The 72089-nt window shown below is 37.4% G+C and overlaps 1 protein-coding gene across 7 annotated transcripts; it reads left to right on the forward strand.

Annotated features, from left to right (window-relative positions):
* The first annotated feature begins 1210 nt into the window (after nucleotides 1-1210).
* On the forward strand, nucleotides 1211-58380 carry ARHGAP12 (Rho GTPase activating protein 12). Of its 7 annotated transcripts, XM_039344098.1 has the most exons (19): nucleotides 4514-4823; nucleotides 6371-6843; nucleotides 6964-7097; nucleotides 31724-31987; nucleotides 34755-34895; nucleotides 37625-37705; nucleotides 39237-39362; nucleotides 40773-40847; nucleotides 41613-41674; nucleotides 42354-42435; nucleotides 43844-43948; nucleotides 44145-44243; nucleotides 45272-45374; nucleotides 47545-47664; nucleotides 52081-52179; nucleotides 53143-53220; nucleotides 53454-53588; nucleotides 54034-54136; nucleotides 54609-58380. In XM_039344098.1, the coding sequence occupies exons 1-19, from the start codon at nucleotides 4810-4812 to the stop codon at nucleotides 54781-54783; spliced, it is 2469 nt and encodes an 822-aa protein (XP_039200032.1). In that variant the 5' UTR covers nucleotides 4514-4809; the 3' UTR covers nucleotides 54784-58380. The 7 variants fall into 7 exon arrangements, with proteins under 7 accessions (XP_039200028.1, XP_039200033.1, XP_039200029.1 ...); XM_039344094.1 differs by lacking the exon at nucleotides 4514-4823 and adding an exon at nucleotides 1211-1334 and having other exon boundaries at nucleotides 6371-7097; XM_039344099.1 differs by lacking the exons at nucleotides 4514-4823; nucleotides 6371-6843 and adding an exon at nucleotides 1230-1334.
* Nucleotides 58381-72089: the final 13709 nt, after the last annotated feature.

Below are 72089 nucleotides of genomic sequence, written 5' to 3' on the forward strand. Positions count from 1 at the left end.
CCAGACTTGTGAGAGGTGGGTTGCCACCATTCCTTCATAAAGTCACTATTTAATTTTTTTTGTTTTCTCTACTATAAATCATATGTGCATGTCTGGACATGGCCCAGACATCCTCTTTCATATATTTCATATTTTGTGTACAATTTGCCATTTATATATTTAATAGAAACTGAAGGACTCTAGTAAATGCGTATTAATAAATGAATGGGCTTTGGTTAATAAATGTGTATCCTCAGAATTACATTGTGTTACAAAACAAAGATAATTGCTACATTCCTCATCATTGTCATAAAGCATGATCATATGACCAACAGCAGTTCCAACATTTCCGGTTTCATTGTTAATTGAATCCATGCTGTTAAGTGAGGATGTCATGTAGTTACCATTGACTTCCTGAGGCTTCCCCATTGACTTTCCTGTCAAAACTCACAAATGGAGACCATGTGACCCTCAGGAACACTGCAACAGCTGGAACTTTTAAGGAGTGATTAGTATTTCTCACTGAGCACCATCACAAGTTTGAATGGCCATTGAGGTTCCCCTGTAACTTTCGCTCCCTTTCAAGCTGGGGTTGAGAGACTGAAGTCACTAACAGCAGAGATTATAATAATTTAGCTTCAATCAATTAATGAACTGGTTCATAAAGCATAATTTATGGCTTGGTGCGTTGAACTTTGGTATTGGAGAAGACACCTGAGACCACCAAGGAAATAAAGCAATGGATCAAGGAACAAACCAATCCAAAATCCTCACTCAAGGCACAAATGACCAAACTCAAATGATTCACATACGACTTTGAAGGTTCTAGCATTGAATAGAAAAGACAAAAGAAGAGGAAGACCAACAGCCAGGTGGACGGACGCCGTTACAAAGCTATAGGTGCACCATAGCAATACCTGAAAGAACAGGTTATGGACAGAATTATCTATCTATGTGGTCGCTACAAGTCGAAAACGAAATAATCAATGCTTTAACAGGCTGATTCGTGACTCATGCGAGCAAGACGCGAACGGGCGGCTCGGCGTGCGCATACGCGCGCGCCATCGACTGCGCTCGAGAGAAACACAGCACCACATTTCCCCCCCCCCGTTTACTTTTTCCCGCCCGTTCCCCCCCTTCTCTTCCACCTTCCCCACCACGTGACGAGAACGTCTGACGCCGCGCTGCGAGGTCCCCTGCGGTCGGGGGGGGGGGGGTTGGGAGCCGCAGCTGGAGGAAGGCGGAACGGGGTGAGGGGCGGAGCGAGAGGAGAAGGAAGCCGTGGCTGGTCTCTTCACAAAACGCCGCCTCGGAGCCAGGAGCGGACCTGCGCCAGCCTGGGACTCCGATTTCCGGTGAGAGGGGCTCTTTCGACTGAGGAGGGGGCACCGCCGCCGCTGCCCGCGGCCGCTTCCCAGCACGGAGAGGCTGCCGGGTGGCTCATCGCTTAATTGCGGGGGAAGGAAGGACCAGCGGACGGACTTCCTCGTAGCCTGGCTCTTCGCCCCACCTTTTATAGGGTCGCGTCGTTTTCCTCCGGGGTGATTATGCGGGGTAACGCTCCCTCCCTTTCCAGTTTTGGGGCAAAGGGCTATTCCGCGTATGGCCGAGGATGGAGCGTGAGAGAGGTCAGGCACCCGGAGAAATCCGGACAGCGATTAGGTGGCGGGAAAGAGCTTTCTGTACTTCTTCCCAATGTGCGGAACCCCCCCCTTTTTTTTTGGTCCCAAAGTTTGGGAAGTATTACGGACGAGGTGAAAGGATAGCAAATTTCTGTGTGTGTGTGTGTGTGCTTTATGAAATGTCTTTGTGCTAAGCGGCAGCCTTCTCTAACGTGGAAGTGGGATCTTCTAGTTGTGTTGAGCTATACATATTGCATAATCCCCAGGCACCGGTGTCCTGAACCTGGAGTGTACGTTTGGAAAAGGCTGTTAGCAATGGTCTGTGGGTGTGTGGATGTGAGGGGGGCGTTTCACAGTATGTGGGATTTCACACTTTCCTCTGCAGCACTGACTGAGCACGAAATAGTTTTAACATCAAAGTCAGTCTTGAACTTGTATTTTATTTTTATGAGAAGTGTTCTATCTCAATCTACCTACCTACACATGCACATATGCATCGACACATAACACTCCACACACACACACACATCCCACACCCACAGTGCTGTCTGGTAAATGGCACGTGTTCTGGAGAGCAGAAAAGTGCCATAGTTTCACTTCCTTCCCACTTGGGCCCAGGCATAATTCTGCCTTTCTGTGGGCAATGCAACCTGTTTCCGGAAATATGTAGAAACCCTGGTGATAACAGCCTTCCCAGGGAGATTGTTTGCCCTGACAGCCAGTGTTGGTTTGTGCCGGAAATGTTCATGCTTTATGTTGTTTCTGCGGAGTGGATGCCTTTCTTCTCCTTTTCCTTAACTCCTCTTAACAAACTTCCTATATAGAGAAATATTCCAAAATGGAAAAATCTACTTTTGTACTTGTTGAAAAGCATTATTTAGATAGGAAGTTGTTCATTTGTCTTTAAAGGCAGGTAATTGCCTAGAACATGTTTCTTAAGAGCTTTTGCATAGTTATTAATATGCTATTTAAGAATTCCAGTACTGATGGTTAAATACATAATCTCATCCAGGATAAAGTAAAAAGCTTTATATAATTTTACTTCACTCCATAGAATATATTGCAAAATGTGTATGTAGGGGATATCATAGTCATTTGTTTTTTAATGAGAGATTTCTACCCTGTCTAGCTTACTGTTTATAAGAAACTTTAAACTCTTTTATTTGCTTTAAACATAGTATATTATCCATACATTTTTGCTGGATAATCTGAAAAAGAGACAAATAGATAAAAAGTCCATATGCTTGTGAATATTGATCTCAAGTATTATTTACCATTTAAAAATTCTGAGCACTCTGAGATGCTAAATCTAAGTTAGTGATCACCTTCCCAGTTAAGGAAGATCCTATTTTGAAGAAAAGCCAAGTTGCTGGAGAAGTATGTTGAAAAAGAATTATACTGTTTTTTCTAACTGGTTTTGACAGTCCATGCTTTCCATCTGTGATTATTTTATCTTTATGCTCATTTTAAAACTATTTCATATGAAATTGAGTACAAATGATTCATGCCAGCTCAGCTGTCAAGTAAAATATTTATAAAATTTTAGTGTGTAAAATCAATTTCTTTCTAAAAATGTGAAAATAATGTTATTTTGAAACTCAGTGACTTGGCATTGCATAGTATGCTTGCTTTTCTGTCATGGTGATGATTTCAAAAATGCTATCTTTTTTCCAGACTTCTATGTACTTGATAATTGTCAGATTTTTTAAAATCTGAAATGTGGAAAATAATGCAGGCCTTTTGTCTACATTGCTCTGCTGACTTGCTTGAAATGAGGCTATAGAAATGCAGAAAAATCTGCACAAATAAAGTAGTTATGCCGGTGGGGGTGTATTTTCTTCTCATACAATATGTACCCAGAAATCGTGGGTTTAATGGAAATGTTTCTCAGATGCTGACAAGTCACAGCATAAGAGAAAATGCCTATTGTGCAAAGGCCAATTCATTGGTTTTTACTTCATCTGGCTTTCAGCTGGTAAGATCTTATAACAAACGAAAATCAAAATGTCTTCCACTATAGCTTCAATGACTAACTTTGTTTGTCTAGCAACATCATTAATGTGTTCATTATAGCTGTAGAGGATAATGCTTGCCAGCACAATAGTCTGCAGTTGCTGCCATTATGTGTGTGTGTGTGTGTGTGTGTGTGTGTGTGTGTGTGTGTGTGTGTGTGTATAAAGTAAAGGCGAAGGTGGTCCCAATAGAGGCAGGAACATTCAGGGTGGTAACTTCTAAGCTCCAATAATTCCCAGGAACAAAATCAGAGGTCACTGTCCAGAAGAGTGCAATGCTAAGAACAGCTAAGATCTTGCACAGAATCCTCCCAGGCCTTTGATAGAGGACCTGAAATTGAGGAAGATACAAACCTGTAGAGTGGTGAGAAGGGAAAACACACACACACACACACACAGAGAGAGAGAGAGAGAGAGAGAGAGAGAGAGAGAGAGAGAGAGAGAGAGAGAGAGAGAGAATGCCTGCCTGTGAGACATAAATAGTATCTATTGTCTAGGCTTCATTAGACTGAGTTTTTAAATTTTATTTTTTTAAACCTTGGTTAATGTTAAACTCTTTGTAATGTTGATAATTTAGTTGACTTAATGTTATCAACATCACACAGCGCCAAATGCAATGGATCTAAATACGTCATACTTTTATAATTTTCTTTAAAATGTTGTAAAAGTGTACTATTTCCTGAAATATATTATTTTGAAAATTAAAGGAGTAGTGTGACTTTTATGTTGCTTTTAAACATTGTATTTCAGACTCCTCATTGACTTGCTTTACTACAATATGATTTTTAAGATTACCTTTTTTCAGTGACAGTTTTACATTTATTCGATAAATGGGACATATTACTTATACTTATCATTGAATTTAAAACAGATTACTAATGTTTACAGCATGGTTCCCATTCCATTCCATTTTCACACACAAATAAGCTAGTATGTGCTTGTTTGTCTTTACCTTAAAATGTTATATTAATTCAGCTATTACCGATTTTAAACCATGGTTTATGTCTTAACATAACAAATGGCACAAGAGTAACTACAAGTACATCAGTTGGACCATAAAGCTGGAGAACCTGGATGGGCTATTTTCATCCATGAAAGAGAATTGGAAAAGGAAAGAATGATAGTGCAGGGGAATCAATGGCTTTGAAATTGATGAAGAAGATACGTGATTTTGGACTCATGTCTATGTTACCTGTATGAAGGACAGTTGGTAAGGGATAGATTCCTTCTCACCAAAATTGTGGAATGTGATTAACCAAAACATGTTGAATTTAATCGGGAGGGGCTTAAATTGAATTATGTGAGAATTGAAGCAAAACCTCAGAACTAACAATCTAGTCAAAGAGTAGTAAAATACAGGAATAGCTGGAAAAATAATTAAACTGAGGTTTTAAAATCAATAATAAACCATAAACAACATTCCTGTAAAGGTCTTCATTATCTAAGGCATGATTTAATAAGTGTGATTGAGATCTGATGGAATGACTCCCATAATTGGAATATAGCAACTGAAGGCTACAACTTATTCAAAAGCAGCAGAAGCAACTGTAAGGAGGAGTTATACTGTATGCTAAAAATATCTATCTGCATGAAATCAAAGGGAATGAACTTGGTGGCATTGGTGATTAAATCTGAGATAATATAAGTGGGAAAAGAAAAGTGGCAATGTTTGAATCCCACAGCCAGCTAGATTATATCCTGGGCTTTCTGATGGTCTGATTAAATCTTTTTAAATAATCTTTGAGAAAGTCTAGAAAATGGGCAATACAGAAAACTGGCTGGGATAAATTGACCCTGCCTTCCAAAAGATGACAAAGGAAGGTTCCAGGAACTGTACACCAACGAGTCTTCTATTCATTCCTGGGAAAATTCTAGAGGAAATCATAAGGTTGAGCTGTAACCGCAATGCTGTGATTGAAAAAAGTCAGCATGGATTTGTTCAGAACAAATTTTACAAGATTTAACTTATTTTATTTTTGCTTGGATAATTTGATTAGGTAAATGGATTTATAATTACTGAATAGAGGAATTTGTCTTTCAGTGTAACCAAATTATTTGCTTTCCCCCGTGATTTGGTTCCTATATTAATTACTTTGAATGATTTTTTTTCTCTTTTTCTGTTTTTACTATCTGAATAATTGAATTCAATTTATGCTTATTTTCATTTTGTTAATTTTTTATTTTTTAATCACTGCTTATTTTTGTTTTAAAGGTAATATAAAAGAAATATATAAAAATGCTTTAAGGCAGATTATGCAGTAACGTTGTGAAACATTTCTTAATCTGGTCAGTGCCTTAATAGACTGTGTAGGTATAGATAAATGATGCCTCTGTAGAAATTTTCAAATGACAGGTATTGATCCATTTATTTTAGCACAAAATAATTAATTATTGTTAAAATCATACCGGTTATAATTTTTTCCCTAAAGCACATATTTCAATACTGTACTCTGGACTTTTACAGGAAAATTCAGATATAAGTAACTTTCTAAGTAATAAAACATTTTAGTTCTTAAATGTAAGGTGCACATGCTGAAACAAGTCTCCATAGGTTTATGCCAGTAGAAAGTTTTCTGGAAAAATAACTTTTTTTTGTCAAGGAAACTCATATCTCCCAACAGGGAGATTTATTTGAAAGAGTTTGTAAGCTAATTCCTCCCAAATATTAGATTTGTCAGAGGATCATTCTTATATATAAATAATCTGCAGATGACATTTATTATATGATCATGATAATATGTTCACATTTTTTTGTAGGTCTTCTGAGAATCAGGAGGAAGAAACACCATGTGGCTTACCTTTCACTTGGAAATATAGCTTTTTAAAAGAGATGGCTGACAAGGCTGGAAAAAATCTTTCAGGCCCACTGTACATTGAAGTTGAATATGATTATGAGTATGAAGCAAAAGACAAAAGGATTGTGATAAAACAAGGGGAGAAATACATCTTAGTAAAAAAGACTAATGATGACTGGTGGCAAGTCAAAAAGGATGAAAACTCCAAACCCTTTTATGTGCCAGCACAATATGTTAAAGAAATAACCCGCAAAGCACTAATGCCACCTCTTAGGTCATTAGTTGGACTGCCAAACAACTCTCTAAAACTTGCACATGGTTTACAGAGGTCAACAGAAAATGTGAATAAATCTCCAGAACTTTCAACTTCAGGGAAATCGTATCTAGTTCAAGCTCAGGATGCCAACCAGAATCTGGGACCAAATAGTAGCCCAGGTCAGAATACTGGACTTAGCATAGAACTTGCACTAAACAATGGAAAGTTTAATGAATTACAGTTTGTTAAAGTTTCCAATCAGAACATGAACTTATCTGGGTCTCACTTTCATTGTTCAGAATGTATGGAAACCGAGAAGACCAGCTTCTTGCAAGAACAACCCTGTGATTCTGTAGGGGAAGGATCAGAAAAACTCCACCAAGATTCAGAGTCTGGAGATGATCTTAGTAGCAGTTCCACAGAACAAGTACAGGTAAAATGAGGTGCACTGCAGTAAATCACTATGCAATAATCTTTTTTCTTGATAGAATATATGTAAGTGAACTAAAATGACATACTGTACAATCTTGCTCTATTAGTGGTCTATAATAGAAGATTTGAATAAATGTTTGTAGTTAAGTAATTTTTTTGTGATATTAAAACTTTGATGTTTGTTTTATGTGTGTGTATGTATATATGTGTTTGTGTGTATTCTGTTAATTATGATTTCTAGAATTTAATCCTTTCTGTGTAAAAGATAGGTGTCAACAGTTGATTAATCCTGAAAAATGTATGCAAAATCAGCCAGGATTACAATATTATTTTATTTCAGTGGAAGACCACTGGGGGCTTGGACTGTTCTCAGTAAAACTTTTCAGAAAACAATAGCTTATATTGGAGTAGTAAAAAAACGATGAGATAGTAGTAATGATAGCATAATCAACATTCTACCCCTTGTGGATCCAATGGGGAGGCATATATATCCTCTAGTTTGGATATATTGGTATAGCTGAAGTCTTGTATTCGGTTAATTTTAAGACACCCCAAGATTGGTAATGTTTTAGTACTAATATCTAGAGCAAACAAAAATACAGCTAGAGAGAGGAATTTTACATTTAAAGTTTATAGAAGACTAGAAAATTGTAGGTAATCATAGCCAAAGGTACGCTACATTTAAAAGCCATGTGACACGCAGCCTGATTAAGTCAGAATTCAAGTAGAACTACGGTACATGTTACCTTGGTAAGTGCATAATCCAGGCCTATTCTTTAATAGAGAGTAGAAATGATTACTTGGAGAAAATATATTTCTTATGCATACTTACCTTCAAATGCTCTTCTGGAGATTCTGTCCCGAATTTGTATAGATTTCAGTCTGAAAAATTGAAAGTTAAAGATGACAAAATATGGACTAGGAGGTCATTTGTAATGAAAGAAGATATAAAAAGAGTTGTGTTGCAAATGTTCTTGTTGTATTAGGGCAGCGCAAGGAGGTACTTCGCAATGGGTGCAAGTTTCAGGAAAGTGGCTGTACGTGGACATGGAAACATCTAACATCAGCTTTGGAACCATCCCCATAAGGCTCGCAAAATATGTAATTGTCTTAAAACTTTAACCGATGACAGGCTCCATACTCCTGTCATCAATTAAGATTTGGGTATGGTGAAACAAGACAATGCGGGTAGTTCTGGTTCCTGTGGAAGACAATGTGTATATTTGTATGATTATATATCATATAACTGCTGGCCTGCGGGCCAGATGCATCATGGCGAAGCCGCTCCCACCCCATTTCCAGCAATGGAAAAAAGTCACGATATGTCATGTCACGTCACATGACATTGAGAGTTTGACACCCTTGTTATATATTATCTCCTTGCAAATAGTTACACTAAGTATGCAATACTCGTAAGAAGTTAGTGTCCTTTCATGTGACAGCAGAGATCTTAATTGAACACAAAATCCCAAATATTCTGCATTCACTAACACCTGAATGATCTTTGTGGTGGTTTGGATGGTATGGTTCTTGTGGATTTACAAGATTTGTTCATGGTCTGAGATCATTCTGAATCCAGCATTGATACTAAGCAGTCATATAACATTTGTATGAAAAGAGGCTTTTTTCAGATTTTGCTAATAAACCAGATATACCTTTTCCTGAAGAAAATAAATCTGTTGCAAGTGATAATACACATTTTGGTATCCTCAAGTTTTGATTGTGGCAGTATGCATTACTTGAAAAACTGGAAACGTAATGTTGTTAGTCAATAACTGCATGATTGTAGTTAGTTTCTAAAGATATTTGTTTCAGCATTCTTAGTGTGGTTAGACCCAAGTTACCAGGAAGGCTGCTTGCCTGCCTTCTACTTTTAAATAAATAATAGAGCATTTTTTGCACGTTTCACCATGAGCACATTGATTTTGCAGATTGTTACTGCAGAGCAGGCATGTCAAACTGCTGGCCTGCGGGCCGGATGCGTCATGCCGAAACCGCGCCCACCCCATTGCCGGCAATGGGGAAAAAGTCGCGATATGTTGTGTGATGTCACGTAACGTCACGTGCTGCAGAGGAACAAGATCTGCTCTTGCTGAAATTTAGGAGAGCACTTAAACATAATCTCATAATGTTTTATGACTTTTACAGATAATTTTGATTTAGCAGAATGATTAGGCATTTTATATGCCTAATCATTTTGCCATCATCAAAATTATCTGTAAAAGTCATAAAACATTATGAGATCATTTTTAAGTCTTCTAAATTTCAGCAAAACCATTCTCATCTTAAATTTTAATATATTTTTGATAGAGCACAAAGGTATTAATGTTTTTATGATATTTAGTACAATTTGTTCCTATGTCATCTGGTAGATAAATTCCTTCCTATTGACTGTATTTGTGCTTAGAGCCATCACAAATGCTAATTATGATCAAAACTGTTGATGCTGACATATGGCTTTGAGGAACTGAGATGAAAACCATCCTTTACCCTATATCAAATGGCAGATGGTATTTCTGTCTCAAATAATATTCTTGATAAAATTGATGGATTTGAAAGCAGAGAGATTTAAGTACCTACAGTAATTACTTATCACTGAGTTATTCCTTGGATTGTATGCTTTGTTTTATTTATTTAATCTGATATTTTGGTTCTCTTGCACTTATCTTATAATATTCTTTTTCTCTCTCTCTGGATAAATGGAATGTAGGCCTTTAATTTATGACTGTGTTACATGTTTATCTAAAGTTAAAGTTTGATATACAAAAATCTACAAAGATTATTTGGGAGATGGATGTTAATAACTGTTTTCTGGCTTCTTCTTACAGACAAACCAATCTAATATTTATGTATGTTAGATATGTTGGATAGTTTATTAGCTGCACATACAGCTTGAGGCAGCAAATGCATGAAAACATTCTCACTGCTAAGCCAACCATATGGTTTAGTATAATGGCTGAATTGGCTTAAAGTATTAATGACTTAAAATCATTAAAAAGTCTGCTTTGTGAGTTCAGTTAGAAATCATGCTAAAGAAAAGTATTTTGAGCAATGTAAGCCTCATAGGTATTTGTGAGTCAAAATTTATATTGTTGGAAGTCAATTATATGGATTCCTTAAGAAATGCATATTTACAAAATAATACTAAATTATTTTGTTAATTTATTTTATTGGTTATGATTTATTGATTATAATTTATATTGTATATCATTCAATGAAAACCAAAATTCTTAACTTTGTAGTTCAACATTTGCACTTACCTTTAAAATTGGGTTTTGATTGCAGTTTGTGGTATATTGGCTAAAATGTGCCCTAACAACCCTAATTCTTAGCAGAGAATTTTACATGTGGTATAAGAATTAGTAAGAATGTCTACGGAGATTCCCACTCATCCAGGTCATGGTTGCCCCAAAATGCTTTTTCAAAAGGCAACTGAACTTTTTTTGTTTTTCCCTTGAAGATGTTTTGCTTTATGAAGAAGCTTTTTGGATGAGAAGCGAAACATCTTCAAAGCAAAACAAAGTCCGGTTGCTGTTTGAAAAAGCACCTTTGGGACAATGAGTAAGAATAGTAACCTTTTGTATACTTTCTCTGTGTTAACAAAAAAAAAAAATATGTGCAATCTGTGAAATTGATCAAAGCAGGACTTTCTGATTATGATTATGGCATACAAAAGGTTTTGACTTCAAGTGTAAGATGAATAAAGGGTTCATACCATTTGCCGTGGAAATAAAATAAAAATATCAGCATCAGTTTATTCATTCAGATGCATGAGAAAGTAATAGTTAGAAAAACATGAATTATTTCAGTGATTACACTGAAAGATTGAGAGGATTAGTGAATGACATCAGGGGTTCTAAATCTGAAACATTTCATTATTTGGTAGTATTAAAAATGGGTCTAGGTGAAAAATGTACACAGAAGAAAAGGAAAGGAGTGAAAAAAAGTAGGATGACTTCAGAAATAGAAAACATGAGTCCTATAAGCAGAAGTATTTGATAATCTATCAACAGAATGAATTTTAAGTGGTAGTAAGAAAAGTGGATGTGAAAGTTGCTTAGTGCAGAGTTACAGAGTTCCACAGAAATATGTTTTGTTACATGTTGTATATGCTGCCGGGAAGAATGGAAAATGATGCTTAATGAAATGATGAAATTAAAAAGGCTGTGGATGAGAAAAAATAATAGACTACTTGTTGGAAATATTGATTATGTGAGAAGGATATTATATAATATGCTTAGACAGAAATATACTAGTAAAGAATATACTTAAAGAAAGCACAGAAGGATAAGATTGAAACAGCTTTTTAATTGAAATCGATCATATCCATCCCTATCTATCTATCTATCTATCTATCTATCTATCTATCTATCTATCTATCTCTATCCATCCTAGCTTCTTTATAAGGCCTTCAGAAAAAAAAAATGTTTTCTGGCAGGTTGTATATATGTTGGTGATCAAGTAGATGTTTATGATGGTCTCACTGTCAGAAAAAATAGATAAGAAAAAAGGATTTTGATTTCAGAATCTCTTTCTGATAATGCTTCTCCAAAATAATATTGAAGAATTTAATAAGTGAAGAAATTTATACTTGGTTTTTCATTCCATTTTTCTACTGTCACAACACTAAACTTCTCTAGGGTTTCTTATTAGCTCTTCCACAACAAAGTTAAGAATATGTTTAATGAAATTGGTTTTTGGATTTATGAGAAACAAAAGAAAATAACTTTAAGAGTTAAACCCATTTGTACTCTCCAGTTTAACAAAAGAAGAGTTAACGTATCTGGACTCTTATGTTTTCTATTTTTAATCAAGTTCCTCTCTAACAGATACAGTACTAGTATAGATTGATTTCAGAGCAGATTGCATGTTTAAAGATAATGCAGCAGTGCTTAAATTTTGGAGGCCCCTAAGATAGCATGTAACACCCCTATTATGTGAGCTGCGCTAGTTGCCGATCTATTTCTGGCTTCAATTTAAGATGTTAGTTATTATTTCTAAAGCCCTTTACGGCATATGTCTAACATATCTGAGGTGCCATCTTCCCCCAATGGGATTGGTCTGCCTCAGCTGGCAGAAGAAGCATACTACAGATCCCATCAGCCAAAGAATTGTAGCTAGTAAGATCCAGGAGAAAAGTCTTTTCTGCCGTAGCTCCTGGCCATTGGAACATCTTGATGCAGGAGGTGAGGTCCTCCCCTCTGGCCTTTAGGAAATGCCCTAAATTTTGCTATTCCAGTTGGCATGGGACCCTGAAGGAGAAGCTGTGGGCTGGAGATGGCTACTGTAGTAAAAGAAACTACCACCATCTCTGCACTCTAAACCTGTGGTTGTTGTTTTTTTGGGTTTCCTTGATTGTGTATGAGTTTTTATAATTGTTTTAGTTCTATATGTTTTATTATGTTGTAAGCCACTCAGTGTCCTCTTGAACAGCGAGATGAGCAGCATATAAGTTTGACAAATAAATAAAATAAAAAGGGATATTTTACTCAAATGTTTAAAAAAGTGCCTTAAGCTTGAGCATTATTATTATGAACAGAGGGAAATCTATTGTAGATATTAGAATGCTGCAGCTGATTCAGAGCTGTATCATAAATTTCCTGGGATGAATCACTTAAAAATGTTAGGCGAGAGATCTTATGCATCAGTCTTATGATTTGTGTAAGTGAGCTCTGCTAATATGCCTTATATTTATCAGTATTTGTAACTGTTGGAAAGTACTGGTTTGGTAGGGAATTAATATCTCTTCATCTTCTAAATATTGTTAAATGTTTAGAATTTCTCATAGTTCATTAGAGGAATCATGTCCCTCTCTCTTTATATGCTCTCTCTCTCCCTCCCTCCCCCCCCCCTCTCTCTCTCACACACACACACAGAGAGAGAGAGAGAGAGAGAGAGAGAGAAATGGATACAGAAATATATGTGTGTATACATACATACATACATACACTCACACACAAACGTTTCTGTATCACCCCCATCTCTCCCTCAGGGAGAGATTGAATGAAATGTTAGATTATGTTAGACTATAAAACAGTACATATAAAAGTTTTTTAAAAATTAAAAATGTAAAAGGAGGCTGGATATTAAAATTAGTTGAAGAGCGAAGGAATGGCTTTCAGGGGTCTAACCAGCCACAAGCCTGCAAGCTCTCCTGGGCTCCCCACATGAGGCAGCCGAACCGCGTCTCCTTTTCGAAAGGCCAGGAGAGTATCCCACCCCCAGGGAAAGAATACTCCAGAGAAGGCTTTCTTTGTAGATCCTACCAGTAGGAATTCCTTAACTGGCAGGGTTTACAACATGCCTTCCCTGTCTGACTGTGCAAGAGAAGCTGATGTAATGGGAGGAGGATGGTTCCGTAGGTAACCTGTAGGTTATATGTTAAGGCTTAGTACTATTTGTGCTTAATGAAGATATGATACTTAGAAAAAGGAGGGGAAATATCTGAGCCTAGGAATTTACAGATTCCTCATAGACTCTAATTTTTGACTCTCGTAAGTTTTCATTACTAACAAAAAGGGCAACAAAAATCTTTTCTCAAACTTCCAGGATTCTAGTTGAATACTGTAACATAAATGATGGTGGATGGTGAGAAATTTTGGATGACCCTCATAGATCATCAAATCTATACAGATAAAATCTGTATAATATTGTTTGTTTGACTAGTCATAGTATCTTTTGTATGCATTGATTGTAAACCACCGAAGGAGGAGGCCATGGCAAAACAATATAACATTAGAAAAGTTTTTTTCTTACTCTTGTTAAGAAGCAGATAGGTTTGTGAGCGGATTTGTAAACATTTTTAATACATTTATTAAATTTTATTTTTGTTGTTGACTTTACGGTTGGCCCTTGCTACTTGATTGTGAATATTCAGCAAAACAGAAGGGATGAAATAGGTGAACATAAAGGGGTGAACTACAGAAAGGCATATAGCATTGTATTCATATACTGTTTATCAGAATACCTTAATTATATATCAGTATGGGCAAGACCAGGGCTTTTTTTCTCATAGAACGCCCAAAACGGAGTTCCGGGACCTTTTTGGGATGGAACCTTGTAGGGTAGGCAAGGTGGGTTGTATGACGTGTGTGAGTTCCGGCACCTGTTTTTTTTTTTTAGAAAAAAACCACTGGCGAAGACTGCATAAAAAAATAAGCACTTCTCAGTTCTTGTGATTTTATTATAACAATTTTAAGCGAATGAATAAAATCCGAGTTAGATTATTATCAATTGTTTCAGGCTGCACCTAACAATTCAGTGTATTTTTAATTAAGGAATGCTTGACTTAAAATAAATGTCAGTGGTATTTTAAAGTGCTTCTCTTAATAATTAATATTTTTAAATTAAGTTTAAGTTTAAAGTTCTCTTTTATTTTAGTTGCTAAATACAGATCAAGTTTCATTTGTAAGTTTTACTGCTTTTTCTGATTGCAGTAATTTTCCATATATTCTCCTAAGCAGCTTCTTATATACATGCAAGCATTCATAGTTAAATAGGTAAATAGATTTCCTACTCTTCATTAAACCTTGAGGTACATGTGAAATGTACATAATCTCTTTAGTGTGCTTAAAACCAAATGTAAAACATTTTATTCAGCATCACTGATTTATTCAGTAAATTATTAATGTTTTCCTATAATTAAGTTTAAATCCTAATGACTAATAGACACATCCATGTTATTTGTTTGGCAAAGTATGGTAATGGTTTGCTACTGACTTCTGTTTTGTTTCTGGGCAACTGTGCAAAATTTCATCTTCTATTTCAAGCACTATGACTAAATGAAAAAGAAGCTTTATTCAGTGGCTACATTTCTTGACTACTGTATGAAAAACTAAATAAAGTATTAGTGCTAGTCATAGTTTAAAAGCTTAGATTTGCTAAATTGTTGATTTCATAACTTATTCATGGTTTTACAATAGAAATGGGAAACAAATAAGGAAGTTTTCAACACAGCATTGACTTTTGTTGCACAAAAAATAAGGCACATGTAGACATCTAAATACTGTAAGATTGTATAATGCATTTTGTATTGTCCCAAAGCCAACCATTTATATGATTTAACATTTAGTACATTTATATTGTGTCTTTCCCATGGTAGATCAGCTTTACTTGGTGATTTTACTAATATTTTTTTTGTAGCTGCCAGTCAGAGTAATGATTTATCCTTTCCATATATTTTTTTTGAGAATCATAAAATCATAGAGCTGGAAACGACCTTGGAGGCCTCCTACTCCAACCTCCTGCCCAACTGGGGTCCTTATACATCCTATACCAGAGGTCCCCAGCCTTTTGGGCACCAGGGACTGGTTCCGTGGAGAAAGGAAGAGTGTGTGGTTTTGTGTGCTGCCTGCATCCCACGGATAGGGCTTTGCTTGCTTGTGTGGACTGATATTGGTCCATGGACCGGGGGTTGGGGACCCCTGTTCTAGACAAATGATTGTCCAATCTTTTCTTGAAAATCTCCAGTGATGGTATACCCACAACTCTGGGGAGCAAGCTATTCCATTGATATTTTTTTTTTCACTATCAGGAAATTTCTCCTTAGTTCAGGATGGATTTGCCTCTGATAAACTTCCACCCATTGCTACTTGTCCTGACATCAGATGTTATGGAGAATAAGTCAACCCCCACTTCCCTGTGACAGCCCTTCCAAGTATTAGAAAACACTTATCATGTGACCTCCCTAAGCCATTTCTTCGTTAAGCTAAGTATTTAGTTCCCTTAGTCATTCATTATACAAGTTAGTCTCTAAATCCCTCATCATTTTTGTTGCTCTTCCCAGCAATCTTTCTAGGGCTTCAGCTCTTTTTTTGTATTGTGGTGATCAGAGCTGGATGCCGTATTCGGAATTGGTGTCACTAGCGCAGTATGGAGTGATACTATTGCTTCCTGTGGTCTTGATGCTATTCCTTTGTTGATGCAGCCTAGCATTGCATTAATTTTTTTGGTAGCTGCAGCACACTGCTGGCTTTTATTTAAGCAATAGTTCACCAGGATCTCCAATGTCTTAACCCAGGGATAGGCAACCTTGGCTCTTTTATGACTTGTGGACTTCAATTTCCAGAATTCCTCAGCTAGTTGGCTCAGGAATTCTGGGAGTTGAAGTCCATGAGTCATAAAAGATCCAAGGTTGCCTACCCAGTCTTAACGTATCAGGGTCATATTGTGCTTCTGCTATTGAAATTGGAGATGAAATCTGAAGCAGTGTATTTAAGAAAATATATATGGACATCTTTCTTAGTAAATACAGGTAGTCCTTAACTTACAACCACAACTGAGACTATAATTTCTATTGTTAAGCAAGACAGTTAAATGAATTTTGTCCCATTTTACAAGCTTTCTTGCCACAGTTATTAAGTGAATAGTAACATGGTTGTTAAGTAGGGCTATCAGTGCATGTTATAGGGCTATTAGTGCATGTAAGAATAGCAACCTTGCTGTCAAGAAAAATCAAGCCTCTAATAGCGAGTGCCACACAAAGTGCACTAACCAAATAGGTGGTAAGACAATAGGGGAACTCAGGCACCACACAGGTTATGTAGAAAGTAAACACAGGGCCAGTCATAAAGGACTCAAATGTCTATACACCAATGCACAGAGTATGAACAGCAAACAGGGTGAACTAGAAATTCAGGTTAATGAGGGCAGATATGATATTGTTGCCATTACGGAAACATGGTGGGATGAAATCCACAATGGAACACACAGCTAGAGGGATTTAAATTATTTAAAAGAAACAGACCAAATAAAAGAGGAGGTGGAGTTGCTCTCTATATAAGAAATAACTACATCTCCACAGAAATAGAGCACAACAATGATAAAAACTGTCTTGAATGCATTTGGGTCAATATAAAAGGGGGGAAAATGACATTGCCATAGGTGTATACTACAGACCACCCAACCAAACAGAGGAAATAGATGAACTTTTTGCTAGTCAGCTAACTAAGGTATGTAGGAAGCACATCACAATAGTAATGGGGGACTTAAACTACCCTGACATCAACTGGGAGACAAATTCTGCACCAAGTGGAAGATCAAACAGGTTCCTGGCAAACCTAGGAGACAACTTTGTCTCTCAAAAAGTAGAGAAGGGAACTAGGGGATTAGCCATTTTGGATCTAATTCTCACTAATAGAGATGAAATGATAGAAGGTGTTGAAGCCATAGGAACCCTGGGAGGAAGCGATCATGCAATATTGGAATTCAACATTATGGAAGCACAGGCAATAGAACTAGAGTCTTGGACTTCAAGAGAGCTAATTTCACTAAACTTAGAGAGGGCTTGGGAAGAATTCCATGGATGAGAACCCTCAAGGAGAAAACAACTCAAGAAGCTTGGGAAATTTTGAAAAATGAGATAATAAAAGCCCAGTCTAACACAATACCAACAAAGAGGAAAAATAAAGCTCTCAAAAGAAACCAGCATGGCTGCATAAAGAACTCTCTGACAAATTGAAAGATAAAAGGGACAAGTATAGAAAGTGGAAAGAGGGGCACATAACTAAGTCAGAATATCAGCAAATAGCCCGAGCCTCCAAAGATGAAGTGAGGAAAGCCAAGGCTCAAAATGAACTAAGGCTTGCGAACAAAGTCAAAAATAACAAAAAAAGCTTCTTTCAACATGTACAAAACAAGAAAAAGTGAAGGAAATGATTGGTCCATTAGGGGGTGAAAGTGGCAAGAAGGTGACAAGCAACAGGGAGAAAGCAGAACTTTTTAACTCATTTTTTTGCATTTGTCTTTACACAAAGGGAAAAAACAGATGAACCTATCAAAAATAGTGCCATAAAAAACAGAATAGAAACACAAGTTAAGATAGGAAAGAAAATGATAAGTGAGCACCTGTCCAGCCTAGATGAGTTCAAATCGCCAGGACCAGATGGATTACACCCCAAGGTTCTCAAGGAACTGGCAGATGTGATCTCAGAAACACTGAACTATATTTTTGAAAGATCCTGGAACACAGGGGAACTACCAGAGGACTGGAAAAGAGCTGATGTAGTTCCCATCTACAAAAAAGGAAAAAAAATGGACCCAGGAAATTACAGACCTGTCATCCTGACCTCAATACCTGGGAAGATCCTGGAAAAGATAATCAAACAACGAATCAACAAACGCCTAGAGGCAAACAAAGTCATTACTAAAAGCCAACATGGATTTGTCAAAAATAGATCATGCCAGATAAATATTAATGCATTCTTTGGCCAAGTGACAAAATTAGGATCAGAGGAATGCTGTGGACATAATTTACTTGGACTTCAGTAAGGCATTTGATAAAGTAGATCACAACCTACTACTTGACAAGATAGAAAAATGTGGGGTAGAAAGCACCACCACCAGATGGATCCGTAGCTGGCTGACTGGCTGTACACAGCGTGTGGTCCTCAATGGAATCATATCTACATGGAGGGAAGTGTGTAGTGGGGTGCCCCAGGGCTCTGTTCTGGGCCCAGTGCTCTTCAACATCTATATCAACGATTTGGACGAGGGGATAAATGGGGAACTCATCAAATTTGCAGACGACACCAAGCTGGCAAGAATAGCCAACACTTCAGAAGACAGGCTTAAGATACAGAAGGATCTGGACAGATTTGAACACTTGGCGCTATCTAACAAAATGAAATTCAATGGTGAAAAAAGCAAGGTTCTACATTTAGGCAAGAAAAACCAAAGGCACAGGTATAGTATAGGGGGTACCTTGCTCAATAGTAGTAACTGTGAGAGGGACCTCGGAGTCCTAGTGGACAATCACCTAAATATGAGCCAGCAGTGTGCTGCAGCTGCCAAAAGGCCAACACAGTGCTAGGCTGCATTAACAGAAGGATAGAATCAAGATCACGTGAAGTGTTAATACCATTTACAATGCCTTGGTAAGGCCACACTTGGAATACTGCATCCAGTTTTGGTCAACGCAATGTAAAAAAGATGTTGAGACTCTAGAAAGAGTACAGAGAAGAGCAACAAAGATGATTAGGGGACTGGAGGCTAAAACATATAAGGAACGGTTGCTGGAATTGGGTATGTCTAGTTTAACGAAGAGAAGGATGAGGGGGGACATGATAGCAGTGTTCCAATATCTCAAGGGCTGCCACAAAGAAGAGGGAGTCAAGCTATTTTCCAAGGCGCTCTAAGGCAGGACAAGAAGCAACGGGTAGAAACTAATCAAGGAGAGAAGCAACCTAGAACTAAGCAGAAACTTCCTGACAGTTAGAACAATTAACCAGTAGAACAGCCTGCCTCCAGAAGCAGTAAATGCTCCAACACTGGAGGCTTTTAAGAAGAGACTGGACAGCCATTTGTCCGAAATGGTATAGAGTTTCCTGCCTGAGCAGGAGGTTGGACTAAATGACCTCCAAGGTACCTTCCAACTTTACTATTATTATTATTATTAAGTGAATCTGGCTTCCTTATTGATTTTGCTTGTCAAAGGTCGCAAATGGGGATCATATGATCCGGGGACACTGCAACTGTCAGAAAGGAGTTAGTTTCCCAGGGTCTGAATTTTGATCACATAATCATAGGGATGCTGCAACAATCATGAGTGTGAAAAATAGTCATAAGTCACTTTTTTCAGTGTTGTAACTTCTAACAGTCACTGAACAAATGGTTGTAAATCAAGGGCCAGGATGAAACCACATGGGCAGCAGATTTTCACCTGCTAAGTAGTAGTAAGCAATTTGTAGATGTCCATGAAACCTATTCAGGCTTTTATCTTATCATTTCAGGAAAAGCAGACATCTAGAATAATAAATATTAAAATGATCTTTTAATTTGATTATAAGGCTTATTACATTTTAATTTGATAAAAGGTTTAACTGATTAAAGCTTGCAGTGTAACAGATACAAAATAATTAAAGATGCACATGGCCCTGTGTTTAAATTGTAAGCAATAGACAAATATGTTTGTAATGATACCTTGCCAGTGAGAATAAAAGGAGAAAAATTAGTTTTAATTCCATTTCCCAGAGTCACAATTGTGTAAAATAATTGCTCTGAATCTGACACAATTTTAAAATTTTATCAATTTTACTTAAAATTGCTAAAATTTTGATTTTGCCTCAGGATGAAATAGCTGGTTGCATTGTCCAGATGGGCAACATTTACAGGTAGTCCTCAATTTAAAACAGTTTGTTTGTGACCATTCAAAGTTACAACGGAATTGAAAAAAGTGAGTTATGATCGTTTTTCACACATTGTACCATCCCCGTGGTCACATAATCGAAATTCGGATGCTTGGCAACTGACTCATATTTATAATGTTTGCAGTGTCCCCTTTTGTGACCTTCTGACAAACAAGTCAGTGAGGAAGCCAGATTCAGTTAACAACTGTGTTACAAACTTAATAACTGCAATGATTCATTTAACAACTATGGCAAGAAAGGTTATAAACTGGAGCAAACTCACTTAACAAACTTCTCACTTAGCATTATAAGTTTTGGGCTCAATTATGGATGTAAGTCAAGGACTACCTACTACAGTTTTGATAGAAAATTTCAAAATCAATTGGATAAATAACATTTCTATGGCTATATTGAACTCCATAGCGACATCTGGTGGCATACATGAGTCTGTTTAAACAAATAATGAACTATCGATGCATAGATTTGTTTTTATATGTTTCATATTTAAGGTAAATCATTGGAAGGCTTCCAAAGATCCTGTTCTGGCTCCAAGGATTTTTCCCACTTTTTTTACATTGACTAGCTTCAATTCACATAGCAAGAGCTGACAAGGAGTTTTGTTCTTTCAGCTGTCCTGGTGCAGACCATGATGCTGATGGGCCTAGCCCTAGAGGAAGTCATTGGCAAGATGTACCAACTGGTTTCTGGGTCTAAGAAAGGATTAGGGTTTTCCTACTGCTACTACTACACCAGGGATCTTCAAACCTGGCCCTTTTATGACTTGTGGACTTCAATTCCCAGAATTCCTCAGCCAGCATATGCTGGCTGAAGAATTCTGGGAATTGAAGTCCACAAGTCATAAAAAGGCCAAGTTTGAAGATCCCTGCACTACACCATATCTGCTTGGGGTTTTATCCTCACTGATAATTAGAGAAATATCTGGCAATAGATAAAGGGGGTAGCTAAGTTAGCTTCATTCTCTCCCTTACTCTTTGTCACTTTTTGCTTAAAAGCAGTGCTTTTCCTATGCAAGTTTTGTTTACTCTTTTAGAATGCTACAGATAGTGACCAGTGCAAAACAGACAGCAAAAATAATAAGCTAGCTTATTGCCAGTGTTTTCAGAAGTTGTGAGTACTCCAGTACTGGAGTTTTTAAAGAAGAGCTTGTACAACCATTTGTCTGAAATGGTATAGGGTTTCCTGCTTGAGCAGGGAAAGGACTAGAACAGTGCTTTTCAACCTTTTCACAGATTGTACCACTTTTAGGATATGGCAATATTCGAGTACCACCAGTCGTCTAGTAAGGGGTCAAAAACTTGATGATCCCCCAAAAAGGAAAAAAATAATAAAGTACAGGTAGTCCTCAACTTACAACAGTTCGCTTAGTGAGTGTTACAATGGCACTGAAAAAAGAGACTTATGACCATTTTTCAAAAACCAGATTCACTTAACAGCTGTGTTATTAATTTAACAACTGCAGTGATTCACTTAACAAATGTGGCAAGAAAAGTTGTAAAATGGGACAAAATTCATTTAACAAATTTCTCACTTAGCAACATAAATTTTGGACTCAATTGTAGTCGTAAGTTGAAGACTATCTGTACATCCACTGACCACACTTTTTTTTTGTAAAAAAAAATTATTTTTGATTTTTCATTACATTCATAAAGAGTACTTCAGATAAAGAATAGAATAAATTTATACACACAACTTTCGGTATTACTCACCCATTTCCCCCCAAACTGCATCCACCCTCTAACCTCTTCTCTCACTTCCCTCTTTCCTTCTTCTTCCTCACTCTCCCCCTCTCCTCCTTCTCCTCAACCTTCCTATTTACTTCTCCCCTTCCTCCTATCTTCTCACTCCAGATGCAATCCAGGGGAAATGCCTGAGCAATTTCTCTCTCCAAACTGAAACATCAATATTATATACAATAAAACTATTTCTACTTATCTGACCTATTTAACCTCCAACCCATCCTCCCTCCCCCCGCCTCCCCCCTCTCCCCCAACTTCCCAGAGCCAAGTACAGGGTTATACAAACATATTAAACATAATCTACTTAAGTTTACTAATTATACAATAACCAAAATCATACTAACCCTTAACTCTCTTCAGACTTTAACATCATAATTTTATAAACAAATCCATTACTCATAAAATAAATGAAACTTTGTAGTTCCATATTTCTTCTGAACATATTCTAGCCATCTTCTCCATACAATAACATATCTCTCTTGTGAATGATCCTTTAAATAAGCAGAAATTTTAGCCATTTCTGCTAAATTAGAAACCTTAAATACCTATTCTTCTAAAGAAGGCAAAGAGTCTTTCTTCCAATATTGACCCACCAATAATCTTGCTGCTGTTATTAAATTCAACATTAAAATAGTTCCTTTAGCATCAAAATCCACAAAAATACCCAAAAGAAATAATTGGGGAGTAAATTTAATTTTCCTTTAAAAAACTTTTTGAATGTTCCACCAAATCATCATAATCCAAAAGGCTTTAATATTTTTACAGGTCCACCAAACATGAAAATAAGTTGCATCAAGGCTACCACATCTCCAACATTTAGGTTGCAGGTTCAGGTACATACAAGACAACTTTTTAGGATCCAGATGCCATCTATAAAACATTTTATAAAAATTTTCCCTCAAATTTTGAGCCTGCGTAAATTTAACATTTCTAATCCAAATTAACTCCCATGAATCCAATAAAATATTCCTGAATATTCTGAGCCCATTTAATCATACAATCTTTTACTAACTCTGTTTCCGAATCCAATTTTATTAACTCATTGTAAATTCTTGTAATATGAGCATATTTCTGATCTTTAATATGAATTACCAAATTTTCATCTGCTAAAGTGATTCCCACTTTCTTATCCAAGGTCCACTTCTCCACTATTTGCAAATATTGAAACCATGATTGTAAAATATTTTCTTGCCTTAACAAATCTGAAGACTTTAGTTGCCAATCAGTAACCGACCAAATAAGTAATTCTTTATATGAAATAGTATCAAAATTCACCCCCTTAGAAACCCCCTGAATTGCTTGTCCAAGAATCCCCCAAATAGGTATTTTATAATTTAACTTATAATAATACTTCTTCCAGACTCGAAGTAAAGCATTTCTTAAAATGTGTGACTTAAAAACCAAATCTACTTTCTTATCAAAAATTAAATATGCATGCCAACCATATAATAAATCCCAACCTTCAAGAGCAAGAATATTTTTATTTGTTAAATTAAGCCAATCACTTACTAAAGTTAAAGTGGCCGCATCATAATATAATTTCAAATTAGGTGCTTTAAGTCCACCTCTTTCTCGAGTGTCTTGTAAAATCTTAAACTTTATCCTTGATTTCTTCCCACCCCAGATAAATTTATTGATACCCTTCTGCCACTCATCCAAATTAGCATCCCTTTTTAAAATAAGTATCATCTAAAACAAAAAAAGAAACTTTGATAGAACATTCATCTTTACTATTGAAATTCTCCCCAGCAACGATAGTTGTAATTTTTGCCAATCATTTAAATCTTTTTGTACTTTTACCCATAAGTGTTCATAATTATTCTTATACAATTTTCCATTAGATGTTGTGATATATACTCCTAAATACTTAACCTTATTAACTACTTCATAACCTGTTGCTTCAGCTATAATATCTTTTCCCTTCATAGACATATTTTTCAATAATATTTGAATTTTTAATGGGAAACTTGTGCCTGTTTCTCTGACATTAATCTTTGGACTTCTCTCCCTCTGCTTGTTTCAAATAAGTCTCTCCTCTTCTCTGTCTCTCTTTCCTGGCCATCTTTTTTTTCTCTTCCTTTCTCACCAAAGCCTCCTCCTTTTTCATCTTCTCTTTTCTCCCCCCTCCTCCTCATTTTCTCTTTGGTGCAACTCCAACTGATTCCTCTCCCCCAGGCTGCGCGCTGTTCCATCTCTCTTTCTCCATTCCCTTCTCTTTCCCATCATCTTTTTTTCTCTTTCTCTTTCCCACCAAAACCTCCTCCTTTTATATCCTCTCCTCTCTCCCCTTCCTTCTCCTTTTCTCCAGCACTGAAGATGAAGAATCCACCAATGGGTTTAGATTGTATTCCTGCCCAATCAGATCAAGTCAGCCAAAGTTGCCATGCCCGTCCTGGACCATAGAGATCCCTGTCTTGACTTGATCTCGCCCAGGACAGACGTGCAAGTTTGGCTCTTAGGCAAGTACAGTCTCCATTGGTAGATTTTTCAGATCCAGTAGTTGAGCAGTGCTGTATTCAGCACAAAGATTGGCTTTATATTAATAATTTGTTTTTCCATTCAGGAACACTCTAAATTCTTCCATTCAAAGATTCCAGTTTGAGGGGGGGAAAACAGAATAACTGAGGGCTCAAGGAAAGGGCTCCTTCCTTTTCTTCCTTGCCTCGCTTTTCCTTTCCCCTCTCTAATACACAACCTTCCCCAAAGCTCCTAAAGGGTTCCCCCTTTTTTCTACCTTCTGCGGACTAATGATTGTTAGTTCCCAGCCGAATCTCGATCAGTTAATTGTTGCCGGAGCTGCAGCTCCTTTGCCTCGTGGCAAGCTCAGGCGGGGGGAGTTATCTTTATCCAAGCCTAGGGGTGTTTTTTTGTTTCACTCGATATCAGAGCTGCAGCTGCAGCTCCACTCCCCATTTAAACCCCGCGTGTTTTTTCTGGTTATTAGCTTACTTCTGAAGCTGCGATCGTCCCTCTCAGGCTGCAGGCGCGCCGCGCGCCAAATGGCATCCGCTGATCAGCTGTTCGGCGGTGAACAGAGGGACGAAGAAATTTGAATTTTTCTTAAAAAGAAAAATTATAATTAATTGGGGGCGTGGAGTGTTCCCAGATAGGGAGTTCACTCGTACTGTGCCAGTCCTTTTTTTCCGGAGTCTTCAAGCTGCTTCTTGTAAATAAATGGCCACCATTTTGGCCACGTGGACAACCTCCGAAAAATTTTGCAGCGCTCTAAAGGAATAATTGGAGGAAGGGGCCCCTTCCTCCTCTTTAAGAACACTTTCCCCGTTGCTGGAAAAGGCAATAGTATAGGGGCTGGTGAAATTAGAGAGGCAGTTTGGGAATAGTTATTCCCAGTTCCACCATACCAGGCAGGCCACCATTTGCGCAGGGCCGCCATATTGTCTGATAAATAGGCTCTTATCACCTGAGGCTTAAGACCTCCAGGTGCATCCTATTAGCTCTTTCAAGAGTTCCCTGTGTTACATTCAAATTGAGAACCAGGGAATCATTGTTTGTTTCACATAACAAGATAGGCCAATCTTTGTTATACAGACTTGGTGTCTTCAGCTGTTCCTTGCTCATTCCAGACTCACTGTGATTTGTGCTTATTGAACCACAAACTATTTTATCTGGGTTCCAGACGTACCCCAATCGTGCATCTGTTCTTATCCACAACTGCCCTAGCTGGATTCCAGGTGCCCCCTGTCGTGCGTCTGTCCTTATCCGTGCACCAACTATAGCTGGGTTCCAGGCGTACCCCATCGTGCATCTGTTCTTATCCACGCTGCAGACTTACCTGGGTTCCAGGCATCTCCACTAGTGCGCTTGTTCTTATCCAGTGTTTAATACTCTCTGCATCTCAGGGGCATCCTGTCGTGTTCCTGCAGCATCAGAGAATGGAGGAGTCTATGTCTACTACAAAGGGCAGCCTACCATCCTCATCGGCTCCAATGAATCCTATTTCACCTAGTCTGGTGAGCGCAGATAAAACTGCGACAAAAAGCAAGGATAAAACTACCAAAGCCTCTAAGACATCTGAAAAGCAGGCCAGCCGGAGACACCAAGCTCTGGAAAAAGAATTTTCCAAAGCACAAAAAAGGGCCAGGATAGAGACCTCCCAAACTGAGGGGTTGGTCTTGGACCTACCCTTAGGTCCCCCAACCTCCCCCCTGGGCATATGGTCGACGGGGGAGTCGTTTCATTCCCTTGCACAGAGTGGGAGTGGCGGAAATCTTCCGGTTTCCCAAACCACGACTTCACGGGCTCATCACGGGGCCCCAGAGGTGACATTCAACCCCACTGCGGCTGGTCTCCGTCCAAGCGAACCCGTCCTCCCTACGGAGGACCGTCTCGCCTTCTTAATAGCACAAGCGGTAGACCGCGGTCTTGATGCCAGGGCGCAGGCCTCTGGTTCAGAGACTGTCCCTCTTCCCACTACACACTAAGCGGCCCCTCAGTCCTATTATGCCCCATCTTCCCCATCTGGGTCTAGCTGCTCTGAGGGTTCATCTCTTCAGGCACATGACATTGAGCAGGAGTTTCCAATGTCCGAGGAGGAGGAACCTCCCTCAGAAACCCCCTCATTCAGTGGTCTCTTTAATCCTTCCTTCTTTGTCACCTTGCTTCGGAAGGCCACTTCCACAGCACATATAGGCCCTGAGCCTTCCACGTCAACAACCACTGTTTCCTCAGAATCAGAGGCGGATCCAAATTCCACCGAACCGGTGGCTGCTCAGCATCGCATTCCGTGTCCCTCCATGTTCTTGAATGCGATAAGGAAACAATGGACATCTCCCGCCTCTTTCCCTATTCCAGGCAATACTGATAAAAGGTTATATAATGTGGCTAAGGACTTGGAGGAGGCACTAGAAGTGCCTGTGGTGGATGAGCCATTCGGGCCCCTAGTATCTCCCACTGCCATTCCCAGGGATGTCTCTGAGGCCCTCAAAGCAGAGGATTGTAAGTGCAAACTCACCTACCGCAGGACGCATCAGGCTGCTGCATGGGCCATTAGGGCGGCCACTTCAGCATCCTTTTTCAACAGGTCCGCTCTCCGCTGGCTCAGGCAACTCCAGGCCTGTATTCCAGCGGAGGATATCCGTACACATCAGGACCTTAGTAAGATGGTAGCTGCCACAGAATACTCATCAGATGCCATCTCCAGGCTGCCAGGTTTTCCTTCAGGGCTATGGCGTCTAACGTAACTGGACGCTGTATGCTGTGGTTGAAGCACTGGCATGCAGATGCCAAGTCTAAGTGGCATCTCTCAACCGCTCCATATCGGAGGGAAACTGTTTGGGGATGCGTTAAATCCTTATTTAACTGAAAACAAGGATAAGCGCAAAGTACTTAATCACCTCATTAAGAAGACAGACAAACGGTCCAGTTATTACCAACAGAGACAGCCCTTTCGTGCAGGGGCTAGGTATAGTTACTCACAACCTACACGTTTCTTCCCAGTCAGACAGGACAGATAGGAGAAACAGCCTGACAGGCAGACAGCCAGACCTAGACAGCAATTTCAGGGCAAACAGTCCTTTCGCGGGAATGGCCGACCATTCCGCCGATCCAAGTGATGCTCTGGTGAATCCTCCCATAGGTGGCAGACTCTCCCTCTTTGTCCAGCAGTGGGAGGCCACCACCATATACGCGTGGGTACTAAACACTGTATGTCACGGTGTGTTCCTAGAATTCGTTTCCAACCCTCCAGCTCGTTTTCTCTCTTGCCCCTACCCGCGAAACCGAACCAAAAAGAAACTAATGAGGGAGGCCATTCAACATCTGTTAAACATACGGGCCATAGAACCGGAACCGGTGGACCAGAGAGGTTGGGGATTTTATTCTATCCTCTTTGTCGTTCCAAAGGTGTCAGGGGGATGGAGAGCCATTTTAGATCTCAAAGGTCTGAATTTTCATCTAGCTTACTGCAAATTCAAAATGTAAACACTCCGCTCCATCTTGGGAAGCGTGAGAAAAGGAGACTTCCTCACATCTATCGATCTTACGGAAGCCTATCTTCATATCCCCATCTCTCTCCCACCGCCGGTTTCTAAGGTTTGTATACAAGGGGCGCCACTTCCAATACAGGGCGCTCCCATTTGGCCTCTCTTCGGCTCCCAGGGTCTTTACCAAAATCCTGTCGGTACTAGCAGCTCATTTACGAACGATACTAGTCAGAGTGCATTGTTACTTGGAGACATATTAATCCAGTCATCGTCCATCCAGTCCGCAAAGGTGGACCTCAAACTGGTGGTAACACTACTCCAAGACCATGGGTTCTCCATAAATTTTCCAAAAAGTCACATGGTCCCCACAAACAGACTGTTGCATCTCGGGGCCATCATAGACAAAGTGGAGTGTCGGGTGTACTTGTCTCAGGAACGCCGGAACAGTATAAGAGTCTCCATTCTGAAGTTACATGGGGGGCGGTTAGTAACATTGGTCAGTCTTTCCCAACTGTTAGGCAAAATGATCTCGGCCATAGCAATCGTCCCCTGGTCCAGGCTTCACTCCAGGGAACTACAGTGGTTCATGTTCCCATTTCAAAGACAGAACCTCAGTTCCTTCCAACGATGGACAAGTCTCCCACCACAGGTGCTGTGTTCCCTCTGGTGGTGGCGGTCAACGCCATGCTCAGAGGGTTATGTTTCAGGGAACCAGATCGGATAGTGATAACTACAGACGCCAGTTTATTCGGCAGGGGAGCACACCTGCGCTCGCAGTAGGCTAAGGGAGGCTGGTCTCGCTCAGACCTGTTCCACAACATAAATTGGCTAGAACTAAGAGCTATACATCTAGCCCTGCGTCACTTCCACAGTCTGGTGAAAGGGCATCACGTACTGGTCCTCATGGACAACGTGGCTGCCAAGACTTATGTGAACCACCAAGGGGGCACCAAATCTCGGGTCTTATTGACCGAGTCGTTCTTACTGGGTTCTTGGGCAGAACACAATCTGGCATCCATCAGGGTCGATCATATTTCAGGAGAGGTGAACACCCAAGCTGATCTTCTGAGCAGAGCCATGGTGGATCACTCGGAGTGGCACCTTCACCCGAGACTCTTCAGAGAGATCTGTCACCGTTTCGGCCTCCCACTTGTGGATCTCTTTGCGTCCCCGAACAACGCTCAGCTGTTTCGGTTCTTCTCCCGGTTTCCATCTCCAGGGGTGGAGCAGACGGATGCTCTTCGGAGCCCATGGCCTCAGAGTCTGCTTTATGCATTCCCTCCTCTACCTCTTATTCCGGTGGTAATCTGCAAGCTTCTTCGGGAGCAAGCGGAGATACTCCTAGTGGCCCCTTATTGGTCAAGGAGGCATTGGTTCACCGATCTGATGAATCTCTCCCTAGCAGACCCTTGGCGGATTCCTCCGGAACGGGTCTCTCTCAGTCAAGGGACCATCCTTCATCTGGATCCCCGATGGCTCCAGTTAGCTGTCTGGCACTTGAGCGTTCGCTCTTAACGCAGGAGCTCTGCTCGCCAGGGGTCATTACTGTCATCCAGGCCTCCCGTCGTTCTTCCACAAACCGGATATACAAGGCCACGTGGAAGAATTTCCAGTCATGGTGCTCTGGCCGTCACTTATCACTCTCGGAACTCATGGTTCTGCATATTCTGGACTATCTGTTACAGGGCCTAGAGAAGGGCCTGGCCACAAACATGCTGTGCAGACAGGTTGCTGCTCTTTCCACGGTCCTCACCTGTGACTCTGTGGGGTCTTTGGGACATCATCCCTTAATTTGCTCCTTTCTTAAAGGGGCTTCTAATTCCAGGCCTCCTACGGTACACAGGTACCCTTCATGGGAACTGCCACGGGTCCTTAGGGCTCTTACCAAGCTTCCCTTTGAGCCCCTGAGGACGTGCGACATCCACTACCTGTCCCACAAGGTGGCATTCCTGGTGGCAATCACGTCGGCACGCCGTATTTCAGAATTGGCAGCACTTTCTACAAGGGATGATCTGTGCATTTTTCACCAGGATAGGGTGGTCCTTCAACTCGACCCCACTTTCATCCCAAAGGTTAACTCTCTGTTCCATAGGTCCCAGGAAATAGGGCTGCCGGATTTCTGCCCCAACCCATCCCATGCACTGGAACGGCAGTGGCATTGCCTGGATGTCCACAGGGCACTTAGGTACTATATTTCGCGGACAGCGACATTCTGCAAATCGGAAGCCCTCTTTGTATCCTTCCATTCTTCCTCCAGGGGGCGGAAGGTTTCCTCTTCCATGATTGGCAGGTGGATCAGGGAGTGCATTGTGGAGGCATATCAAGCTGAGTCATTGCCAGCTCCATGAGGGGTCAAGGCCCACTCTACACAGAGTGCGGCCACTTCTGTGGCATGGGCCATCCAGGCGTCTATTGAGGACGTCTACAGGGCGGCTACATGGACCTCGCCATCTCCATTTATACAATACTACAAAATTGATCGGTTTGCCTCGGCTGAGGCTTCTTTCAGTAGGAGAGTTCTCCAACAAGTTTTACATCAAAGTGCCACACCGGACCAGTCTACTACCCACCCTCAGGGACAGTAGACTTTGGTATGTCCCATTGGTGGATTCTCCATCTCCAGTGCTGGAGAAGGGGCGTTGTCTTACCTGAACGCCTTTTCTCAGCACGGAGATGGAGAATCCACTCCCTCCCTTGTAGGTTCTCAGACCTAGGATTAGTTAGTTAATTTTTTTGTGAGCCACAATGTCTTGCTGTCAAGACTGGGATCTCTATGGTCCAGGACGGGCGTGGCAACTTTGGCTGACTTGATCTGATTGAGCAGGAATACAGTCTAAACCCATTGGTGGATTCTCCATCTCTGTGCTGAGAAAAGGCATTCAGGTAAGACAACGCCCCTTTTCTCTTTAGTGCAACTCTGACTCCTCTCCCCCATGCTGCGCCTTGCTTCATCTCTTTCTCCACCCCCTTCTCTTTCTCTTTTTTTCTTCTCCCTCTCCCACCAAAACCTCCTCCTTTTATATCCTCTCCTCTCCTCTCTCTCTCCCTCCTCCTTTTCTTTTTAGTGCAACTCCAGATGACTCCTCTTCCCCAGGCTGCGTACTGCTCCCGGAAGCGCCTATCAGCTAGAGCTGCGCACAAATCAGCTGGTACCCCACGCCAATCCTGGGTGCTCAGCAGAGCTCCGGCAACACTGCAGCTCCAGCTAATTCTCCCACAGGCCTGTGTGGTGCCGCCGCTTCAGCTCATCCTCCACTACACTTTTACATTTTTTTAATACTTTATTTTACAGTGCTTTTCAACTTATTGTATGCATACAACAGTAGTACGCATATCACGGGATGAAAAACACTGGACTAGAAGACCTCCATTATTTTGTTATTCAGTGTTCCTACTGATAGGTAAAGCTTAAACACAAGAAGACTAATTAAAATAGAATTATTTTCCCATACGGATTTTCAGAGTACCCCACAACACCCTACAAAGCAGATTTCTGTTCTGTTCTCAAATACAATGAGATTTCTGGCATGCTTTAGAATTTACAGCAGTGTTTCTGTAAAGCAACTATAACATGGATCAGCTCTCAGAATTTCCTGATCCATGATGGCCTCTATTTTTTTTCCAGTAGATTTAAGGAACGTTACTTGTTTCTAATACTCTAGATTGCTGCATTTCTGAATTACGTTTCTTTACTAAAAGCATTAAGTGATTCACTTGCACGTACCATATATGCCAAATGTTTATGTCTGCATTTATTTCCCAAAAGGTAGTCTTTAAAACTGCACACAATTTATTTTATTGTAGCCAGTAACACCCCCAAGCCAAGGAAGACCAGATTCACCTGTTTATGCTAACTTACAAGAACTGAAAATTTCGCAATCTGCACTACCGCCTGTACCTATAAGTCCTCCAGTCCAAATTAGTGGGGAGTGGGAGACCCATAAGGATATTACAGGACGCTACTACTATTACAACAAAGGAACACAGGAGAGAACCTGGAAACCCCCACGTTGGACTCGGGATCCAAGCATAACTAAAGCAGACTGTTCTAACCAAGTGGATCAAGAGGTAAGTTGGGGATAATAATGAACGAAACATTCATATATGTTTGTTGCTTAACTGCTTAATAGGACTTTTTTTTTACTTTAGTTGTCTGAGGGTAGTACAAATACAATGACCTGCAGATAGATCTTGCATGCATGTCTTGAAACAGAGAACCTATCATATTTTTGGATCACGCCCGTTTACTATTATGTTTCTTTTTTAAAAAAAGTTTTTAAAATATTAAAAATTCATATATCATAAAAATATAGGAAGGAAAATATTTGTAGCTCAAGGTTAAAATGGGGGATCCTTGATGTTCTTTGAGTTTGGTTGCTTTCTTGCAGATGTTTCATTATTCAAACTAGATAATATTATCAGTGCTATGACAATGATGGAAAAAAATCTACAGTTCATAGTAAAGTAGAATAAAACATCAAGCAATAATTAAATAAAATAAAAACATTATGGGAGAATTTTCTAGCAACACATTCTCCTCTTTTTGCTTATAATTCTAACTGTTGACCACCACAATTTATACTTTATATTGAACATTGAAAATTATTGCTATCATCTATTCGAGGCTTTCAGTTTTTGCTATCTTTCTTAGATGCAGTATAAACATTCAAGACAAAAGGCAAGATTGTTTGCTATTACTCTGCAGTAATTCCCTCTGCAGAGTCAGATGAAATGGTCAAAGCTTTGCCTAGAAAACCTGTGCTCCCTAGGCCTGATTATTCCTATTTTGAAAGTCAAAAGCACAGTATCAAGAAAAGCAAACAAAAAAAGTCATCCAGGTTCCATATAAGGCTTTTCAATTGTTAGGTTGTATTGTGTTCTGCATACTTTTTCAAGTAACTGCTAGGCCTGCTTAGAAAGAACCTGAAAATAAGATGACTCTTCGTCTATGGGTACCTACAGTAAGCTAAAGTTTTCTCAAACAACAAAAGTGTTGTGATGTCTCTACACAAATTCCATCTCTCTCTCTCTCTCTCTCTCTCTCTCTCTCTCTCTCTCTCTCTCTCTCTCTCTCTCTCACACACACACACACACACACACACACACACACACACACACGACATTATGACTTGTGAAATGTGTGAAGGGGGCAGAGTTTGTATTGTAGTGTTGTGACTTATGTTTTGATGTTTTTGCCATGCAGTTTCCTTCTGCCTTCAGTCTCTTGCAGCCTTCTAGGGCGTCATGAGCCACACTTGCAAAAGTGCTACCTTGATCTGCCTGTCACTGTACTTTCCATATTAATGTGGAATAATAATATGAAACCTTACTAGTATGGTTTCAGGCAGGAGGTTGTCCAGCTTTATGCTTGTGCAAGAAGGAGTATCCCTGGCAGTTTCTGCATGCTAAGCATGTGGCTTCCACTCAGTTTAAAACCTTTTAAATAAATAATAATACATCCTGTGCTCCTAAAAATGCTAAGCAGCGAAGTAGATTAATAAAATTTTAATAAGATATATTCAACATGAATTGGAGTAGGAGAATAATTATCCTAACTCAACAGAAATGGTGGGTTATTAAGTTAAGTTTAGCATAATGAATAATTCTAATTTGAGAAATTCAATGGTGTGATCCTTGAGAATGTTGCTGTGAAAGTTACAATGTGCTGAAAGTGTTAGTGTTCTTATTTCAGCATTAAATCACCAGATTCAACCTTAAGAATTGCTTTGAAAACTGTAGGAATATGAACGTACCACTGTCTACAGTACAGGAGACATAACTCTAAGGTTACTGGTATTGTTAATACTAATACTCCTTGTATATTTTGGTTTCTTAGTAGTAGTAGTAGTAGTAGTAGTAGTAGTAGTACTAATTACTTATTAGTACTAATATTAATTTTTGTGGCTCTGGGCCTTTGCTTGAAGAATGATGGCAAATGAAATTCATATATTTAAATTATAGGTTACCATGAACAGACCTTATTTTTCCAACCTAATAAGTACATAAGCAATTATAAGTACCATGTTTTCCTGAAAGTAAGACCTATCCCCCAAAATAAGCCTTAGTTTGATTTTTAGAGGTGGGCTTAATATAAGCCCTATCCCCCAAAATAAGCCCTCATTTTGGGGTGAGGCACACACCTAAAAATCAAGCTAGGGCGGGGATGTAGAGCTGCCCCATGTGCCCTGTACCCAGTTACCTTGCATCCAGGCCTCTCCTCACCAGCCCACTTCTTCTGCGGCGTCCCTAGGCCTGCATTTCGCAGTCAGAGGCCTTTCTGGAAGGCCACTGCCGCCGAGAATTGAGCTATGGATTGAATATATCAGGAGAAGGAAAGAAAAGAACAATTTTAAAATTTTGTTAGAAACATAATAAAATGTAGAAATCAGACTTCTAGATTTAAAAACCCATCTGTAAGGAGAAACAAAAAAATTAAAATAATTTGTGGATAATGTTTACCGAAGGAAATTGATAGAAAGATCAGAAGAGCAGTAGAATTAAGAATTATGCAAATCCCAGATGGTTTGAAGTGTTGCTTTAGCTCACATTTTTGTTAGTGGAGCTAATTGTACAGATTAGGTCACAGTCTTTGTAAATGTTGTTTCTAAACTAAGTTAACTTTCACACACACACAAAAAAGAACAGGACTTTCATCTTTTACAAAAGCAATTGATCCATAAGTAATCAGATTAAACTGTGTTGCTATTTAAGTTTCAGCTGTTTCATGTTAGAATGCATTCTTTGTTCAAAGTTTTAGTGTTACAGTTTACAGTCTTTTATAGAGTTTAAACTAATGTCAGTTCTCAATATTTCTGTGTATGACCATTTGTTGTAGACACTTTCAACCCAAGAAGACTCTCCCAGTCCTTGTAACAGCCAAACAGATAGTCAGTATGATTCTCCTCCCAAAGGCTGGTCTGAGGAGATGGATGAACATGGCCAAACACAATATACCAGTGACCTCACCAACGAAAAGGTACACAGTTCTTTATCACATATTTGCCAATTTAGTCAATATTAATTCCAATAGGTATGATTTCTTATAACTATCAGTAAAGTTTTGATTATGCCAGTGTCCTATTTCTTATGAATTTTTGTCTGCTTTTACCCTTTCTATGTTTAACAAACTGCTTTTAAAGACTATTCTAGGTTTAGCTTCTGCTTGTGTTGAAAATAAAAGTTTTATAACTGCTGATGTACAGATAGTCTTTGACTTTTGACCATAATTGGGAAAGGAATTTCTGTTGTTAAGTAAGGCAGTTGTTAAGTGAGTTGCACCTAGTTTTGCAATCTTTTTTTGTCACAGTTGCTAAGAGAAACACACATTCATTCAATGAATCCAGGTTTCCCACATTGACTTTGCTTGTCAGAAACCAGTTGGAAAAGTTGCATATGGCGATCATATGACTCCCCAGGGATGCTGCAATTGTCATAGATACATGCTGATTGCCAAGTACCAAAATTTTGATCATGGTTGTAAGTTATTTTTTTTAGTCCCATTGTAACTCCAAGTGATCATTAAACAAACAGTTGTAAATTAAGGACTATCTGTATATCCACCTAATGTCAGAAACAAGACCTAAGGATATATTCTTAGCTTTGTGTTTCCTGCAAAGTTTTCATTACTCTAGTGGTATTTTCATCTCCGAACTATGAATAGGTCTCATTCTCAACAATTACATTTTATCTGATTATACTACAGGAGCATTTTTATTTAAGAGTAACTCTAAAATGGCTTTGAAATAGGTACTTTGTGAGATGGAACCCCCGAGTACCTATCGGCATATTTACATATATAAAAAACTATATTTAAATTTAAACAGCAGAACAGTTTCTAAAAATTTTCCAGGATTGATAAGAGATCAGCTTTGAAAATAGATATTTTCTGGATTGCCTTGGTGCAAAACAATTAAGCAGTCATCATCATTTCAGCCATTATCTGTCATTGCAAAATGAAGGCGTCTTCTGCATGTTTCTAATCAATGTGGTCCTGAGCTTTCTTTTGCTAATTGAACCCGCAATATGTGCTGATGTCGTTAAGCAGCAAAGAGAATAAATTACCTATATCGGTATTTCTCAACTTTGACAAATTTAAGACACATGGACTTCAACTCCTAGAATTCCCCAGCAAGCTATACTGGCTGGGGAATACTGGGAGTTGAAGTCCATATGTCTTAAAGCTGCCAGGGTTAAGAAATACTGACCTATATGAATATTTAATTGCTCTGTCCTCCTTGAGGTCCTGTGAAATAGTGAAAAGAGTGAATGTATAACCCAGCTCGGAATAAAGATATTTAGAAGTCTGCATATGAGGTAGGATCTTTGTAAAAAAATGGGGATATGGCATGGGAATAGAGATCCTGTGTGCTCCCTTTAAAATAGGATTCTTTATTGAATCCATTTATCCGGTCTGACTTAATCCTATTTTCCTCCTTCCGCCTTAGCATGAGTGCAGAAAATAGGAGCCAATACAGAAAAAAACCCTGCATGAATCTTCTCACTCAAATAAGGCAGATAGTATTCCCCCCCCCTTCCTTCCAGTAAAATTGCAGAACAGAAAATATAGTGGGAATGAACAGTGCTATGTTTGAAAAGTTAGTTTTTCACTGCATTCATCCAAGTAGCCACATGCCATCGGGGAGCTATAAGAGTAATTATATTGTCTCCTTGAACTTTTTTTTAAAAAAATTGGTCTAGTTGTTGTTATTTCAGTTTGTTTGAACAAAAAATAGATCAAGGAGATTTAACAGCTTGCTTAGTCAAAAAGGAATCTGTGTTCTCCTGATTTATAGCAAGATTACATTGCTATCTATAGTTGTATATAGTAAAAGAATTGGGAATCTTCTAAGGATTGTAATGCTCTCCATCAAGATGATAATAAAGGGCAAAGCCCTCTCTATATATTATATTTATAAACAGGGTTATATTTCTTATATATATATGTATTTGGTATTTCTTTGTGGATGCAGTCCTTGAAAAGAAAATGCTGAAAAATAATCAGCTAGATTACTATTTTGTTAAGAGTAATAGGTTATGCTTTGCATGTTGCTACAAACTAAATTCATTGTAAAATTGTACGTACTATGAAGATATATTTAATTCGATTGTGTTGACATTGCTTGACTCTTGAAAGTAAGATATTTAGTGAATATTACTTAAATTAGGAATTCCTGTAGATTTCCCTTCCAATTGTTTCTAATTTTGTCTAAAGTCAGTTCATTTTTGTGAAAACGTTTTATGGCTAACACAGAAGATATCCAAATATAAAATAATTATATTTTCAATACTTTCTTAAAAATTCCATATCAAGTGTTTTGATTAAACTCATTTTAGGCAAAACAAAGCAAACCTATCTTTTATCATCAAGAAATTATAAATTGTTAACAATAATAAAATAGATTGTAGAATGTAAAGTCATGATATTAATTATATTATGAATATATTGTGGAAGAAATACCAAGATGTAAACATGTGTTTGTTTATCTGGCTACATGGGAAGAAAAGTTTGGATTGATAGAATTCTCAGAGTCACAATTGAATTAGATGGTTTCTAAATTTAATAAAATAACAAATACGTCTACAATATCTGTTACAAAAATGATAGATTTTTTTTCAGCTGACTCAGAGGGCAATATTTAGAGATGAAAGATGTTTGTTATTCTGATTTTTAAAGTAATCCCTATTTCATTAACTTTTTTTCTGAAGTGGGTAAAACATGTAGATGAACAAGGTCGGGCGTATTATTACAATGCAGATGGAACACGATCAGAATGGACTTTGCCAAATGTAAGTAAACAAATACAACCACAACTGTATTTTTAGTTCTATATCAGGATAAAATATTTTTAAATTAAAACAAAATTGATGGGAGGGGAGCCCATATTGATTTAATTGGTTAAATAAATAATGAGTAGCTTATCAACTTCTCATTCAATGAATGTTTTAAGAACACTGAAAAAGGTTTATGGCTAGTCTTCAAAGTTATGGCCATTGCAGCCTCCCCACAGGCATGTGATCACATCGGACACATGGTAATTGGCCATACATATACAATGGTTGGTCATCAGTTGTGTGTGATCACCATTTGTTACCTTCACAGCTGCCTTCCAACAAGCAATGTCAGTGGGGAAGTTGGCAAGATGGAACTTATGTGTTCCATCACAAGTTGCAGTCACATGTTTTTTTGCTTAATTACCATGAGTAATTACCTTAACAACCACAGCCAGAACTGACATTGTAAGTTAGTGCGATCATATGACATTTTACTTTGTGACCACATTGTTTAATGACAGAGTTGCCAATCCCAATTACAGTTGTGAGAACAACTTGTATATTGTTGCTGATTCCATGTTTTTCTGTTATTGTGAATGTAAGGAGAGTATGCAAATTATAAAACAGTGGTAGTGAACCTATGGCACGGGTGCCAGAGGCGGCACTTGGAGCCCTCTCTGTGGGCACACATGCCGTTGCCCCAGACTTGCCTCCGCTTGCGACCCCCTCTTCACCAGCAGCCTCCCTGGAGGAGTTGCCCCTGAGCGTGGCCCACGCAGAGCAGCGCAGCCAAGGACATGGCAGCCTGACAGCGTGGACAAGCCTCTGCCTTCATGCCCCAACCCGCACAGTTGATGCTGCAGGGCGTGGGCAGAGGGCATGGCCGCCGTGGTGCTACTGGGATGCCTGGGTGATCTACGACAGGCCCTGGAGGCGGTGAATAGCCCTGCGGGCAGGCAGGGTGGGGTGGAGTGGGGGCGGGGCAGCGGGTGGAGCAGGGGCAGGGCCAGTTTTTGGGCACTAGGTCTCTAAAAGGTTCGCCATCACTGTTATAAAACAACTGATGCAAAACAACATAAGTTATGAAAAAGAAATGGCAGTTCTTCATTTTGATTGAAAATAGATGTCTTTATTTAATTGGCCTCTTGTTTCCCTCTTGGGATATGAATAACAAAACAAGTAAGATATTATATAGGTTGAATTAATATAGATTCTTTCTGGCTGGACGCAGTTGTAAATACTATTCTTATGTAATGAGATATGTATGCCAAAGGCCTGATATGTAGGATGAGTGACAAAAATATTAATTTTAGTGTCCTGCAGGGTTGTTGGATTAATTTAAATGACTTTTAAAAGAATAAATACTGTTGAATGTAACAAAGCTCGAAGATGCTAGATTTTCCCCCCAGTTCTTCAGAAGACAGGTATATACATATTCGGCTTGAAGTTAGTGAAAACACTATTAAAATTCTTCCTAGTGGATTGTATATATTTTGTTACCAGCCCAGGTTTAATTACATTTACATGTGTGTTTTATTTTCATTAGTATAATGCTTCATTACAACAGCAAAAAGAAATAGTTAAAAGCAGAAGTTTGGAGAGGAGACTTCAGGAACCAGTAGTTTTAACAAAATGGAGACATAGTTGTGTTGTGCTGGACACAAATGACAAGGTAGGTATATTTTAAATAACCATTAGCCTTCTACTTACTACATAATCACACTGATTTCCATAAAGACTAATACCATATGCTTAATACCTGCATGCAATATAATCTCTTTATTTCAAATATTTTTCTACTTTTGGGAAATAACTTGCATTAAATTGAGATATAGAACCTACTAACTAAAATATATAAAAAGCTGTATTTGTTTTCTCCAAATAATTTTTAAAAGGTTGTTGCTGAGAATATATGTGAATTAAGACCTTAGTTTTCAGAGTTTAGAATTATGGTGTTATCTCAAATGGATCCCTGATGGTTGGTTTTTTGGCTTTATCTCTCTGAAATCAGTAGGTATTTGAGGAATCCTGTTTCCAATGTTAAAATAGATCCTAACCAGCAAAAGGTAACAGGGTATAGTAGACAAGATAAAGAATACACAATACCAAGGAATTAAAGAATACCAAGAGTTACACAATAGCAAGCTGTATCAATGGAAGCAAGAACATAACCAGAACATCATAATGGCTGTTGCTAGTTTTAAATGTGGACTAGGTTCAGGCCCTTAATGAACTATGAAATTCACTGGGTGACTTCAGATTTATTACTGTTGTCCAATCCAACCTACTTCATAGAGTAGTTGTAAAGATGAAAATTAAAGAGATTTATGTACATCTTTCTGAGTTTCTTAGATGAAAGACAAGTTACAAATGTATATATGCAACAGTATTATATTTATTTGTAAATAATTATGTTTTTATTGATCATTAATAACATATGATGATTGGAATGCTAGGGCTGTGCAGCACCTCGGTTCCAATATGTAAAAGTGGTTGCAATCTTAAAAAGGTGCTTTGGCATGCAAGCGTGTTATAGTATCTACTTGCAACCCCGTCAAGCAGCTGTCCTTTTCCTAGGACCGCAGTCCCATCCCAGGAAAGGGGATAGCTGACTAAAGGTGTTGCATACAAATGCTCTTTGTGCTTGAAGCACCTCTTTGAGATTGTATCTTAAGCATTGCACAGACCTAGAACATGTAAGTCATATTTAATTTTAAAAAGTCAACTCTTCTGTAAAGGATGCAAGTCATTTAGACATAAATTATAGTAATGTAGCTTCTAAAACTAGTTCTTGTATTATATATTTCTCAATTAATACTTCTGAATTGTTCATTCCCAAAACATTAGGAGCACATTATTTGAATAATATTTGAAATATTATTTATTTATGGATCATTTTAGTAGATAACTAAACCTGAGCTCTTCCAAAAATAAATTATAGAAATAAGCTAATCAGTAGAATAAAAATCTTAAATTCCACTGTTTTAGTATTCCTATCTTTTCTATCCATTTAAAAGTCCATACTCTTTGAGCTTGTTTAATTTCCCTTATATAAACAATTAAATTCATTTTTCTTTTTTAGGATTTTCCTTTTCCTGCAAAGATTGTTTTTCCTGAGAATGGATCCTCTCCTTCCTCACCAAGGCATCAAACCACAGTCAGTACAAATACAAACGTTTGAGACTGTTAACCTCTCTTTCTGTCTCTCTCTATAATTTTACAAATGTATGCGTATTGGGATACATTTGTTAATGTATGTTATAAATTATTAATTTCTCAGAATTTTAACAGAATATGTCTCCAAATTCATGTTAAGAGTTTGAGACATTCAAATCTGTGCCTGCTTACTAAGTCAATAGTTGGAAATTAATCTGTGCCAACTATGTGCCAATTATATGCCAACTCAGATTAGCCAATGCACAACCAGGAGTTAGCAAACTGAGGATCATGTAGATCCATAGTATCTTTTAATATAATCTGGCACATCTGGTGGACACTGAGTTTTTTTTATTTTCAATTGGAACATTGAAAACACAGAGTTGATCACCCCTTGAAATTAATTGAGGAAACAAATCCTTATGTAACTTAAAGATGGTATAGTTGAGAGATTCTATTGCTAGCAGTAATCATAGAATTCTGAAAGGGAAGGGAGGGCTTTCCCTCTGGCAATATTTTTTTAGATTATACCACTAGATATAAGGTGGGATTACTCTGCCCAGAGTTTACTATGGGTAATCCACACAGAACATTATGGAATGTGCTTTTAAATAAATGTATATTGAGATTGTAAAGTTAGATAAAATTCAGGGAGTTCTGTTTGCAATCAAATCTTTTTCCCTTCTGGAAATTACATATAAAATGAAATAACTCATTTCCTCTTTAAGAAAACAGAAATCTTTACTAAATTTCTTTTTCTTCTTAGGATCAAGAAAAGTATGGATTATTAAATGTAACTAAAATTACAGAAAATGGAAAAAAAGTCCGGCAAGTATTACTGTAGTGTTTATAAGTTTTGAAGTCTTCGTTTTTTTAGTATCAAAAATAGAGTATTATTGAGTATTGAATATTAATAAAAATTTACTAATCTACTTCAGGATACATATTAAATACTTTATAGGAATTCCTTTCAAGTGATAGTTTTGATTTTTTCATGTGTCACACTAATGTATGAAATAGTCACTGTGACAGAATATTATTAGCACATCTTTATCAAAGCAATTCCCATTGATTCCAGTGGAAATTAAGTAGTGAATTAAAATTTTACAATCTAAATCATTCTAAGAAGCATGATTTTTAAGTCTCAAGCCTTAAATGTAATATTAGCTTAATTTTCATTAGATTCCATTTCATACTATCTTACCACAATTTTTTTTCATTGTGAAATTCATAGATACTAAACCATTTTGTTTACATCTGTTTGGACTATAGACTAAGTTATATATGTGAAAGTAATACTATACATTTGCTCAATATATTCTGTAAGAGCTCGTGATGAGTTTGTCTAAAAAAATGTATAAATATTTTTCTGTAACCTTCATATTTTTATGATTTGTACAAGTGTCTACTAAGTAAGATGTATGCTGACTAATACTGTTTGCTGAGTTATCATTGGTTAATGTTAGCATTATATTCTTGACTGTACAAATATTTACCTCCTTTACAGAAAGAATTGGATGTCATCTTGGGCAGTATTGCAAGGTTCCTCATTACTGTTTACCAAGACCCAAGGAAGTGGAACTGGTTGGGTAAGTACTAAAAGATTGTCAGGTTTTCTAAAAATGTATTTTGCAAATAACTTTTTCTCCTTCAGGCTGTTAGTACAATTATATGTAGTTACATTATATGACTCACATGAGTTGGGATAAACTGCATTAATGCTAGTGACACTCATGGGTTAAAAAATATTTGCAGTCATGGAAATAACTGTTCCTTTATCAGTTTAGAAGCTAATTGAATGTAAATTATCTCATTAAAGGAGAAGCCATTTTTTAGTTCAAATTACCAAGGCATTTAAATCAGTGGAACTCAGAGGTGATCTAATGACTCTCTTAAATCATGTTTACTATCCAACTTCCAATTTTGATTAAGGCAAAATAAAAAAAGTTCTTTGTCTGGTATTTTGTCTCACATTTTGAACTGGATAATTGATAGCGTTACAGAGTTTTTTTAGCTGATACAAGAATTTTAACAAGATAATGTTCTAAGTTGATGTTTCCTGTAGGCTGTTCTGATGTAATATTGTTAGTACAAGATTTCCTTTTGAAAGCATCATACAAGCTTCTTTTGAAAATATGTGTGAAAGAGTTTTCCACTTAACCTGTTTCTCAGCCAGCTTCCTTGCCCATTTTCAGTTATATATCCAAAATCACTACAATAAATATAATTTAATTTAAAATGTCAGCACAGTCATTGATTATAGTGTCACTGAGACTTCCAGTATATTTAATAAGGCTTAGTATAGATAAACTAATTTTCCTTTTATGTATCATTGGACAATTTTGTATATTTCAAAATGTTTTGTTTTAAGGCAATTGCCGTTTTCACCTAGTAATCATATCTCTAGTAATCTATTTAATACTGATATCCTTTCCAGAAATCTTGATTCCTGCATTTTGATATATTTCAGTGGCAATAAGATTACTGATTTTTGAGAAAGTAGAAAAAAAATTATTATTCTACAACCATATTATAGATTTTAAGATAAAGAAAAGGAAGAACTGGGAAGAGGAAAAGGAGAATAGTGCACTCACATTAAAATTGGAAACTTAACAAACGAGTTATTTTAAGTACAAGTCCTTGATTTATGACTGTTCAAAATTACAAAGGATCTTCTCAGGACTACTTAGGTACAATGGATTTGCTTAATGATCACTGTATTTGCTGGTACTAGTTTAATAATGGCAATATTTGTTTAACAAACACAGAAAAAAATGTGGTAAAATAGGTCACAGTCACTTGGTGATCTGCTTAATAACCAGCATGAGTTATGGCCGTAATTCTAGGCTTAATCACAGTTATAAGTCAAAGACTACATGTAATGGCGACATCCTATTTATTTTATGATCATAAAACAGTCTTTTAAATATATTGCGAAGACTCTTTTCTAATAGCACTTATATCTATGTCCTTAATGCATTTTTGATAATATTTCAGAAGTTTGGGGTCAATCAGTCTAAACCAGAGTTCACAGTGGATCTCAAAGGTGCATCTATTGACTGGGCTTTAAAGGAGAAGTCGAGCAAGAAAAATGTGATCGAGGTAAACTTTGTAGGAAAGAGAGATCCTGAGCCAGCCATTATTGTTGTAAATTATACAAGAATGTATAGAAGCAAAAAGCAAGTTGGGATTATTTCAGAATGTATTAAATAAGTTGTTTTTGTGGTAACAGGATATTTTTGGGAACACACAAAATATGAATCCTGATTCTAATGTCATGATTTCTTTTATTTTAAAGATGAAAACACGGCAGGGAACTGAACTGTTAATTCAATCAGACAATGACATATCTATTATGGAATGGTTTAGAGTTCTTGAATATGCTATCAGTAATCAGGTAAATTCTTAAATGTAAACTTTTTTTTCATCCAGAATTATAGCCTAATACTTGAATCAATGTAAAGCATTACTTTGAACCAAAATATAGAACTTTATCACCCTCTGCTCTTGAACATTCAAATAAGAAAAAGGTAAAAACATTTATGCATGGTAAATGAAAATTACACCCATTTTGAATAAAAAACATACATTATAGATCAGGGGTGTCCAGTGATGATTTAGCAAAAACCAAAGTGCAATATATATTTAGAAAATCTCAATTTAAGATCCAAATAAATCCTACAGAGCAGTTGTATCTATATTGCATTGGCTTTTGGGAATGCTTTTTGCTATATTAATTGAATGATAGGGGAAGAATTAGGAGCAGAGAATTTCTAGTTCTTTGAAAAGGATTGAAGACCTGTGCAGATTTAAACTTTTTGATAGATGAAAATTAGGGCCAGAATACTCATTATATGCAAATGGTTGTAATAAAGCATTCACTAGAAGAAGTGGGTAGACTTCTGCTGTACTATGAAAGCACTAAAAGTTGCATTTTGCTTCTGTTGTTATATTGTATGTGATATTGTAAGACATAAGGTGTTAGGCAAGCTCCTTTAATAATGAAGTCATTCATGGCCACATGAGTTTTTTAAATTTGGAAGGATTTATTTTAGGTAGCTTATTTATTAGCCTTTTATCCTTCTATAACTTTATTTTATTTTTGCCTATGAAATCAAGGAAAATAAAGTTTGCACTTTAAAAAGATCTGAAAGAAATCTTAAATTATATTGATATATAATATTAATTATATTATCATTAATTCAGTGTTGACTCTTGGCAACCAAATTGATAATTTTTCTCAGATCTCTGTTCTCAAATTGGTGACTTTTGCATTATATAAACTGTTGTTATCAAATTCAACATCAATTTCAATGATGTACTACTTTGAAATCATGTTTGAAGAAATACACTTTATAAAACATATTTTGTAAAATAATTCTGTAGGAAGAAAACTTATTAATTGTTGTTGTGGAATTACACTAGACAGTAGAGTCTGAAGAAGCACTGGATGATGAAATGCCAGATTCTCCTGGAATGGAAAAACAAGACAAAGAAAAGGACCATAAAGATTCTAAAAAACTTCGCTGTAAGTTTTAATTCCATAGTTAAATGCATAGGCTTCTAGTTCAGCGGTTCTCAATCTTCGTGTGACGGCGACCCCCGTCACACGGACGCACCGCGCATGCGCGGCGCCACCCCCTGGGGGAAAAAAATGGCGGATCGCGTTGTTTCGCAACCCCCGTAAAATGGTCGATCGACCCCAAATGGGGTCGCGACCCATAGGTTGAGAACCGCTGTTCTAGTTCATTATCACCATTAAAAATATTTTCTCTCTCGAACACATAAAAATTTAGACACTTTTTAAAGATTATTGCAGCAAAGAAATATCCAAGTCTCCTTTTGGTCAGATTTTATATGATAAATTTCAGTTATTAACACTTGAAATAATATTGCAGCTTGTCTAATCACTCTGTGCTTGTTTCAACTAATTAGAAGTTCAAGAAGTATTATTATCATCATCATATACTATAAGGTTTGAAATTAATGTAATGAGTTTTTTCCCCCTTAATAAATATTTTCTTTGAAAAACTGAAAGTGTAGAGACCAAATACCAATGCTTCTCTTTTACCCAGAGTGGGCAACATTGTTATATTTAGAAATAAGCCTTTTTCAACACAAGTATAAAGTCAGTTTTTACTGGCAGCAATGTATCCCCTAATGGCAAAGAACCTGAATTACTTTTGTATATGTTCCTGCAAAGCTTTATAGGATGAAGCCAAAGATTAATATATAATTGAGAAACGTATAGCAAAAATAGATTCGATACTGGACTTCCAAAATAATTATATCTGGGGAAGCTCAGGTTTTTATGCCTGGGTAGTCTTGAATTCCATTCTTGTAAAACAAGTTTATGACTAGAGAACATTAGGTTGGAATGGTGACAGTATACGTTACAATTAAATATAGAGGGAAGTAGAAAAATTAGTCCTTTTATTTACTTACTCATTATTGCATTCAGGATTCTGTGCCTTTCTATTAATTAGGTTCCTCTTCCCAAAATAACATTAAAAAGGTTCAGAACCAAAAGTAATAAAATAAATTATAAAGTCAATTATTAATAGTGCCGTCATCCTTGGAAACAGAATCATTTTTCTGTCTGATTACTAAAAGCTCTCATCTTATGGGAAAACGTTTTTCAAATGGAGTGGTCATCACTCAGAAGATTCGCGTATGGAGTCTCTAATTGACCACACTTTCAAAAGTGGAAATATTCATTTGTTTCTCTTTCTAGTCATACTAAACAGGTGTATTCCACCTAGATAAGATCATCTTGGAGCAGATCATCCTAGTCTCTAAGCCATATGGGGCTTGAAAAATATCTTCGGTTGAAACTGGGAGCTAACAACAATCAGTGCAGCTCCCATTATAGTAAATCTAGGCAGGTCACAATGCCACAAATCATTTCCATAATGCATTTGAACTAGCTATCACTTCCAGTTGGTCCTTTGGGGCATGTAGGCTCAGTCACATGTCAAGGGCATGAATGATAACCAGCAAAGTGTTCCTCATTCCAGGAGTGGTGAAATTGATACAGAATATGTAATTGTGCAGAGGCTCACATGAGTGAACCAGCCCTGTCTGCAGAAGCTGTGGTCCATCCAGAGAAAGAGGCCCGACTTTCTTCAGCATCAGTCAGCTTTTAAAAGCTAGCTACACCATCTTGTTGGGTTCAGCCTAAGTCTGTTTCTTCTTAGATCCTAACAGTCTCTGGATATCAGGATAGAACTTTCTCTTCATCACCTGATTGGTCACATGGCAGTTCATAACAGGATCATTCCTCTTCCGTCCTCACCACATGCCAATGGAAGGCCTGTCCCAGTGGTGTTATGTGTGTTGAATAGAGGTTGATCATAAGTCCTTCTGACAGAATATAAACATATCTTTTAAAAGACTTGCTTTTTATGTTTCTATAAATAACACATCTTAGGGAGAGAGCCACATGGTGCTTGAATTGTTATGCAAAGAAAATAATTGTTAATATAAATAGAAATTTAAAAAAGGTTATATAAAAGTCAAGCCTGTATTGTACTTCTGTTAATCATTATGTTGCATTTCAATATTTTCCCATAAACATCTTCCAAGTGATTATTCTATTTTGTCCCTTAGGAATTCATTATTAACTTGTTTTATAAATTAGAAAATATTTAGTTTGGTGATTGTCGAATGTTATTCAAAATATTGTTCTTGTCTTTCAGCACTAAAAATATCTAGCAGTATTGATTCTTCAGAACAAAAGAAGACTAAAACGAAATTGAAGAAGTTTTTGATCCGCAGACCTACCTTACAAGCAGTCCGTGAAAAGGGCTACATTAAGGGTAAGGCTTTTTAATTTGTTAATCAAGAAAATTCGAAAATCGTGATTCATGCTGATTCCTTGGGAATGAGGAAATAGTCATTTCCTTAGGAAATGGCAAAGACATTGTGCCTTCAAAGTTGCACATATTGAAGGCTTCTGCTACTACAAATAGCAGGAAACATAGTCACAATTTTAGTATATCTGTTAAAAGCTGATTTTATATATATTATATTACACAAAAGAACAAACAAGAGGCTTCTATTAAACTTAAAATAATCTTTCCTATCTAAGAATTACATTTGTCAAAGAGAAATAAAAAAATAGATCTCAACACTGGAAGTTTTTAAGAAGAGACTGGACAGCCATTTGTCCGAAATGGTGTAGGGTTTCCTGCCCGAGCAGGGGGTTGGACTAGATGACCTCCAAGGTCCCTTCCAACTTTACTACTATTACTATTACTAGTATGCAACATTAAATTAGATCTGCCATTGGAAATTATGGTAATCTGTTCCTTGTAAAAAAAAAATCAGTCCTTTATATTTTTGTGGTATGGGGAAAGTTAAGAATGTTGAATTTTAGGATTTGTGGGTAAAACAACACTACAAAATTAGTTTTGTTGGGTCAGTTATTTCCTTAATTATCACTTTGGAAGCTTTTTATTGCAGGTATCAAACTTGATCAAAATTCAGGTGTTTCGTAGATTATCCATCTACTTTCTAAATGTCTTTAGAGATTCTCAATTAACCATGTCACAGTTGTCCCAAAGGTATTTTATTCCAAAGGCAACCAGACTTTCTTGGTGTTTTTTTTTTTTTTTTGAAAATGTTTTGCTTCTCATCCAAGAAGCTTCTGAATGAGAAGCGAAACATTTTCAAAGAAGACACCAAGAAAGCCTGGTTGCCTTTTGGAAACAATATTTTTGAGGCATCTAGTTTCTACTTTTCATCAGGAAAATAGAAGGGCCTGTTTGAAAAAGAGTAGATCATTAAGATCTACTTAGAACATAAAACTGTTATAAAATTAATTCTTTTAAAAATACAGTAAAAAGAGATCTATACTGTTCCATTGGCATCTTTAAGTTCAGATGTTTCTATCTGCTGAAATGAAATGAACTAAAGAGCCAGAATGGAATGTCTGTCCCTCAAAATGGGATTAAGGAGAATGATCCATAATTAAATAAATAAGTAAGAAAGCTACAAGCGTAGAGTACAGCATTAATTTTACAATATCTATTACAGCTCTTCCACGTACAAAATGTACAGAGAAGTGTTTTCTGGGTATGTATGTGTGAGGGTATGGGTATTGGGCAGATGTGCCCTCTGAAAGTTAACTCCTCAGCACATATTTATTTATTTATTTATTTGTCCAATTCCTATGGCTGCCCATCTCAGTCAGCGACTCTGGGCAAGTTACAATCCAAGAAATATATTGCAATTAAAAATTTGAAAAACAATTTTAAAACAACAAAAACATTTAAAACGTCTAATTCGCCTTATAGTGAGATGGGTGACCAATGAATTTAATAAATAAATATATATAAGAGCAAATTATTTGACCAATTAGCAATATAGTCAGAAAATGGGGCCCTTGGTGCATTCAATGCTCCAGGTTCAGGAATGTAGTCAGGTTTTTAGGGCCTTATGAAAGGCTAACAGGATTGGGGCCATTCTGAACCTCAAAGTGAGGGTGTTCCATATAGCACCCTCATTTTCTGATGTCCGCCAACTGACATTCTTTGGCTGATGAGATCTGTAGCACGCCCATTCTGCTTGACATAATTGGATGGGTAGAGACTTTTGAAAAAAGGTGATCCTTCAGGTATCCCAGTCTCAAGCCAGGTAGGGCTTTATCCGTACCCCCCCCCCAGCACCTTGAATGACACTTGGAAACACACCAGTAACCAGTGCAGTTCATGCAGGAATGGTGTTATGTATGCCATATATCTGATATCATTTACTACCTGTGTGGCTGCATTCTTCATCAGTTGAGTTCTGAATGGTCTTCAAGGACAGTGTTACAATAGAGCGTGTTACAATAGTCTAACTTGGAAATTACAAAAGTGTGAATTATTGTGAGCAGGGCCTCTCGATCCAGATACAGGCGCAATTGCCACACCACTTGAAGGTATACAAAGGGCCTCCTAGCCACGGCTGCCACCAGCTCTTTGAGCAGGAGTTGCAAGTCCAGGAGGACTCCCAGATTGTGCATTGGGTCTGTTTGGGGCAGTGCAACCCCATCCAGAACCAAGGGTCCAATTATCCACAGCCACTCCATCTTGCTGAAGTTGTGTTGGAGCCCATTTTGCCCCATCCAATGTCCAAGAGCCTCCAAACATTGGGATATGACATCCATGGAGTTACTGAAGAAGCCTGGGGTAAAGATATGAAACTGGGTGTCATCTGCATGGTAATGATATCTCACTCCAAACCAATGATCACCTCATGCTGTGGCCTTATGTAAATGTTAAATAGGAGGCAATAGACAATAGAGCCCTAAGGCAGAATTCCCTAATCTTTCCAGGTTGGTGGCCTGGGTCAGATGGTCGCATGAGCATCCATTGCTCCTGCAAGTGAGGCTGAGAGTGCTCGTGCAAGTGAGGCCAAGAGTGCGTGTGATGCTCGTGTGAATGGGCTCACAAGTGTCCATGACACTTGTGCCAGAGGGGCCTTGAGACCCTGCGACACTTGTGCGAGTGGGGCCACGAGCGCCTATGATGCTCGCGCAAGTGAGGCCATAACCCCTGTGACACTCGCACAGATGGGGCCATAACCCCTGTGACGCTTGTGTGAGTTGGGCCGCGAATGCTCACGACGCTCATGCGAATGGGGCCCTGAGCTCCTGCAACGCTCATGTGAGTGGGATGTGCACACAAGCCAGCCACTCACTCGGCCTGATTGCAAGTAGGCCACAGACTGGTAGTGGGGACCCCTGCTCTAAGGTACTGAACAAAGTAGGGCCTGCAGGCTAGATCTCTCTCCATCAACAATTGGAACCAGCTCTGGAGAAAGGAGGACAAGCATCATAATGCAGTTCCCGGAGCTGGCCCAGAAGAGTACCACGATCGATGGAATTGAATGCTGCTGAGGAGTCAAGAAAAGCCAGGATGGATGCATCTACCTCCATTATACTTAAACTGGAGGTCATCCATGATCATGATCAATGATGTCTCAGTCCCAAAACTGAACCCAGACTGAAAGGGGTGTAGAAATCTGTTTCATTCAGAGTTCTCTGAAACTGCCATGTGAACACTCTTTCCACCACCTTCCCTAAAAAGGAAAGGTTTAAGACCAGACAGAAACTGTCCAGGCTGAGTTGGTACTTTGAGAAGGGAGTGCACCACTTCCTCTTTAAGAACTGGCAGGACCATTCCCTTTCTCAAGAAGGAATTAACTATTGCTCAGATTCACTTACGTGTTGTCTCCTGTGAGACCTTAATAAGCCAAGAGGGGAACAGATCTAACACACATGGCCAACCTAGCAGCTGAGAGAGCCTTGTCCATTCCCTCGGGTTCATTGGGCTCAAAATCTTCCAACACCATCTTGCAAGATGTAGCCCCCACCATTTCTATACTCTGCTCTAAATCTGGAGTCTAATGTAGAGCAAATGTCACCACTTTTATCTGCCAGTTGTGTAGCATATTCTTCACAGCTACCCTTAGATAGATTTTGGCATTGCTTTCTCCAAGGAGTAAGTGAGTCACTGGAACAGGGCCACTGGACGACTTATCGGCAGAAGCAATAACTATTTCTCTGCAGAAACAGTTCTGTTTCACCACCCTAATTACCATGAGGTAGTCCTTCATAGTGGCTCTAGCTCATATCTGATCATCTTCGTTCCTTGTGTTTCACCAGCAACAACTGTTTAACTCCCCTTAATTCCATCTTGTAACATGGGAAGTATCAGAAACCCTGATACGGAAAGGTTTCCGGTGCTCCCCGCAATCCGATCTAAAGCCATTGCTGCTTTGTTATTCCATGCAGTCACTAAGGCTTAAATCGGACCGAGTAGCAGGCTTTCTGGGAAAACTTCTGTTTCCCTCTGTAACCCAATCTGGTCCATTAGTCTCCTGGGGTGGGCCGATCTAGTAGGCCCAAGCTCCCTGTGGAGGGAGTCTTACCAGTGGGTGATCTGTCCATGGCAGGAGAGCAGTCAAAATCTCTCACAAATCCAGAACATTGCCATTGCTCTGAGAGAGAGAGAACTCCCCCCCCCAGATCTGATACATGCCTTGAGCCCCCAGAACCCTCTTGAGATAAAAAAAACTCATAAAATTGCTAAGAGTTTATTGGATCTAAAATAATTCAATGTTAAAGCAGAGATATTGTTAAATGTTATATGTCCAAGTTCATGATCTTACATATATCAGTTTTTGTTCTGTATAAGTCTAAGAAGTTCATCTCATCCATCTATGAATTTTATTTTTCTGCTCTTCAGATCAGGTATTTGGCTGCAATCTAAGCAGTTTGTGTCAAAGAGAAAATAACACTGTGCCAAAATTTGTGAAGATGTGCATTGAACATGTTGAAGAACATGGTAGGAAGAAAGTACTTATTGTTTTTTAGGATTAAAAATTATTGTTGTTAAAAAAAGTCTTAGTATTCATAAATGAAACATGTCCAAGATACAGATAGAATTGCAGTTTTTTTTAAAGAAAATATAATAATAGCCCCAAGTTTTCTTTTAATTACTGGAAACTTGTTATGTAAAAAAAAGTTAGAAAAACAGTTTTCTGGAAAAGCTTGAAAAAGTTTGAAAATAGTGTAGAATGAATAATCAATCCTTGGTTTGATAAAAATGAAATGCTATGCTGAGGGAAATAGACCACTTTTGTTCTTTTGTTTTAATATTTGACAGTGTAATCCAAAGTAAATTCTGACTCCAAAGAGGAATGTGAAAGATTTCATTCTGTTTTTTTATGTTACTTAGTATACTTTGTTTTAGTATTATTTTTCTAGGATTGATGTTCATTGTGCTTTCTCACTTTCTATATTGCCAGTTCTGACTGGAGATAAATGCTGATGAAGATAATCTATTGAAGAAAGAACTTTGACTAATCCAGTGAAGAAACAATATTATGTTGATTTGCCCGTCTGTCCTCATGTTGGGTGACAGACATGTGAGAGTATCTGTTCCAGTTTCCCAGTTTCAGCATAGTGTGGTTGAGGAGAGATAAATTCCAAGTAGAAACAGTATTCTCTCCAGATTATGGCAGAGGATCTCAGGCGTGAAAGGAATGAGAAATCTAGTTTTCTACTAGGTGTAAAATTCACATTCCCAGGTGGATCCGAAAAGAATAGTTCCTAAATTGGTGAAACGTTTCTGTTAATCTCTGAATAAGAACAGAGTATAATGACATAATCTACTTTTTAAATTCCTTGTTTTACCTATAATTTTCACTTTAATTTTTTTGCTTTCTCTTTTCATTGCATGTATAATGTAAGATCTAATGTAAGTTGTAAGAACGTTGGCTAAACAAAAAAAATAATTTTTTTATAGGATTGGGTATTGATGGATTGTACAGAGTTAGTGGTAATCTTGCAGTAATACAGAAGCTAAGATTTGCAGTTAATCATGGTAAGTACTTACATATAAAATTTATTTGCAATTAAGCTCTTTTATAAGTGCTTATCATAATAGGTTTTAACACATATTTTTAATATGACATAGAGGTCTATTTTTTTGCAATTAGATTTGATGAGATAGTTGTTAAAATTGCCTTTTTATCTGAATATTCTTGTATGTGTATAAACAACAGCACCAAAAGTTTATTATGACATAGCTAGTGGCTTTGTATCCATTTCTTTCAGATGAAAAACTGGACTTGAATGACAGCAAATGGGAAGATATCCATGTCATTACGGGGGCTTTGAAAATGTTTTTTAGAGAATTGCCAGAACCATTATTCACTTACAGCCATTTCAATGATTTTGTCAATGCCATTAGTAAGTATTAGTTTGAAAATCTGCTCATCCTGAAAAACTTGCACAGCAATTCACAACAGTGCCCTCATTGCATGCAATAGTCACTAGTTTTACTTCAGTAGGAAGCCAATTATTAATTGTAATTTCTTTTATCTGCATATTGAGATAAAGTTATGAAATTATGTTAAATAGAATTACAACCAAATACTCACTAGATGGAAGAAGGAGCTTAATGTCCATATTACTGTATTGTATATATTAACCCAATAAAATAGATTACGGCTTGTTTTATCTTATCAGCCTTCTGGATGTTGTAGTGTAGTAGAATCCTTGCAATAGATCAACATTGTCAGCAATGTTCATGTTAGCCACTAGATGTTGCTAGGTATTAGCTAATATCCTCCCAATGTACTCTTAAGTCATGAAAAGCTGCATTGTACATAGAATTTGTCTCTTCTGTCTCTAGAACAAGAGCCTCGGCAACGTGTTCAAGCTGTAAAAGAGCTGATTAAACAGTTGCCAAAGCCAAATCACGATACGATGCAGGTGCTGTTCAGACACCTCAGGAAGTAAGTAAATGCATAGAAAAGAAATGTAACTTAATCTATATTTACATAAACAAATGGAAAAAGTATAATTTCATAATGTTTATAATTTCGCCTCAAAGACATCTTGCACAATCTAAGCCCCTCAAACTATTTTTTTTTCAGAAAATGGTACAAACATAGCTTTTAAAACCTAGTAGAGCATAAACATGTAATTTCGGCAAAGAACCAGCATTATAAAAGGAAATAATATCAACGAACTACAGTATCTTGATAAATGCCACATCATTACTCAAAAGTGAGAAATTGTGAATCTAGAATTCATCTTATGCAACACTCTATAGACTGGTAATGTTAGTATGGGGAACTATTTTCAGGTAGTACTAAGACCCAGGATTATGCCTTGAGGAAGATATACATGCACGTGTCAGAACATTTAGTTTGATAATAACATGAAGCTAACAGGTTTGAATAATTATTTTTCTGTCTTTCTCAGAATTGTAGAAAACGGAGAGAAGAATCGAATGACCTATCAAAGTATAGCCATAGTCTTTGGCCCAACTTTATTAAAACCTGAGAAAGAGACTGGTAATATAGCAGTTCACACAGTGTATCAAAACCAGATTGTAGAATTAATCCTACTGGAATTGAACTCAGTCTTTGGACGTTGAATTTGTTAAGCCAGATTGGCCTTTGAAAGACAAAAACTTGGCTCTGACAGAAACAGCATCTCAGTTTATATTATGTATTTGTGGACCAAGCAGCAACTTGTGATGATATTGCACTTTTGGGGGGAGGGAGAAGAGTGTGATTTATTTTTGCTGGGTTTTGGAAACTATTAACTGAATTTTTTTTACAATAAATGTTATGGATATTATAAAGTTTATATGATTCTAGTGACACTTAAACTGAAGATTTTATATAGATGTACACACTGGATTTCTTTTGCGGAAGCAGCTAATTTCAGTCAGGATTATCTAGAATGGCATTTTAATCTTGATTTTTAAATACAGGTTGTCCTCAACTTATAACCATTATTTAATGATCACTCAAATTTATAACAGTGCTGGAAAAAGTGACTTATGACCAGCCCTTGCACTTATGACTGTTGTAATGTCCCCACAGTGGTTTAGATACTTGGAAACCAGCATGTATTTATGACAGTTGCAGTGTCCCAGGATCGCATGATCACCACTTGCAACCCTCCCAAAAAAAAAGCTAGTGGGGGGAGTTGGATTTGCTTGACTATTGTGTGATTCATTTAACAACTATGGTAAAAAGTTGTAAAACTGGGAATGGTCACATAATGACATACTTACACACATTGCTTACTGACAGAAGTTCTGTACCAATTGTGGTCATAAGTCAAAAATTCTGTAATCTTAGGCTTACCACTTATTTTATTTTATTTTGGAGAAAATAAACTCTTATCAACTGACTTTGAAGATCTTTGTGAGCTTTTTTTAGTGAATCAGTGCAGTACATGCTCACAAATTAAATGTACAAGAGAATTCCTATTATTCAGTTACCGGTTTCTGTATTAATTTGAAAGATTAAACAAGTGCTAATAGCGATCTGTGTAAATCCTTCACTACACCAATTTTATTTTGCATTGCCATTGATATTACTGGACTTGCTCAGATTTTAGCTGGTGTTTTTAACTCTTATTGCTTCAGACACTGAATTGGTGCATATAACTAGTGGAGGATATATCTATGACGGACTGGAGTTTTCAGCATTTTTTCAAGATGTATATGTTATTTGAGATTTAATCATATTTAGTAAATCTAACTGAAGGTTGATATTGTAGTGAATTCTTGTATGAACCTGTGGTAGTGAAATTAGATGTAAGTACACACTGAAATCTAACTGGGTGTTTTATTTTTTATTATTATGTGTATACACTGTTGTATACTTTTTACTCCTACACTTTGAATGTGTAAATTAATAACTGGTATTTTCGTGTACCTCCAGTGGATATTCTATTCCTACAGAAAAATGGGTTATCTGGAAAACTGTGTGCACTTTTTCAATGCTAACATCTGCACGCCAATAATTCTAATGCAAATGGTACTGGAAAAGTACTGAGTCTGCTTGCTTTACATATTTAATGCACTACAAGCAGAACCTCTGGTGTTGCTTAGTATGTCCAGGAGCTATATTAGATAAATATATTGCAAATTCTAACATCTATATATTGCAGAAACTTATATTTGAATAGATGGATGACTGGATGTAATTCTAACATCTATATATTGCAGAAACATATATTTGAATAGATCAATGACTGGATGTAATGAAAATGCTGAACTTAAGGATTCCTTTTGCCCTTAATGATGTAGATTGATTTATAAAATAATTTCAGAAGATTTTGTTACAGGATACATGGTCTGCAGAAGATTTTTTAAACTGTATTTTTCTAGATTAACTGCTGTATCTGACATTTGCTACGTGGAAATGAAGTAAACAAAACCGTTAGCTGTTTGGAATGTGGTGCTTCAGGTTTGAAATGCAAGTTGTGCCATATTGAAACCGTAAATACAAACAAACCAATCATTTGTTGCTTGGTAGTTTTATATTGCAATAATGATCTTTGACTTACAGGAACACAATGAATTTGTTGTTGACAAACACTCCGGATGGTCAGAAAAGAAGTGGAAGGGGGGGACTATTGAACAATAACTCTCTCTACAGAATTGATGGAGAATTGCTCTCGCTATTTTATTTCATTATTTTAACATTATTAAGGCATTGTTATAAAAGGCTTTCTTGAGAAGAAAAACTCCATAATGTTGACCTCACTGAAGAAAAGGTCCAGTTCTATTATTGATCATAGAGGTTTTTGTGGAAGAAACAAGATGCCGGTCATTAAGGCATCTGTAAACAATGTGTGTACTTCCTGAGAACCAAAATACATAATACATTCCTTTACTAGTTTCAGTCATAAAGATGATTGTAGAATTTATTTTCTACCTGTACCTGTCTTTGAGAACATTCTCCTCCTGACCAGAAATAATAGCTTATTGAATAAAACTTTATTTTCTGTATTCTTACTTATCTTATGTAACCAGTTATAAAACTAAAAAAAAAGTATTGCTGGGAAAAAAAATTCTGATGGAAGATTAGCTCCCGTCCCATAGCTTAGAAAGTTATCATTAGAATGTTAAAGACTATTTCTTTGTATCTAATATCGAAAATGCTGCAGCTTTGCTTCTTCTTTCTTAGACAGATATTGAGAACATTTAATATAGTGTAAAGCAAACTTTGTGATAAATGGCTTTTGCAAATGTAATTCTGGAGGCTAATCATTCAACATATACTTTTATCATTCCTCTCCAAATACGTTGTTAATAGCTAGAAAATTTCTTAAGTCATGTAGCTGAAACATCCATCCTTATAATAGATATTAGCTCATCTTTTAAATGTGCATCTTAGTTTGGCAAAATAAGCAAGAATCACCTTGTTAAACTTCTTCAAGCATCCTATAAATATTCCGAACTGCATTAATTGGAGTATGTCTCAAAACAGGTGCAGTACATATTCCTAATTTTGAATCTGTTTCAGTAATTCAGTAGTATAAAACAGCCTTTATCCAAAGATTATGAAAGTTTGATAAATCACATATATAGTATAAAGAAGATGGAACAATGTATTATTGTCATTTTGAAATGATGTTTTGTAATGAGAAAGAAAGTATTTTGCTTGTTGCAGTACACTATATTTGCCTAGGTAGATGGCTAATGAATTAATTGGCTTTGATATATGATAGTATAATTTCCATGACTTGTTTCTTAAATCTCTTAATCTGAATTAAACATTCTTTAAATGTTGTGCCAGAAATAAACTGTTATTTAAATACTTCCATCTGATAATTTGAAATTACACAAATAAAAATTAATAATTACTGAAACTGAAAAAAAATATATGTCCCAAACCAAATTTAGGAATTTTTGGCATAAATTAATATTTAAAAGAATCTGGAATCAATGTTGCAATTATCATATCAAAGCTATTGGCTCTAATACATCAGTATGTATTTACTAGAAGTGTGCCTGTGTTTCAGAACAAATAAATTGTGCTAATTCAGGATTGCTTTGTTGGAAATGGTTGCGTTTTCTCTGGGATGCAGGGAGACACTTAATTAGTGGAATTCAAATTATCTTGTACTTTTTAAATTAAGAACTGTGGATTACCGTGAAATGAGTTTTACTCATTACTGGCAATGAGTTTGATGCTCTTTTTGACACAAATAAACATTTAACTCTCAATCTGTGTTTGCGTTGCTTAAAACAGTCACTCGAAATACATGGCCAGCTCTTGACATTTCTTTGTTCTTCAACCACCTGCAGCCCAGGAGAATTTTATTCCATTCCCCTGGCTGGTATTGTAGCTGTGTGGGGTCCCTGTTGACTTTTAAGGATGGAAGCAGGTGAGCAACAAATAGACTACATTCAGATTTGATCCAGTTTCCCACAGCCATCTCTTAATTGTCATAGGCAAAGTGAAACATGATTAGCAGTAAATAATTTCTCCAAGAATAGCTGCATCTCGGCCAGAAAAGAGCAGCAGTTGTTGGACTTGTTAATTTACCCACCATAAATGTTGTTGGCTAGGACCAATGCATGGAGGAAGGGGCTAGTTCCTGAATGTCTAATGAGGCATAGCAAAGCCTAGCAAGGAAAGGGAGCTGCTCCAAAGAATCTTAATGAGCTTTCACAATTGCAAGACTATGTGAATGAGCAGCTGCTGAGGCTGTATTTTGCCAGATCAGTCCTTTATAAAATAGCCTGTCCTATAATGGAGCTTAAGTGAATATTTTTTACATCACGGTGTTCCATTTAGAAGGGTATCTCATTCACTGCCCTTTTCTATTCAGCCTTCCTTTTACTAGAATTTTGATGGATTTAATTACTTAATGAAAGTTGGTTTTAAAAAAGTATTTGGTGTTGACCACCAATTGCATTTTTTATTACAAACAACTTGCATCCTTTCAAACACTGCAAAAGCTGGCATGATTGCATTGAACTAATTTCTAGAGTGTGTGTTACTCTGTTTAAACATGTTCTGGTGAAAAACACCCTACTCAATATAACTTTTCTCAAGAATTGAAGTTATTCTCTTGCTCTTCAAAAAACAGAAATAAATGAGCATTAGGAGGACTACTTCCTAGAAAACTATATATTGGACTATTTCCTTTATATAGGAAGCACTTAGAATTTTAGTTCTTATATAAAGTAAGTAAAGTCACAGATTTTTAGGAAGAGCTAACCTTGTTAAAAGTTCTTTCTATTAAATTGTTCACATCAGTTGTTAACTTATTATGAGTATTGTTGACGCACACAGCTGTTTTGTGTGAATGCAGAGACAGCTTCTTTAGCTTTTCCTTACCCATATAAGATCTATAGACAAGGGAATGTCAGTGGTTATACACATACACATGCATGTAACTCAAAAAAATACATTTAATACATTCCATCCAGAAAAACAAACTTGATAGGATATGGAGTGAGGAATCTCGGCAACTATTTATATCTTCTCTCTGGTCAAGAATGATCAAGGCAGAAGCTTCTATTTAAATCACTGAGTTTTGCAGATTCTTTAAAGGGGCTTTCCTTAGAAAATTACTGCCAAGGAGCTAATAATCTTTTTGGGCAAGGAAGGAGGATGAGTTGCAGATAAATTTCAGTAATGCTTGAAGTGATCTAGTTCAATTTAACTTCAGGCACCAATATTGTTTTAGGTACCCTGTTGAAAGATTTCAATTAGGAAGATATAAATGTGATCAGAGATAAGCTGGATGAGGATTGTTCAGGCTATCGCTCCCCCCAATATAAATCCCAAATGTGGAAGATTGCTAGTTCTAGACACATTACAGTACAGGTAGTTCTCGCCCAAAATTTCTGTTGCTAAGCAAGACATTTGTTAAGTGAATTTTGCCTCATTTTACAACTTTTCTTGCCACAGTTAAGTGATTCACTACAGTTGTTAATTTAGTAACGTGATTGTTAACAATCTGGCTTCCTCCGCTGACTCTGCTTGAGAGAAGGTCACAAAAGGTCACATGATCCAGGATGCTGCAATTGCCAGAAATACGAGTCCATTGCCAAATGTCTGAATTATAATCATGTGACCAAAGGGATGCTGCAATGGTTGTAAGTGTGAAAATTGGTTATAAGTCACTAACTTTGAACAGTCATTAAATGAACTGCTGTAAGATGAGGGCTACCTCTATTGAATATTTGGCTGACTTAAGATTCTTATTCTGGAAGAAATTCTGAAGCATTCACAAACAGCTCACAAATGGAAGATGTCATAAATAGAAGTAGTATTTATTAAAATATGACTTCTTTGTTTTTAATAAAATATTGGTAATCATGGTAAAAGTATCATAAAATGAATATGATAATATTATTAACACTAAATAATAGGCCACAGATGCCTAATAAGATATATGACCTATATTTAGTTATAGTGATAAAGACTTTAAATTTAAAATTTTGAAAGCAACAATAGTTGGAAATTTGAATCAAAGCCTTCGGAACGTTTTACCGAATTGTTAAAAATCTTTTTTCTTGCTCTGTCAAAAAAAGCTTATTTAGAAGTTGACAAACATACAAGTGAATCAGCAATCAATTGCTGAAAATCAAGTATATATTCTACCAATGTTCTTTTATGAATTAATTCTTTCCTTAACATCTCTTCTCCAAAGCAACCATATGATGCACTGTCAAACCGCCAATACTGGGGATATGGCCTAGGTCAGGGGTAGGCAACCTTGGCTCTTTTATGACTCGTGGACTTCAACTCCCAGAATTCCTGAGCCAGCATGGCTCAGCTTGGAAACCTCTCCCTTCCCCTCAGCATGGCTGGCTCAGGAATTCTGGGAGTTGAAGTCCACGAGTCATAAAAGAGCCAAGGTTGCCTACCCCTGGCCTAGGTGGTAAGAGTGCAATCTGAGTAAACTAGAGCTATCAGAACTGCAAAAAACTGAGGACCATAAGATGCAGCAAGGAGAAAATACAGATATATAGCTTACATTTTGCTACCCTCTAGTGGTCATCTAAATGTAGCTCAGAGCTGATGATTTTTTTTTCCTAAAAAAATATTAGTTTTATTGATTATATATAAAAACAAAAATAATGCAAAGTTATAAAAGCATAACTGTACATTTTAAACAAAAGCAATACAGATAGTCCTTAACTTATAACCAGTCTCAGCAATTCAAAGTTATAATAGACACCCCAAAAATATACTCGGTTTTAAAGTTCTCATGCCAGCTTCTCCCTCCCCCCCCCATTATCCATGGTTATACAAACACATTTTGGGTGCTTGGCAACCAGCATTTATGCCTTGTTTGCTGTTCCTCACAGCCACATATTTACAATGGTTTGCTGGAAAGCATGTTTACTTCCAATTTCCGATAAAAACTGTCCCACAGCAAATAATGGGTTCACTTAATAACCACTGCATTCGCTTTACAACTTCACATTTGCTTAATGACCATGGTGAGAAAGGGAAAATAAAATCCAGTCCAGACACATAATGATCCACTTTACGATCATCACCATTTACAACCTTGTGAGGCTCAGTTAAGGTTATAATTCAAGGACTACTTGTAGTATGACAAGCCTAAAGTATATGAATTCATGTTCTGGTTCCTGAATTGTATACTGAATTGCAAGGTGATTTACTGAACTTTCCTTTCTGCTCGATGCAGATAGCACAACTTTCAGCCTTTTTTCACTCTTGATGTATCACAGCATTCCATCAAGTTCTTATGATTGTATGGAACATGGTATAAAAATCATGCTTTAATTATATTTACTAAATTGAAAGATAGAGTTGATTTAGTTGTTTTGCTTTTCTTAGATGTTAAAAAAAAATCCTAAGAGCAGGGACGCAATAAACTGTATAATACCACTTGGGTATTATGGCATGCATAATAACATGGCATGCACATGTTAATCATGAGGAAGTACTGTGGCTATTTTACTGTGAAGTTTGGACATTAGGGACAGTTTCACAAAAGCACTTCAAAAGGCTACTTTGACTGAAATTTAGTCAAGAGGAAGTGACCTTCTGAAACTCTACCCTTCCTGCTCAAAAGGTTGTTTTTGAGGGAAGCAATCCAAGTTACTTCACAGATCATAAGATTAACCAAGAAAGGCATCTACACAAGGCAATTCTGTACAAATTCTACTCAAAGATAATCCTCCTGAGTTCAGTTCCAAGGTTAAAAATACAGTATTATTGGCTAAAAATATTAGGACATTTCAAGTTCTGTGGTTGCTGAAGGAAAATGCAAAACTTGGTTTTATTAATATACATGGATTTTAATACGCCTCCTGTATATTTCCTCCCTTGTTTTGTCATTCAAATGCAATTATTTAAATTATGCATGTGCATGAAGAAGTATAGACAGAAAGTAGAGAAAGGAAATTAGAGGGTTTTTTTATGTAGTCAACATTAAAAAAAACTGCCATATAATAATATTTTTTTAAAAAAAACTTTAGTGAATCAATTGAACTCAAGCAATACTTTACTTTTAGGAAACTGGGTTTCGTGCTCCATTGTAAATTGTGATGTAAAGTTACCTTTTTGAGGGCTTTGATATGGTTTTTGAATCTCTTTTCATCTCTTGTTTTTGTTTCAAAATCCCTAGTTACGTTGCCAGTCATTCCTTCCCCCTTTTTGGCAAGCACAGATTTTTCTTCACCTCTTTTCCCTCCCACCTGCTCTTTTCCTGCACTGGAAGTCAGCGTGACTGGAGATTGTTTGCTTCCTTATTTGTACAATGTCGTTCATGGAGAATGTCAGCAGGAATGTGCTTTGCCTGGCAGGGACTCTGAGCTGGCCACTTTGCCTATAGACAGCATTAAAAAGAAAGAGCTCGAACCAAGTTCTGCATTTGCCTTCTAATGAGTCTGGATTGGAAATGACAAACACAATTCAATCAAGTGTACTTGGAGACAAAATAATTCTTCCTTCCTGTTTTATATCTCATAAAATTATATGTGAATGTCTTTCACAAACAGTGCAAATGTATGCATGTTTATTCACAGTTATCTTCACTCTTCTCACTGGAGTTTTCTTTCAGGTAAAATAAACCAACCTACAGCAAAAGACTAAGGGTCAATTCTTATTTTAATTGGGGGAGGACCAAGATAAATCATTTAATACTAGTTTTTTTGTCTATCACCATCCCATTTATAATCCTATCATGTCTAGTTTAATGAAGAGAAGGAAGAGGGGGGACATGACAGTAGTGTTCCAATATCTCAGGGGCTGCCACAAAGAAGAGGGAGTCAAGCTATTCTCCAAAGTGCCTGAGGGCAGGACAAGAAGCAACGGATGGAAACTAATCAAGGAGAGAAGCAACCTAGAACTAAGGAGAAACTTCCTGACAGTTATAACAATTAACCAGTGGAACAACCTGCCTCCAGAAGTGGTGAATGCTTCAACACTGGAAGTTTTTAAGAAGAGACTGGACAGCCATTTGTCCGAAATGGTATAGGGTTTCCTGCCTCCAAGGTCCCTTTCAATTTTATCATTATTAAAAGGTTGCAAGGCTTAGGAGTGTTATCTAAGAAACCTACAATCTTTTATATTTCACTTTCCAAGGAAGAGGAGAATGCTCATACATGAATGCAGGAGAAACCAAATTTCAGAATTATCTTTCTGATTTCCTAATTCATATCTCAATATGAAGCAGAGCTTTCGTCGGCCACACTACCAACATCGTCAGGGTATAAAATGCTGGGTCCAGGAGTCCGTTTTTATGTGGCTGGCTGCCTCTGCGCTTTGACCCTGGATCGGATTAAAGGGGCTGTTTCTAAAGTTGTCCTTTCCTCTCTAATTGCTGTTGTTTTCTTTGTGCGTGTGTGGATGCCTGGAGATCTGCTGTTCATCCGCTCCCGGTCATCCCTCCCCACCCCCTCATTCATCTTAATTTGCCTCTGTATTGCTGCGCTATCTAGCGTGTGTGCTTCAAGCTCTGTTCCTCTATTTTGCCAGGCTGGTTGCTTTCCTTGCCCGTGTGTAAACTCCTGGGGGGTTGGTTGTCTCATTGTTCCTGTTTCTTATCACCCCCCTTCTCTCTCGCGCTAACAGATGAGCTCCTGTGTGTGTTAATGGGTTGCTAACCGGGCGTGTCTTTGGAATGGCTCCACTACTTGTTACCCTCATTCCCTTTTCCCTGGTATGTGTGAACAATGAACAGGTACCACCAGATGTCTTTCCCCAAGGGGCATACACACATACCGGGGAAAAGGGAATATATATATATTTGAGCAATCATATACAAATGGTTGTCCATTTTTTTCTTGAAAATCTCCAGTGAGGGAACTCCCCAATTTCAGGAGGCAAGTTGTTCCACTGACTATGTAGTGCAACTTAATGGGATATTTTATCATCTGTCTCCTGAACACTCTCAGGAGAATCTACTAAATGAATGATTCCTAACCTTGGGAACGTTAAAATGCATTATAGAAAGAAAAAAATCTTTATCAGGGTCCAGTCCAAGCTGGGAATAAACAAAATGGAAGTTGCTTTGGAAAGAAGGTTGTAGTTTATTGAGCAAAGCCAGACAGAAGCGTGGCTCTGGGAAAGCTGACCACATACTGCTGGGAGTGGTGGGTTTTTATACCTTCTGGTGCTCTTGAGGTTGTTTCTTGTTCCTGTTTGAAGCTTTGTATTTCCTGTGTTATGTGACCTGAGTCTGAGTGTGCCCTTTTGATATTGGTATTGATATTAATCCTATTATGTCTCCAAAGGTCATGTCTTAAAGAGTTTGGGTAGGGTATGTAGATTTTAAGTGTCTTTGTCTTCCTAATCTCATAGCTTCTAGCTTCCTGGCCCCAACCTTCCTGAATGGATTATTACATCTGCATTTCTAAAAGCTGGTTTTTGATGAGTTTTCTGGCTTGAGGAGGGAGAAGTTTCTGCCTTTTAAAGATCTTCTCCATTATTCTTTTGGAGAAATATGTTCTGCCTTTTTAATATTTCCCAAAATATTTCTTTCTCTGGATTTTTCCCATAGCATGGATCTCAACGTCCAGAATTCCTCAATCAGTAAAGTTGGCTGAGGAATTTTGGAAACTGAAGTCCACCTCAGAACTGCCAAAGTTGGGAAACACTGTACTAAATCTTTACTAATACCTTCTAGTTTGATGGAATCCCAGAATAACTATCTTTACCTGTATCATTTAAAGTTAAAAAGTGAATATATTCCAATAACCATCTGCCTTTTTTTTGGTTATGACTAAGCTGCTAATACATTTTGTTGGACTAGCATCTCCCAGACAGTCAATTAACTCACATATTTGGATTTATAAAAGCAATTAAAAATGTAATTGTTACAAGAGGTCTTTGAAGTGGAGGAAAATTACTCTCTCATTCTACAAGCATTATTTTTGTTAGCATTGTGTCTCAGGTTTGAAGTTGTTATTTTTGTTGATGCTTTATTGTTTTCTTAAACTGGCCTTTGTCACTGCTATTAAGTCCAGTTTATATGAAATTGGATGTAAGCCATCTGACTCTGATATCTGATTGGAACACTGTATGAGTCTAGTGAAATTAAATAAATAGATATTGAATTTTCCTTTTGAATAACCAACTGCATTCCTTTATAAGTCACAGAACTATCTAATATAATATCTCCTAACTCTGTTTTTACTCTGGTTAGTATCTAGGCAAATAATTTTAAAGCAGCCAAAAACAATTCCTGCAGGATTTTTTTATATTCTGAATTTGAAATTTTCTATCTTTTGAATGACAATTCCTACTACATTAATTAATAATCTTTGAACGTATATGATTTTACATTTAAACAATTCCACCTATACATTTTGCTCAAAAATAGCAGTACTACTTAAGATTCTTTTGTTCTTTTTATTCAAAGCCAAGACATGTTTAATCCAAAATATACATGAACTGATAAGAGTATTGTTATTTTCACTGCTCTCTATAATAAAGTAATTTATTTGATTTTTGTTTGAATATATTCCTGTTGTTGATACATTCCTGTCTTGGTACCACATCAGAAGTTATGGAGATCTTGTTACACAGTTCTTAAGCCTATTGTTGCTAAGAAAAATAATAACAAGAAAAGATATGACAAGGTTATAATAACATCTTTAATGTCATGCTGTTGTTCATACCATTATTCCATTTAATCTTATCTAGGGGTGACCAAAAAAGTTATAGGTTGCTTGTGGAACTTTTTATTTCAGATTCACATATGGTTGAAGAGTTCTATCAATCAGAAATGCACTTCCATAATTGTTTGCTTCTGCTAAAGAATGGGAAACTGGGAGAAGCCTAATCTCAATCTCAGTGGTGGGATTCAGCCAGTTTGCACCAGTTCGGGAGAACTGGTAGCTTTTTTGTTGACCCGGCCCAGAACGGACTTCCAGAGTGGCATCCACAGAGAGAACGGGTTGTTCATGTATTTGAATTCCACCTCTGCTCAAATTATATATTGTGACGGAATTGGAGAACATTTATAATTTATATTAGAATTTAGAGTTCTTTCTCCTTTCACACTGTTGATCAAACCATATAATTGTATGAATGCATTGAACATAGTATTTGAGTTACATGAGTGCTCTTTTGAGCATCTTCTTGGAACTTTGTGGAATGTATCAGGCTTCTGCAAAGGATTCAAGGTGTCTGTTCGTGCTAAGGCCAGTAAGGCAGTTCTGTACTACAGGTAATCCTTGATTTAATATCGGTAATCTTACGTTGCACTGATTATTGAGTGGTTGGCCTGATTTTCCAAAATTCAAGCAACACCATAGTTGTTAACTAAACACATTGTCCACAATGGATGTTTTTGCTGGAAATAGGAATTAAATACCTATTTCCTGCAAAAAACATCATAAACCCCAGTTGTCAAGTGTCCAAAATGTGATCACATGACCATGGGAGGCCCCGGACATCAGAAGTACCTTTTTGAGGGTCTGCTATGCCTTCAACCTGTCATAAGTCAAGGATTACCTGTAGATTGCTCTGAGAACTGTTTAAGAGAAAAGTATCTTGGTCGGATTTAAGCCAATTATTTTTTGGAGGCTACTCTGTGGGCAGCTGCATAATCTCTTTCCTTAGTTCCAAGGACTGTACTATAATAAAGTAAAAGGCTTCATTTTAGAGCAACAAAGAATTAAAAATGTACAGACTTAACCCTATCTGGAAACATCAGTAAATCACAAATCTCCCAACCTTTAATAGACTATTGTCCCACTACATCACCATTATACTCAGTGAGCCTTTTGTCAGTGCTGATTTGAAGTGCTATCCAGACATCCTTCAGTGAGCAAAAAACCTACATTGGTTTGAAACTTATTGCTTCCATTGCCAATCCCAGTCTGCCTCTTTTTCCACTTATATACTGCAGTGTAATTGTTTGACTTCTTTCCAGGGTAAGGGTGATAGGACTTAAAGGATTTTATGCCTCTTGAAGCTGTCCTTAGATCAGACCTGGGCACTTTACAGCCCATAAGCTACATCCGGCCTGCTGGTGGTCCCAGTCTGGCCTGCAGCATTGGTGGGCATTAACAGTCTCATATTTGGGGTCTCATTTTTGGCGAGGCTGGAGGCTGGGTGAGAACACAGGTCTTTCATACCACTTCTAGAGGATTTCCACAGCCTCTGAAAATTGTACAAAAATGGGGCTGCTTTTAAGAATAGGTATTGATGAATGCTGATCTGTGGCCCAAAATGCTGTGGCAGGTTCAGTCATCTGTTTGGTCTGTTCCTTCTCTGCTATATTTTCCTGAGGGTTTGTTTGTTTGTTTGTTTTTTTGTATAAAATTGAATTGGAGATGAATTGATTTATATTTTCAAAGTTATTCTGAATTTCTTTGTGATTTAAGATCATTGTTCTTTGAATTAGTTGCAGCTTAACATATATGTCCTCTTGAAAAATATTCATTTTTTTCTTGCTAAGTATTTCCTATACATCTCTGATTTTCCATGATCAAAAGTCCAGATTTCCCCCCCCCCCCTTTGGAAATAGCTTTGGAGTCAGAACTGAATAAATACTTATAGTCCAGAGAATTTTTAAAAAAGTTCTTTTTTGTTTTGTTTTTGTTCCCTCAGGTTTGTAAGTCTCACTTTATCTACACAGCTGTTCTTTATTTGTTAAAGCTTTGAAGGTCACAGGCAAAGATTAGTTTTTCCCCCCAGATTTGTACAAAAGTGGGGCTGCTTTTAAGAATAGGTATTGATGAATGCTGATGTGTGGCCCAAAATGCCGTGGCAAGTCACTTTTGAGATGTGTGTCATAATTGGCCATCACTGGTCTAGTGGTTAAGGCACCTGTCTAGAAACCAGGGGACTGTGAGTTCTAGTCCTGTCTTAGGTATGAAAATTGGATGGGCAACTATGGGCCAGTCACTCTCTCTCAGCCCAACTTATCTCATAGGGTTGTTGTGGGGAATACAGAAGGAGGAAGAAATATGTATACTTGGTGATATAAAAATGAATAAAGAAAAATAAAGAAAAGCAATGTCAGGAGAACTGCAGAAAGATGTTACTAAGGCATGTTTGGCGTATGGTTAGATACAACTGGAGAAACAAATTAACATACCAGGGAATTGCTAATAAAGCTGGACTGGATTGTATTGCAACTTTATTATCTAGGTTTTCTTTTCTTCCTTTTCCAACAACAACAATAAAGCCAAATGAAAACTGTGATTTCTTGAAAGGCTGACACATCTGGTAGTCTTTCAGCCACTATTCAGTTTTTGATGATTTTCTGCAAGGTATCTGTTTCTGCATAATAACGAAATGATTTATTTGTACATACTAAGGGAACACATACACAGAGGCAGCCACCAAAACATAGACATCCACACATATCACCCACACAGAAAAGCTGGAAAAAAATCAGAATTAAAATTAAGAATTGAATTGAAAATATTGCAAATCTTCTTGCTGATACTTGTTAGTGAGGGAAGATAGTACTTCTTTAAAAATAATCCATAAATTTTGAATTATTTATGGCAATAATTTCCACTAGAGAATATTTAAAAATGTGACTTCTTGCTATGAATTAGGAGATAAGTTTTCTCATAGTTTTGCTTGCTGCCTAAAAAAGCCTGTAATTAGAAATCATATACGTGAATATGAATGCTCCGCTTGCATATTGCACAATCTTGTAAGAGCCTCTGTAATACTAGTGTAACTTTGTAAGCTTACTGATGGCTTGCTCATGCATAGGAAAGCACAAGTACAGCTTCATAGTGCAAAGTGCTAGAATAAATAGCAATGTTGATTCCTAATTCTTCTGAATATTCTGCACCAAACTTGGGAGATGAACAGTTGGAGCTATCATACAATACTTGTGCATGTCCTACAAAATAATACTCTTGAGCCTGATATTTCTGCTAGTGCTCTTAAGCATTCCAGCATAATTCTAAGCATATCTATTTGGAATTAAGTTTACTTCTTAGAAAGTGTATTTAGGATTCCGTCTTTGATGTTCAAAATCCACTATATTTTCCTGAGTTTATCTTTAAACTGCAGCTTAAAGAAATATCATTGCTCAGTTATACATACCTTGGAGCCAAATCTAACTGCATAAAAGAAGACTATTGATTTTATTCATCATTATCCAAAGGAAGAATGAATGGACGCAGACCAAGAAGAACAGGAGAAGTCCACTTGTAGATTTAAATTACCAGTATATTCTGTGCCTGACTCACTTGGGCATGAATGCTAAGCAGGCTTCCAGCTCGCTCTGCTCTGTGTCTGGCTAATAATTATTGTCTAGAGAAATTCAGTCAGAGAAAGTATCATTGTCTGTCCTCCATTTACATTGCCTCTTTATTTAGATTCCATTAAGTAGCCTTCTTATGTTTTTAAAGGATTCTGATTAGAGCCCATTTTAAGCTCACTTAAGATAGGAAGCTTTTTCTAACCCCAAGACAAGAGTCTCCCCCCCCCAAGCGATTCTATCTTTTGTGTGAGAACAATGGCATGGATTGGCTGCTTGAGCGATTGCCTTGTGGTGAGCGCCCAATGAGGAATGGCAAGGAGGATAAATGGTTCCAGACTTCTAGAGCTGCGGTGGCACAGTGTAATTATTGCTCCAGACAGCTGAATACAGCAGGGTTTCAGCTTTCCTGGCTTCATTTCAGCCTGTCATGATTGCTGGCAAAGGAAGATGCTAATTATAAGTAAACATTAATTATGTCCCTACTATGGTGCTGCTTAAAGTACTGTTATCTTAACAGAAAAACAACCCCATCACTTGATCTCCTTTAAAAATCAGACATAGATTTTCCAAGCTGCAATCCCAAGCATTTAAGAAGTGATATTCTTGTGAAGCAAACATGCTCCTTATGCATATTTTGTAGAACTTCTTAAGCTGAACTGAAAATTCAGACCATGTTTACATGTCCAATAAGCTATGTTTCACACGTTGATGAGTAAACTAGAGTTGGCTGATTCCCATTTTAGAGCAAGCAATTAACCAGTTTTTAATTTAAGATATTTTATCTCCTTAAACTTCAAAAGTTAGCTCTTAGCTCTTTCCAAATTGCAAACAAAATTTTATATTTTAAAATGACAGCCTTCCTCAACTCATTGGCCTCCAGATGCATCATGATATAATTCACAACGTCAAGAAGCAAGATTTGCTCTCTAAAGGTACTTATTCCCAATAGACAAACATTCTATAAGAGCCGTGGTGGTGCAATTAGTTAGAATGCACTACTGCAGGCCATTTCTGCTGGCTGCCAGTAGTTCAATTCTCAACAACTCACTGTTGATTCAACCTTCCATCCTTCCAAGGTCGGTAAAATGTGGACCAAGACTGTTGGGGGTATTAGGCTGACTCTGTAAACCACTCGAGAGGGATGTAAAGTACTGTGAAGCGATATATCAGTCTAAGTGTTATTGCTATTGCTATTCATGCATATTCTGTGGTTGCAAATATCCTGCTGATCCTCCTCCTCCTCTTATCATGTTTTCAGCTTATCCAATACATTGTCCAATTTCATGAATGCCTCCCCATCATTTCTCTATGAATCTCCACAGTGATTTGTATAAAGGAAATGTCTTCAGTACCAGTGTAATGATTTGATAAGATATAGGTAAGTGGGAAAATAAATACATCTTGCTCCTTATTTCAAAATCAGGTTTTTGTTTCTGTTGAATTCTGAGTTTTGTACCAAGTACCTGAAATTGCAACATCATATGTGCCGCCACATCACGAGGAATGCTTAATTGCCTTAAAATTCTCAATACTTTGCCTCCCATTCAAATTTAACTTCTCTTTTTAGGAAATATACACCAGAGCTTTGTCCATGACAAACTGTTGTCCAAGCCTTAAGCAGAAGGAGGACATAAAGTTGTTTCCTAACACAATTGCATTAACAACTGATGTTTATTAGGTCTTCTTTTGGTCAGATGCCTGAATGAGAATGGCTGCCCATCCTCCATCACCATGCTTTCTAGCTTCCTTCCTGGAGAGACAATATCTCTGTGACTTTGGACACATGGAAAAAAAACATGTGCTTCTCCTCTGCTTGTAATGGAGACATTTGTACTAGCCTCATCTTACTTTTAATGCACAAATAGCCATGGTGCACAGGACAATTCTATCCCTCCCTGCAGTTTTCAGTTTCCAACTACTGCTACAGCATACAATGTTGCCAGGTTCTGCATAGCATCACTCAAAATTTGTGAGATGATGACTATGTCATAAGCTAGACATAATGAGTGCCTAGTTCGCCCTATCAGAGTGCTCAGTAATTTCATAAAATCTTCCACATACGTTTATGCTCCCCTGTACACATTAAATGCTCCTGCTCTGCTTAGGTTCTTAGAAACTGTTATGTAATATAATATATATTATATAATAATAATAAATAATGTAATATAATATATATTATATATGTGTGTGTGCGTGTATACATACACACATTAAACACAGATACACATAAACATATATATATTTCCTTAATAACATTAA

The sequence above is a fragment of the Crotalus tigris genome, unplaced genomic scaffold, assembly GCF_016545835.1.
Source record: "Crotalus tigris isolate CLP2741 ecotype Arizona unplaced genomic scaffold, ASM1654583v1 scf7180000017890.1996003, whole genome shotgun sequence".
Lineage (NCBI taxonomy): Eukaryota > Metazoa > Chordata > Lepidosauria > Squamata > Viperidae > Crotalus > Crotalus tigris.

Excerpts from the sequence above, each read along its gene's own strand:
- ARHGAP12 (XM_039344092.1), top strand. Across the intron at positions 31,988-34,754 it reads CTAACCAAGTGGATCAAGAG|ACACTTTCAACCCAAGAAGA; the intron begins GTAAGTTGGGGA and ends CATTTGTTGTAG. Across the intron at positions 52,180-53,142 it reads TGAACATGTTGAAGAACATG|GATTGGGTATTGATGGATTG; the intron begins GTAGGAAGAAAG and ends ATTTTTTTATAG.